At 38.2% G+C, this 72,089-nt stretch overlaps 1 protein-coding gene and 1 long non-coding RNA gene across 2 annotated transcripts; one reads left to right on the top strand and one right to left on the bottom strand.

Moving 5' to 3' along the window:
- Positions 1-12,940: 12,940 nt before the first annotated feature.
- Positions 12,941-27,416, top strand: LOC134677078 (ephrin-B2a-like). Its single transcript, XM_063535525.1, has one exon. It carries the CDS (start codon positions 13,449-13,451, stop codon positions 14,232-14,234), a length of 786 nt encoding a protein of 261 aa, XP_063391595.1. The 5' UTR covers positions 12,941-13,448; the 3' UTR covers positions 14,235-27,416.
- Positions 27,417-28,917: 1,501 nt separating this feature from the next.
- Positions 28,918-32,722, bottom strand: LOC134676855 (uncharacterized). The gene is made up of 2 exons (XR_010099960.1): positions 32,162-32,722; positions 28,918-31,123 (listed from the first exon to the last, which is right to left on the bottom strand). It is a non-coding gene; the product is annotated as an uncharacterized LOC134676855 (long non-coding RNA).
- Positions 32,723-72,089: the final 39,367 nt, after the last annotated feature.

Below are 72,089 nucleotides of genomic sequence, written 5' to 3'. Positions count from 1 at the left end.
TAACTAACAGGGCAAGTAAAATAAAAGTTTGGAAAAACGATATTAATTTATCCGAAGTCCGAGAATACCTCTTGATTGACATATTTCGTAACTACATTTGTGACGTCCCACGGTCAAAGGTACCTTATGGCGGGTATGGAGTTATGCATACCCCAGTAATCTACAATAAATAAGCTATCGATAACACAAAAGATCAACCTCCTAAGTTGCGTAGTTACAGAGATATGATTTTTTGAAAATAATGTTGTGAATTGAGCAACTTTACGATTGAGAAGTTTTAAGTTTAGCCGCCTAAAAAACTATGTTCCTGAAGTAAGTTACATAGTTGACTACAAGTAATAATACCTTATATATCTGAGATTAAAAAAATGTTGCGACTTGTTCTGTAATGCAAATAGAAACCTTTGATATCGACTGATTTATATGTATACTAACCAATCTCTTGAAAATAAAGTTTTATTTCATTTTCACAATTGATTGCAATGAGCTCTCAAGATTTAAATTTTATCTATTAGAAAACGACACTGAGAGACAGTTTAAGCAAAAAACAATACCGATTTAGAGGTAAAAAATTATTTTTTAACTTTTTCATATAAAATCAGAAAATTGAATATTTTTACTTTTAATGTAACACACAATCAATTTTTCTGAGCACATATGAAAGAAATTCTGTCATTCAAATGAAATAAATCCTAAAACCCCAACTAAATACTATATTTAACCCCTTATGCCACTTTAAACTTACATAACAATAACAGTATTTGCTCCATACATTTACGAAAAGGTACCTTATGGAAATAAATCTCATAATACATCACTACAAAACATCAATCACATTGAAGTTTATCTTTTATGAATAGAAAATATTAATTTACATTAAACTGCCACAAATTTAATTAGTTCTTCGTCATAATAATCTTAAAAAAGACCAATAATTTGTATGTAATGAAAAGGTACCTTGTGGTTAAGTTACATGATGAGGCATGATGATGATGGAACAGTTAGGATAAACTAATAATATTTTGGGGTAAAGATGGTATAAATCGTCTATTTCTTATCAATAATATATTTTGGTTGCCATTGAAGACAAGCGGCATTGAGGTTCAATGACCTCAGATATTCCATAAGGTAATGCGTCGGGTATTGGCATTTTTCAGCAAACCAATGGCTGATTTATTGCATGCGACCAAACCAAATGAAGATTATTCTAGTTAAGAAAGACTTGACGAGAGTAACTTTGGTATAATAGCAGGCTACTTGGATTTGTAATGTCGGTCGATGTACGTTTATAATATTTGCTAGGCACCCCAACCAGAACTGAAATTATCAAATTAGTTTTGCGGAATGCTAATACAGTTCTCTACCAAACTTCTTTTCCCGTATTGACTAGTTTTTTTGGGAATTTTCAACATTTTTTCCATAAGGTACCTTTTGTACTAAACTCTGAGACGACATTACTAGGCTTATAACTAACTTATAACAAAAATAAAAACAGGTAAACAAACGTTACGCATTAAGGTTTCAGATCACACAATAAAAAAAAATTGAGCATTTTTTCACCTCTTTACAAAACATTTCATATCTCCGAAACTAGAAACCCTCATAAGGTACCTTTTCCCGTGGAACGTCACATTTTACTTCTGTATTGTTTAAACATGAAATTATGGCATGGCAAGCATCATTCTGTCAATTGTCCCATCATAGGAGGTACGCAGTTTTACAGCTCCTATAATGGGATTGGGCCAAATACCACTATTTTTTTACATCTGTGGAGTCACAACATAGTGTGTTGTATACCTTATCTCATGGTAAATGCAATTAACAAAACACATTCTAGTTTTCAACAAGTATTAATTAATTGAAATTTAATAAATTAACTCACCTCTCTTAGCGAAGTTGTTAAGAATTCGTAGTGGTATTTTTTTTCAGTGACACGACAACTTTTGGGTTGACGCCAATTTCTTAAAAAGCAACCAAATTGAATGAAACTTCAAACTGAAACAGCTCTAGGACTCTTATTTATGATAATATACAGCCAGTGTTTATAAACTACTTTAAGATACTTATTTTAGAGGAATTATGTTTTTTTGTCCCATTACTGGTTCCACGTCCATTATAGGGTATACTACTATATCTTACAAATATCTTTAAATTATCCATATCGTAACTTGTTGAAGTCTAGTAGAGATCTAATTCATTTTGCGAATCGAGCCGATAAGAGATTGTTGCTAGGCCTACATGCATAAAGTATATTTTGAATTGAAACATACAGACAGACAGTTACATTCAGTGTTGTCAACTCGGATTTTGAAAAAAATGCTAGACTAATGTCTAGATTATGCCAAAATTATGCCAAAGATTTTTTAACCACCTATGCTAAAAAAATGCTAAAATATCACTTGAAATTAGACACTTAAAACACATAAATTTTTCAAAATTACCGCCTTTTTCTACTGACAAGATCTGCTTGACCAACTTTATATAGTCCGTTGACGTCCATCCGTCCACCAAAGTCAAAATTCATATGAAAATATGAACCACATAAGGCGATGGCGCATATTGTTGCTGCAAACTTGGCTTAGAGTAAATTATGCTAAAAAATATGCCAGATGCTAAATGGAAAATTTTGGTGCCAAAGCGAGTGAAAATATGCCAGATCTGGCATCATTAATGCCAAGTTGGCAACACTGGTTACATTCGCATTTATAATATTAGTAAGTTAAACACCTTATAAATCTCCAGTAAAGGTAACGTCTCGCGTAGACTCTTGAAAGGCAACTAATTGCAGGAAAATACCTACAAATCAGACTCAGAGGGCCTACCACGACCCACGTTCGACGTGTTGCCTTTGCCTCTCTGTCGCACTTGTAAAATACGTACGTAAGTGTGACACGGAGGTAACACGTCGAACGTTGTTCGCGGTACGCCCTCTACATGGATTCCATACAAATCACAACTTTATTACCATAGACTACCCACTCCTTGATAACTAGAGGAAAGTTTAGCGTGGGTGAGAGAGTATAGACTAAATTAATTATAATTAAAAGTTTTCTTCTGAAGGATTTTTTGTCAAAGATTTCCCTTCAAAATTACTGCGTGGGTGCACAAATTAAAAATTGGACAGTTTAGACCATTTATTCTATTATTCAATTCAATTTCAATTATTTATTTATTTCAAATCCAGAGATCCATAATATTGTTAGTACAACAAATCTTTTAATTAATTGTAAACTGAAATAAATGTCATATACTGAGAAAAAGTGACCAAGGCCTCCAGTGCCCCTGGTTGGAATCGAACCAGCGTCCTCTGCTATCGCGGCAGGTGCCTGTGCTATTCGGCCACCGGGCCACAGCGGCATAGGTCGAATTTTTCCAAGCATATGCACTTCTTACTGAAGGCTTATGGCGCCCCCATATTTTCTGGAAATAATTTAATTTGTTCTAATATTTTTAATAGCATTTATTCTATTTTCTGAAAAATATAATTTCAGAGTAGGCAATCATACTTTGTGATGACAAAAGTGCATAGGTACTTACTGTATACTTCCTTTCCCAAATATTTTGGGATCTAGATCGCTCTACTTAATTAATTAATACTTAATATGTATCTAGATTCTAGATAGGTAATATTACTCTTTGTATTACTCTTGTAACATTACATGTATGTAACTATAGTTATAATTCTTCTACATTTGATAATTTTTCAAAGAATTTTTATTGTAAATAATACGTGGTTCAACGAAAAAAGTGTAGATGGCGCTAGCAGTCTCAACAAATCGTAATCATACCGCTAGCGCACTACTCTCGTGGCTTATGTTATAAAATAATAATTTGGCCAAGTCCGAGATAGCTCGAGGCATTTAGTGTTCCGTACGGCTACCATCAGTTTGGCATTGACATAAACGATATCGTGAACGTAATTTACTTCCTGTAGGTATATCTCTTTCGCACTAATATGTCAGTACGAGCGACATGCATAGAAAGTAAATTACGTTCACGCCCACGGTAGCGTTTATGTCAATGCCAAACTGATGGTAGCCGTACCGCTCGCATCGTTACATTTTACAGAGGTTGTTTGCCTGTTTTTAGGGTACCGTATTCAACTACACACACAGAACAATAGTACAAAGTGTCTAAGTGCGAAGGCCGAAGGCCGAGCTTTAGCAAAATGTCATCGCTTTAGCACAGAGCAATAGTACAAGTGTCTAAATGTGAAGGCCAAAGGCCGACCTCCGCGTAGCCCGAAGGCCCGAAGCGTCTAGGATGTCAGTGCTTTAACACAGAACAATAGTACAAGTGTCTAAATGCGAAAGCCGAAGGCCGAGCTCCGCGTAGGGCTGAAGGCCCGAAGCGTCCAGGATGTTAGTACTTAAACACAGAACAATAGTATAAGTATCTAAATGCGAAGGCCGAAGGCCGAGCTCCGCGTAGGGCCGAAGGCCCGAAGCGTCCAGGCTGTCAGTTCTGTGTTTAACCACTGACATCTTGCAGGCGTCGGGCCTTCGGCCCTACGCGGAGCTCGGCCTCCGGCCTTCGCATTTAGACACTTGTATTAATTACCTGTGTTTAGAACTGACCTCCTGGATGCTTCGGGCTTTCGGCCCAATGCGATTTCAGCCTTTGGATCTTGCGACTTAGACACTTGTACTTAAAAATACTTGGAAAAGTTACGGGAGGCGCGCGTCTGTCGGACGCTTCGGATCTTCGAATCGCTCCTTCGGCCTTTGCATTTAGTTAGATTCTTGTACTATTGCTTTGTGTTTGAATACCGAAGTCGAGCATCTCGCGAATGCTTGATGTATTATAATAATTTAGAGTAAGGCCAAGCGCGCACCACGATTTTTTGTCCTGCGATAATTTTGTCGCAGAAATGCAACGTATGTGTTTATATGTTAGTGCGCGCATATGCGACAAAAAAATCGCAGCGATTTTTAAATTGTGATTTGTCACATTTTTCCGCAATTGTTCGCGACGCGATTGTCGCAAAGTGAATTGCAGCATGCGGAGTTGTATGGCCCCGCGCGCACTATGATAATCGCAAGAGTGGAGATGGAAGAACATGGAGAGTCGCAACTGTGACGTTGACGGGACCGCACGCGCTTGAGCTAGCTCTCGAGACCTACGCACCCTAACCAACTCACTAGTTGACGTGTGTTAACTTCAGTGTTTGTGCAGGCTAAGTATCATTGTTAGTGTGCCCCAGTGTCGAAAAGACCACTTTCGCAGTGATCGTTTGCTGGCGGATACCTTACGGTGACAACCCAAGCCCCAAGCGTTAGCAGTGGCCGTTTGTTGGTGGATACCTTACGGTGACAACACAAACCACAAGCGGGGCGTGAGCCCGGACACACCCGGCGCTAGCCATATACCACCCTGTACTCACATCTGTTGTTTTCCAGGTCAACCTACGCCGACGCCGCACACACGCGCCCTCACCATGGGCAACGACAAGACGCCCACCAAGACGACGGAGGCCGCCCCGGAGGAGGACACAGCGACAGCATCGGCTCTGGCGCAAGTGGCGGAAACTCCAGCCGATGGTCTGTTCATGCTCACCGGCCCCACGGTCATACCAGACTTCGACGATCCAAAGCGTCTGCCCGCGTACGGTAGTTACACGGGGTCAACGGTGTCGAGTAGAGACTCACAAGAGTTTCTCGACTTCGGTGACTCCGATGACGATTCCGGCGAGGGCCCAGACGCTGAGGATCAGCGAAGCGCTGGGTCGCCTGAGGCCGAGGAGCCAGAGCGGTCAATCGACAATGGGGACCTAACACGTGGTGATTCACCATGTGGCGATTTATCGCCGCTTGATTTATCACCACGTGCTAGGCATTCACCACGTGCCGAGAGCCCGCTGCCGCCGCAGCCGGCCGACAAGTCGCGACCTGTCACGCCGCAACCGGCTGACAGGTCTCGACTTGTCACGCCGGCCCACTCACCGCAACGCCGCCGCCAGTCGCCGTGCCGGCCACAGGCCGGCCTCGAGATGACCGGGGGCGCCTGGATGGCGATATTCGAGAAACTCGACAGAGTAGCTCGGGGATCGCTAGACAGTTGTACTCTCGGTCCGCTCGAGGCGGCCCTCCTCTCAACCCTGTTGGCGCACTCTGGGGCGCGCCAACAGAAGAGACGACGGGAAGAGGACAGCCCGCCGCCACAGGAGGAGAAGCGGGAATGTAACCGCATCACTCCTGTGTCGCGCGGTTCTACTCAACCCGTCGTCTGCCCACAGGACTCTCAGCAGCAGCAGCCGATGGACACCGCCGCTCCATCCACACCCGCCGCCGGCAGCTCGCACCAGGCCCCGCCACGTAAAGTGTTGCTATCTAAACCGGTAGCAAACACCGACACGTACGCGGCCGCAACAAAAGCCCCACCTAAAGCCGCTACCTCTCTGCCCACAGACTCCGCAGCCAACAAGAAGAGGAAGCAGCAGCCGCAGCCGCCGGCCAAAAGGGCCAAACCGCCACAGATTCTGGCCGAGGTCCTCCCAGACTCGGCCCGCCACCTGGAGGCCATCAACGAGCGTCTCGGTTTTAAGGCCAAAACCGAGAACGTCGAGCCGACCGGGATACGGTTCTACCCCAGGACCGCCGAGGAATACCGAGTGGTATTCGCCTACCTCGGCAAGGAGCAGAAGCTCGACCCCCGGATCCAGTTCGTCAAGCACCCGGAGAAGTCGACCCTGCCGATGAAGGCCGCTATCCGCGGCCTGCCGTCAACCATGTCGGTGCAGGACGTGAAGGACGCCTGTGCCAAAGAGGGGTATTCAGTATCACACGCTCGTCTTATCTCTACAGGTAGAGGACGCGGAGGCACCATCTTCTTCGTCCAACTCGACGGGACGGAGCGAGAAAACCCAGGTTTTCTCGACCTCACCAGCATCGCAAACATCAACACCAAGGTTCGTGTCGAACCTTGGCGAGGTAAACCCGGGCCACCGCAATGTTATCGGTGCCAGGGATTTAGGCATTCCTCACACGGATGCCACCGACCGGTGCGCTGCGTCAAGTGCGCACTGCCGCACCTGTCCCACCAGTGCACGCGACCCAAGGACGAGCCAGCTACGTGCGCCAATTGCCTGATGGACCACCCAGGCAATCACAAGCAGTGTGCAATTTACTTGCAGGAGCTGCGCAACTGGAGGGGGGGCACCCGCTCCCACACACGCCGCCTGCCGACCCGCCGCCCGCAGCGAGGCCCCGACACTAGGGCCTCAGACACACCGAACCTGGTGGAGGATTACTCAACAGGTTCCCTCATGGCACCCGCCAACCAGCCGAGGCAGCGGTCAACAAAACACCGAGGACGGACGCAGCCACAACACAAACCGCAGAGGATGTCGCAAGCAGAGCCCCGTGCAGCGCCGCCTGCAGCGCCGCCAGCGCTCGACACCACAGCGCTGCACAGGGACATAGTTACCGCGGTGCAAACTGCGGTAACTGCGTCCCTGAAGTCATCGCTAGACGAGTTTGTACTAGCGATTAAGTCTCTGTCTAAGCCTGACCAAAATCAGGCTTAGCTCGCCCTCTCAGCAATAACGCAAGTTATTCGCCAGCTGCACTCTCTCTTACGGCCTAAAAGAGAAAGAGCTAAGAATTGTGTATTGGAACGCGCAGTCATTAACTGGTAAAATTAATGACCTCCGTACTTTTCTCCACAGCCAGGACATCGACATCATGCTGATCTGCGAGACGTTTCTAAAAGCGTCACTGACGCTCAAAGCCAGCGGTTACATCGTGTACCGCCTCGACCAGGAGAACCCCGAAAACGGGCGCCCATACCGAGGCCTCGCAATCATCGTCAAGATGTCAATCATCCACCAACCGGTGGATATCGAGCAGCAGCCGACATCACTATCCGCACTGGGGATAGATATCAAACTACAAAGGCATAACCTGCGTTTGTTTGCTATCTACAGGCCCTGCGGAAACGGCCGGCCGGCAGAGCTCCGAGCCGACCTCAAGCGGCTGCTGGTGGACTCCCCCGTGCCGACCATCCTGGCCGGGGACTTCAACGCCGAGCATCCCGCTTGGAACTCGTCCGCGCATTCCCACCCGGGAAACATCATCTACCAGATCGTGGAGGACCTCGATCTGGTAGTGGACGGGCCATACGAGCCCACACACTACAGCGACAGAGACCCGCTCTGTCGCGGCACCACAATCGACTTTGCGATTTCTCGCGGAGTCGACTCACTCATGAGGCACCAGGTATTTTACGATCTCACCTCCGACCACAGGCCGGTGCTCCTGACCATCGCAGACGAGGCGACAACGAGGCTCAACAGGGGACCAGGACGCCGCTACGACTGGACGGCTTTTACAGAAGCCATGGTAAAATCTCCCCGTACAGGTCCCATATCGACCGCAGAAGAGGTCGATGCAGCAGCAGCCACAATCACCGGGGACATCAAGGCGGCCCTCGACAACGCCACCCACATCATCCCGCCCTCGGACCGGCGCAAGCCGCTCCCGAGGCCGCTTCAAGCGCTTTTGGAGAAAAAGCGCTGGTACAGGAAACAGTGGCAAAGGACTAGGGCTCAGTCGGTCAAGGCTGAGCTCAATAGTCTCGAGCGACTGTTAAGGGTAAAACTCAGCGAGCACAGAGCTGCAAGCTGGGAAGCGCACATCGATAGCCTAACTGATCACGTTCCTTCCATCCACAGGTTATGCCGACAACTCAGCACGACGCCCGAGCCGATACGGCCCCTAGTGGACGACACCGACGGGAAGCCGAAATACGCGGCCAAGGACAGAGCGGAAATACTCGCTCGCAGCCTTGAGCGGCAATTCAGGCCATTCCCCGACACCGACCCGCAACACACAGCGGACATCGTGCGGCACGTTCGAGACTACCTCAGCGTGCCCGTTGAGACCCACGATGATCCACTTTATTTTTCTCCTTCACAGGTCCAGGCGACAATCAGACGTCACTGCAAGCCGAAGAAGGCGCCGGGCCCCGACGAGATCCCAAACATGGCGCTCCGCCAACTGCCGCTAAACTCCTTAGCGGCAGTGGCGCGCCTGTTCAACGGGATCCTACGGTCGGGGCACTTCCCCACCATCTGGAAGTCCGGACGGGTCATAGTCCTTCCCAAGCCCGGGAAGGACAGAAGAAAGCCGGAGAACTACCGGCCCATCACGTTGCTATGCAACCTATCAAAGGTGTTCGAGAGGTTACTGCTCCGGCACCTCTCGCCACACCTGACACCCAGGCCGGAGCAATTTGGTTTCAGGTCTCAACACTCCACCACGTTGCAGCTCACCCGCGTGCTACACCACATGGGCACGGCGCTCAACAAAAAGGAGTATACAGTCGCTGTCCTCCTAGACATGGAGAAAGCGTTCGATCGAGTTTGGCACGAAGGTCTAATATATAAACTTTCTCTGTCCACAGCCCCTCGCCGCATCGTGAGAGTCATCGCTTCATTCCTGGCAGACCGACGCTTCCACGTTCAAGTGGAAGGCACACTGTCAGAGGAACGCCCGATACAGGCAGGCGTCCCCCAGGGGAGCTGCCTGTCGCCCGCATGCTACGCGCGCTACACCGACGACATTCCAGTCGTAGGACAAGCGCAACTAGCCCTATTCGCAGATGACGCCGCTTACTTTGCTTCCTCTTTCCAGATGCCGCACGCAGTCTCCAAGATCCAGCCGACGCTCGACGCCCTTCCTGACTGGCTCTCCAAATGGAGGCTATCAGTCAACGTGGGCAAGACGCAAGCGCTCATCACAGGGGCAGCCAGGATCCTGCCCCCTCCTCCCTCCCTTCTAGGCCAGCCACTGACATGGTCACCCACAGTGAAATACCTGGGGGTGACCATAGACAGGAGGCTCAACATGAAGAAGCATGTCGCGGCGACGATCATACGAGCGAAAACCGCTCGTACGAACCTCCGCCCGGTCTTGCGCAGTAAGCTCCCCGTACGGACCAAACTCGGTCTGTACAAAGCTTACGTGCGATCTCGACTAACATACGCTTCACCAGCCTGGTATTCTTTCTGTTGCAGGACCATCAGGGCCAACTTGAGGCGTCAGGAGACCCTCTCGCTACGGACCATCGTCGGGGCAACGCGGTACGTCAGCAACGCAGCCATCGCCGAGTACCTGAAGTGGAGCAGCAGCCTGGAAGACTTCGTCATCGAGCGTCTCGCGCGGGGCATGTTCGACCGCGCGGACAACTCCGACCACGAACACATACGCGGGATCGCGCCTCATCACGCGCGCCCGCCGGACCAACGCGGGGCTCGGCATCTCCCCCGAGCCCTCCTACACACCACAGAAGAAGAAGAAGAAGAAGAAAACACGAACTCACCACACCGGATGCCGCCTACACAACAGTAGGCACGACGCACACGCCAGCCTAAGCTGCCGGTCGCCTTCCCTGCTTCCCCGACGCCCGGCCCCGCTCAAACGGTATCACCGGGCTAGGGGTCGCGGGGTTGGATAAACGGCCGGTAGCGAGAAAGCTGGCCCTCAATGGACACACAGCCGTCCCCAAAATGACGAGCGATTGACCGCCCCACAAGGTGGGGCGCGACCGGAGACAGCCTCCGCAGCCGGAAGGCGGAAGAGGCCTCTCGCACCCCTTCAAAAGGGTGCCGAATGACTGCACTACTATGATAATAAAATCGCACCCCGGCCGGACCTCAGTCGGCATTTCGCTCTCCAAACCCCAACATCTCGGCACCTGCACCTCCAATGGAGTCTCAAAATGAGACGCTAGATGTTGACCATTTAATTATGGAAATAGACGGGGATCACCAGTCATACAGCAATCGCATATTAAAGACACGTTTCATGACAAGCGACTGGTCGACTTTTTCATTTTCATCGCAGTGCGCGCAGTGAATTTTCTGCGATATATTACAGCGCGATTCTAAAATCGTGTCGCAAAAATTTATATCGTGGTGCGCGCTTGGCCTATAATACCTTAAAATGTAACATAACTCCTTCAATTTGAATTTAGAACTCATTGTTATTTTTTATTTGATTTTGTTTCTAGTTCTATGCCATATATATAGACGTTAATATTATTTAGAACTGCTAAAAAACAAGATCGGCTTACTTTAAATATTTCGTCAATTTTACCTTTGTTTCTAAAAAACTGTGATATTTAACTGTCATATAGGTACTATTTATTAATGTCTTCCAAAATTATTTTCTCGTAACAGGACTGAGGGGCTACCGCGTAAACCGAAATTCGCAATTTGCGGGGATCTTTCTCTTTTACTCCAATGAAGGCGTAATTAGAGTGACAGAGAAAAATGCTCGCAATTTGCGAACTTCTATTTTCGCGGTTATAGCCCTGAATCTTGTTGCTCACCGATCCGTTCAAAAATATACATAAGTACTGAATATAATTAATAGATATTATAATTATACAATTAATACAGAAATGTAATGGTACTTAATGAAAAGGAATATTGTGTATATTGTTTCGACGAATCAGATACTCTCAATAAAATCTATACATGAGGCCAAAGCTGTTCATAAATATTAAATGACTTTATTATCTCTATACACCTTACTAACTCTATGTGTCCTATTGTGGAAAAAAAAACACAACGACAGTCAAGAACGGAATTCTTAATTTGAATTTTTCAGATTTTTGAGATGCTAGTCCATTGCTTGGAAAGCCCGTTCGAAATTGAAACTTATTTGCAATATAATAAGGTCGTATTTTGTAGATCTCTCTCATACTTATAGTAGGCTATTAAGATAAAATTAAATATCCCACAAAAATAAGCAAGCAGAATTAAACTTTGTGTCAAAGACATAAGTCATAAATTTCAATGCCAAAGTTTTAACTAAGGATGTTTCTCGCCTAATATGAATTGACCAGTGTAAGCATCAGTTAGCTAGCCCTAAGCAACCAAAGGTCAAGCTGCAGTTGAAAAACTAATAAAGATAAAGTTAAGCTGATAATTTTCCCGCCGTCTCCATGCTTCTTTAAGTTGGGTATTGACTGGTCAGCTGCCTGTTAGCTATAGTTTTCGCGAAAATCGCCAGGACAGAGGTGAAAATTTTTGTATGAAAACTTGCAACTTTAAATGCATTTTTTGACGAAACTATTGCAGTCTAAAATGAAGTCAAAATCAGTCCATGGATCGAATTTTTTGCAAGCTTTCTAATGGTACCCCACACGATTCTTACAAATGAAAAAAGTTTCAGCCTACCCCTCTCAACCCCCTAAATTTCCCCCTTTAATAAGAAATAAGCAGTTTTGACTTATTCACAATATGAGTGGTGGTAATTGCTATAACTGTTCCAAATTTTAGGTATCTATGTCAAACGGTCTCTGAGAAAAACGTATTTAACTGATTTGCAAGACCGAAGTGATCCCATAAGTGTTCCGTAAACAAAGTTTTGTACGGAACACTAAAAATTATTTAACAAACATATACGACTACTTTTTGAGAAGTAATAATCTAAATTGTAAGATGTGTTTCATAATTATACCTACGTAAAACACCATACTACCTACATTTTAATTAGATGACTGTGTCCATAAGATTCTAAATAAATTTTTATTTTTTCTAAAAGATCAAAGGATGTATTGATGTGTTATTTAATGTGATTGATGATATAATACAACATTTTTACTATGCAATAAAATAAAATTTTCATTAATTCTTATCTTAAGCTTAAAAGCTTTTGCAAAAGTCGTTTACTCAATAAATTAAATAGTCTCATGGATACATCAAAAGAAATAGCGATAAGAAAGTTTAATGTAAGTAATATTATAACACCTAGCATTCCTCACCTAGCTAAGGTATTGTTACAAAGGCCTTTATTACTTAGAAAGGTGCAATATGAACCTATGCCTCAGTGCGAGTTACCGCTGCGTTCAGCACCCCAATATTCATACTATTGGGTCTCGAATAATACCGACGCTTTCAAAAGCTCTACAGCGAACGCGCCCAAAGGGGACGCGGCTGCGCGGCGCGGGAGGGGAGCTGTCGCATGCGTACCGACTGCATTCCAGCCAGTAGTCCGGCCGCCGCCGCCCCGAGCATACGTGTCCGCGCCGCTCCGCGTCCCACCCCCAATACAAAGAACACCTCAGTATTGTAAAAAATCTGTGATGTATTGATTAATTCCAACGTTTTCGCTACGCTCATGGATTAAAGCGTTATTAGTGAAGTGTTTAAACCAGTGTTTAGTAGTTTTAAAACACGTATTCGATCGCTTTACAGCGGCCACGTACCATGGAATTTTGCTTTATCGATGAATAGAATCTCACAGCGGACAAGAAATATGGTGGACTCGCAGTGTTGAAAACGGATTTGGTTGTGTTTTATGTGTAAAGTGTTGTGTTTTAAACATGGAAAACGCGAGATAATGTGTTTGTGCACGGATTATGGATCGGTAGCGTCAGAGCGGATGGATGCTAAATAATATTTCGATCGGATAATGCTTTGGTGAACTAAAGGCTACAGAATGGTGTCCCTCGGTTATCTCGGGCTGCGCCAAACGCCGTGGACTGTAATTGTACTAATATTCTTCGTAGAAAGCGCTATGGGAAACCTCGCAAAGAGCTTCTACATCCATTGGAACACAACCAACAGCATATTTAGAATAGACAATACAGATCATGTCTTCGATTTGAATAATGGCAATCCCCAATTCGAATACGACCAAGTTAACATAATATGTCCTGTATATACTCCTGGGACTTTTGAGGAGGACACGGAGAAGTATATAATATATAATGTGAGTAAAGAGGAGTACGATACGTGTAGGATAACGAATCCAAATCCACGTATAATAGCTATATGCGACAAGCCGCATAAGCTGATGTTTTTCACTATAACGTTCCGCCCGTTCACGCCCCAACCAGGAGGCCTAGAATTTCTGCCTGGTAAAGATTATTACTTCATATCGACGTCAAGCAAAGACGATTTGCACAGACGGATCGGCGGCCGTTGTCTAAGTCACAACATGAAGCTGGTCTTCCGGGTCTGCTGCAAGCCGGAGGAGCAGTCTCCTGTCCCTCCTCCTCAGCCCACGCCTCCGCCGCCTCCCCCGCCGCCCACAACTACGACCACAACAACAACAACAACAGTAATGACGACGATTAAGCCTAAGAAGACGCACAAGTACGACAAATCGCCGAACGAGGTGGTGAAGAGTGAGGAGCTGAGTTATTCCCGCGGGGCGGCGCTGGCGTCCTCGCTGGCTCTAGCTTTGGCTGCTAGCGCTGTGCTGGCGCCCCTGGCTCGGTGAATGTGCGCTCGGACGCGAGCGCCGCGCCCAGACCTCCTTGGCAAGCCATGCCCCACACACACCACACAACTACACACACTCCATCTCCGCCCCGACTCTTTGGTCTACTCGTGAACAGTGAACGTTCTGTGAACAGTGAACACTAAAGGTGATTAATATAAGTGTATTGGGCCTACTAATATAATGGAGCTAGTTACGGACTCATTTAAATATATATATAATGTTAACATGTATAATGGTAAAATAGGTTTCTTAAACCATTAGGTATATGCATTTTTTTATATTTTCATTAATGCAATGAAGATTGATTACGACTTAGATACGGATAGGGATTAGGACGAATTAGGTAGTTCGTATTTAGTTCGAAAGACGATTTTTTTCCTGAAAAAAAGTATGTTAGAAATTATTTATACGAAAAATAAGGGGCAAGTTATGAAATTGTCCAGAAATACTGTGATTTTGGTTTTATTTAGGATGTAATAAACTCATTATGCTTTTATTATGTGATATAAGTCTACATATATTGAAAAATGCATAGTTTCGCCTCCGTATATACTTTCTTTAACGACTGATTTCGCATTTCAGCTTTTTATAGATAATTTAAAACGAGCCAACTAGTAATAACAATAACTGCCTTTGCTCGATATAAAAACTAATTTAACAACACAAGTCTTGTACAAACACCCGAAAGATTAACCAAGACTTCATATAAAATTCAATGGTTTGAATGTTGATACTCAAAATTCCTCAATTTTTGAGTTTCGAAAAACATCTCACGTTTTTAACTGAGTCTTCTATTCTCCTTAATTATCTTAAAGAAGATTCCGTCAAAGAAACATATGTTATCTTTGATACAGAACTTCTAATATGAAATGACATATTAGAAGTTGACTGTTATATTCTTGAAAGCAATATCTAAATATTTATTTTAAACTATGGAGAAACAAGATTCAGTTTTAACTGTTCGAGTTTTACGTATTGTGGAATTTCGTCCATCATAATAGCAATGTCTAACTATTTTTTCCGTGGGTAGCTATTTTTAATAACATCAATAAAACCATTGATATAAGATCACAGCATTTAGCACACCGTGCCATGAGTGTGTCGACAGACAAACATACAGATAGTCAAATAGTTGAATAGTTCAAATAGTCCGGGTTCTGTTAGCCATACGCAAATAGACAGATAATTTAGGTAGACATTAAGAACGGAACTGTTGGATTTTAAACTATACTGGAAAATGCCCATTGACAATTTCAAGAAAAACAGGCCTAAAACGATTATGTAGAGAATATGACACCCGTTAGAGTTGAAAAAAAAGTCTGCATAGATATTTGCAATGAAAGAGTGGAAGAGTCGTTAAATTCCTGTGTAAAATATGATGAATGACACTTTCACACTTTGACACTTAAAAATCAGTGCAGAGTTAACTTAGATTCTAACTAATTGAAGAAGTTTTAAGAACTGTCTATAACGAGAAAGTAATCTTCAATATTAGCAAATAAAAATAAGGTATTGCTATCAATAGCTAGCAAATTTTAAACTCGCATAATCACCAAGATAATGACATCAACGAAAGCTATTTTAAAACACATCTAAATTGAAAAAGCATACGCTAAAGAAAAATTGAAAAACTCGCTTTCTCTTTGAAACTGCTATAAAATGTTAAAAATGTGATTTTAAGAGTCCCACAGATATAGATTTTACTGGTCTCATAAAAATACCGAATGGTGTAAGCCTCTTTTAAAAAGGAGTATTATATTATAGAGAGCTTGAAATAAATAAAAATAACTATTAAAGGAAATCCTATTACACAAATTGACTAAACCCCACAGTAAGCTCAAGAAGGTTTGTGTTGTGGCTCAGACAACGATATATTATAATATATAAAAACTTAAATACATAGAAAATACCCATGATTAAGAAACAAATATCTGTAATCATCACACAAATAAATACCCTTATCGGGATTCGAACCCAGGACCGCCGGTTTCAATTATTAGTTAAATCGCTATTAAATCAAAATCTCCTTAAACATCTTTCGGATTTTTGATTGGTTAATTTTATTTACAATTATGAATATTAAAATTTGATAAATAGACTTATCGGTTCGCGAAACTTGTCTGGCCATCTTTGAATGGTCAAAAACGATATTAAAATTTATCAATTTAACCATCAGAAATCGTGATTTTATGTAGAAAGAATACAAAGCAACCGAATGCTAATATTATTCATTAATAATCGCCTATTTTGTATTATAGTTAAAGTTAATTGATTTAATGCCCATATGTGATTATCAACTAAAAGGCACCCCATTGTCGGTTGTCCATAAGGTCGATTTTGAATTGAAGCTATAAGGAAATGGCGTCTTATTGACGACCGACAATAAGTACCCTTTTGGATGAAATCGGCACATATCTTCTCCAAAAACATTTTAACCAACGATTTCTTAAAAAGGCCTAAATAAATTTGTTATATTTGTTACCTTAGGTTTACTTAAATTCACGGGTGTCACACTAGTGTTGCCGTTCAAATACCCTTCACAATAAACCAGCCGGGACTCGAACTCACGACCTATGCCTTTAAACACTGGGCCAACCGGCCAAACCCGTTAGCGACTTGATTACAGTTATTTGCATTCGCCCGCCATCTTGGATTTAAGGTGCCTTATGATAATGCTTTGGATACAAACTCAATATCACTCTTTTGATCAGCGATTTATTTCTAGAAAATATACCCTTATATTTTAAAAGTTGTCTTTTAAAGTGATACTTTCATTTAAGGCTGCATTTGATTTGACACCAGAGTAACAAGCATCTATAGGCTATCTATACTGCTTACTATTAAGCAGGTCGGGCACTAGTTTATCACCAACATTAATTTGAAAATCACTATTGCCAGGTAAAATTTTCAATAAAAAAAGTATATAGGTATCGGCAGAGTTGAAGTGAAAGATTACACACACAGCTACACAGAGTACTAAGCAAAAGTAGTATTGAACGAATGAATGAATGAATGAGTGAATGTGACTTAAGCGCACGATATTAAGCTTAAAAATAACCTTGTAGAAACATTATGGTCCATCTTGCAGTTGGCAGTTCAACTTGCTATCGGTACGAAAAAAAAATATTCTGTCATTACATGATTTCGTCGTTGTGTGCGTGACTTCAACTCTTGTGCCCATCTTCTTGAATTTTTAAGTAACAAGTCTACATTAATGAACTTCACATCTCAAAAGCATTCTCCAGATATCCACGCAGTTAATATAATTTATTGTATCCTATATAATCAATTCAAACTACAATATGAGACAGCAGAACTGACAGACAAAGATAAATGGTCCTTCGGGCCCTTTTTTCCCATTCACAAAAGATAGGTTAGGAATGGTAACAATTATAGGAGCAGGTAGAAACGTCCAAGAAATTTAAGAATAACCCAGCATTTGTAGGTTTATTACTCTAATTTAAAAGTAAAAGTTAATGTGGAACTACCAAATGAAATGGAACAGGAGTATCCAATTACTATCGGCCATATTGTTTTTAAATTGTCATCATAAAATACATTTTTAAACTGACTTTTATAACGAATAATTGCTGGTGATCTAAAAAGAACTTGCAAAATATTTTACAAGCATTTTGTAAGCTATCATTTGTCGTAAGTACATACTACTCAAATTAGGGCATACGTTTAAAGAATTGTTGTGTCAGAGATGACACATTCATTTAAAACGTTTTATGAAATGCTATGTGATTAAAACGATTAAATACTATTTCATAAAATACGGAGAGATTTAATAGCTACTTACGTAAATAATACACAAGATTTATGACACATACAGTAATGAAAACCATGAAACGCGTTTTATTAACTCGAATAATACAGCATAACAGTTATTTTAAACAGTAATTCAAGGTTCCCATAAAATAGAAGTATGCTTGTCATGTTGGCATTTAGGTACAAAGAAAACATCACAATGAGTTTTTCTTTGTATCGTTATGATTCATGAAATATATTGAAATTATTCATACCTATTAGAATTCTGAAAACTTCGCTCCATTATCATGAAAGCACTATTCAGTTTTACATTATTATTCCTACGTCAATTGCTTACTTTATCGTTTTATTATCACATCTTATATGCCAAATTGTCGTAACAGCCATTTTAAGATGGTAAAAGCCAACCCAAAACAGCGTCAAATTTGTTAAAACAACCTGAGCGCTGACATTGTCTTAATGCATTGTGTTCTAAACACAGAATTAATGTTCTTTTATGGCCCCAGGCTATTAAGCTTGCTTACCTTCTGAGTGGATCTATTTTTATTTCAATCTAAACAAAAATCTAGTAGAGCTAAAGGACGTAAGTGCCATCACCGAGTTTGTCCTTTACGACATTTGTATTACTGTGTGTTTGTGAAATTTTAAAAGGATAGGATAGTCAAGATTTATTTTATGCTAACAAAAGCTCTGGAATTTTGGTCTAAAGGTCACCCTCAGATTAAATAAAGAAACAAAACAAAGTGAAGCAAATTGATGGACATCAATTAGTGAGAAATAAAACGGTGGTTGATATTTTTAGTAATTAGAGAGACGAATGTAAAAAAAAACCCTAAAAAATGTAGAGTCCGTCTAAGCTAACTTTGCACCGAAATTGATGGAAAAAAGTGTGAAAGAGTAATTATAAACTTCATATTTTCATAGTAATTTGACATTTCAACACATTGCAAATGCCATGCACAGTTAGGTTGGTCCGGCTTAAGGCATACTTTTTTTTATTGCTACTTAATAATAATTTTTAACATTCTCAAAACCTACCTAATCCATTACCTAAATTGAAAAATGTAGAGAATTTTTCAATTTTCGCCCTCCAAATTCAATATTATGTTAAGCAAAGATCAAAAAATAGATCAGGATTACTCGTTAAAACGTTGTTTATGTCACTAAATTTTCAAATTGAAAAGAAAGTTTACACAAACTTCCATCCTTCCAGTCCAGATGTCTCAAGCGGGCATTTGTTTAGAGTTTTGGCTATTTTTGTTCCCCAACGAAGGATTGAGAAGGGATAATGACTAACCTGCCGGTTATAATTTTAACCGAGTTTTAAACCTTGGATTATATTTCGGTGATTAATAATAAAGCGCAATTTACTGATGATGTATGGTGGTTGGAAATAAACGCCTTAATCGCTTTTAAATGCTTCTGTGAGATGAAAGCTCACGTTCGTTTGTTTTGGCCAAAATTCCTGACTTAAGTCATATGAAATGTTAAAGAAAGTTTAGGAAGAATTTTTTAGATATATTTTAAATGAAATTGGATTTTATTAATAGATCCGTTTTTCTAATCAGGAAATTTTAGTCATACTGAAAACTTTGTCTTGATAATCGCATTTTAATGAGTTTGTTAAACCATGGCACAAAAACTTTGACACATGATTTTGCTTATTAAATTACAAAAAAAGATAACATCTAAATTAACGCAATATTTCACTCAAAAGCGATGTAACTCCAGAAAATAGATTGTCCCATTATTCATGTTAAATTAAATATGTCAGTTTCCATTTATAAAATGTCCGGTGACATAGGTTATTTTTCAGAAGTCATTTTCTTAAGAAATGGTGGTTAAGAGTTAAATGTGACATCAAAGAATTCAAACCGTGATAAATGTATGACGGCTTCATATTATTTTCGCGGGATGTGGACCGGAGAAGTTTAAAAATAGAATTTCCGATAGCTTTTTACGTCTTTTTGTGATTCGATGATTCAAACGTGACGGTTGTGGCGTAAGGGACAGTTCATATTTTGGCAGTTACGTCGATTGTGTTTTATCATAAGACGTGCTGTAAAAAATACATTGTTCTTACATTGATATACGACCATGACTCATGTTTGGGCTTTGATTGAACACAAAGAAGTTTTTGTTAATAAGTTAATAACTTTACAGTTCATTTCAAACACTATAACTTTTTATATTCGGTTTTTATGCATATTACATACTTGCTCGAACCAGTTATGGCAAGTTAAGATACGTAAGTAGCACGATTTCTTTACACGATATAAAATACACATTTTAATAAGGTAATGAAAACTCTATAGGTACTTAATTACAAAAAAATACTAGTATAATAAAAAGATAAAACAATCGCCTGTGGTTAACCACAAAGGTTTGTTGCAAATTGAAATAATCGCGTTTCAAACAAAACCACTTTATGTGAACAAAAACTATAACAACGGCAGCTAAATTGTTAATATGTATTTAAGTGAGATTAGTTTTGTAGATTTCACGCTGGATAACTATGACATTGTGTTATTATATTAGTCTAAACTGGTGTGAATCATTATCACAATTTTATACACCAGTATTTTAAATACTTACTTTATAATCTTATAGAGTTGACTCGGAAATCTAGCTACTATTTAGTTTGTCTTTACGCATGGCTAACTAATAAAGAAGAATAATATGAATTATATCTTATGGACATATAAAATAAACGCTATTCTGCTTTCTAAACCATATATCATAAATAAACGATTTTGTCGGTAAATTCTTAAAACACGGCCTAAACTGAACGATATTTGCTTAAATATGTCATCGATTAAAAAACAACATACCTATTATATGTAATGATTTCCTATAATTTATATGGCCTAATAATTAACATAAAATGCATTTAAGTTAGGTACAAACTTATTCAATTTCGTCAATGACTTGAAATCGATGATTTCATAATATCTGTATGGCGTTTAAGTTTACACTAATTACCAACATGGGTATAAGTATAGTTTAAAATCCAACAGCATGCATTTTTATAGTAATCTCTCTCATCATTAGTTTTCGATTAGTTGTGCTGTGTACTTAGATTTTAAAATAATTGCCTAATTGAAAAAGACCTCATTTTGAATCTCTATTGAAAATCAGTCCGCTAGTTTTAATTACAAGAAGGCATAATAATTAAATAATTATGTGGGTTTTTTCCAAACAGAGCGAGACTAGTTGTGATGTTCCACAGGTAAAGGTACCTTATGGTGGTTGGCACTTACGTCGCTTAGTACCGCATTAGTATTGGAACGTCGTAAATAACAACGTAAGCGCCAACCGCTACACGGTCGCTTTGATGTGGAACGTCACAATTTATGGTATTTATATAGGGCATAAATGTAATATACGGAACCAGTTTTGTGTATTAATAACCGGTTACATTCTGTAAATTTAATATAGTTCGGAGAGAATAAGACAAGTTATAGTTTATACAGTGATTACAATATAAATTATGATTCTCACTGTACCTACTTTTTGTGATTTATGTACTTCTTGTGGTATGGTTTTGATAATTTGGACTCAGTTAAAATAAAATATTGAAATGTTTTTGGAGCACCATAAAGTTTTCCTTATGATAATTGTGCTAGGATTGGTATATTTAAACAGATAAAACAGATTTATCCTTGAGATAACTACGTAACATTGAACTTGAACCTAAGTTATCTACACAAATACCTGGAATAAAAGAATTCTTGTGCAACAACAACTTTTTCCTTATACAATCATAACAATTTAAATTAGCGTGTTACGCAATTTAATGATGCTTAAAACGATTTAATATGTACCAAGCGCCATTTAATTGTTCTCATTTCACAGAAGCTTATCAATTAGCCTTATGACCATGACGAATGTCAAGTTATCACAATAACATTGTGTTACATGCAAATTCAAACTTTATATCAACTGTATAAACTTTACTTTCTCTTGAACTAGATGTAAGTGAACAGATTTTGTACTCAACAAATGACACAAGCAATTAAAATAAAATAAATCAGCCCCTGTTTGGAAACGACTTACAGATAACCTAAAATAGTTCGTCATTTAATTTGACATGAATATTTATATGAATTGATGAAACCGTTTAAGTAATGTAAGATATAAGAGTTACTCCTATAAACGTGCCTAATTTCATTGGTGATTTTTGGAGCTTCACTTTCACATATGATCTTTGTAAAGTACATAATAGCCACGTGTTTTTTCTGTGTTGTATAAGATCTTAAGTCAATTGAAATCATAACTTAGTCTGTGCGGAAAGAGAAGGGTCGTGAAATGTATGGGATCTCTTACATTCCTCTACTCTTCTCTTTCCGTACAGACTATTTGATCTTAAAATATAATATTTTTACTTATATGCATAAACAGTAATTACCATAAAATAATCGTTATGGAGGACTTGACGCATAAAAACAGGAATTTACAGATACGTTAAATAAAAGCTGGTTTTATCGCTAAATAGCGATCTCATTAAAGTTTAACCAGCAAACAATCTCAATAAAATATTCACACGTAAGTTAAATCAACTTGTAACGTAATTGCAAATACACGAACAAAAATAAAAATGTTTTATTCAGGCAAATTCTGATTTTGAAAATATAACCAATTTAATTGATTCAGGGCATCCCTTTTGCATCAATTAATTATTGCATGTGAGACACACCAAGATTAATACCATGTTGATGTCATATTTTAATATCTAAATATGCTCTCCTAAACGGGAAACCCATAAATCATACAATAAAACAGCGTAAGTGACGTTTAATTATTTATAGCTTTCAACATTAATAATTTGTGGCCAGCCGCAATGTGTCATACAGCTGACATCAAATATTTTGATTGAATTCTAACACCACATGTTGAATCATGTCTGTCTTTGTAATTTGTAAGCTATAAACTTTTTCATTTTACGATATTTTCATATTTCGTCGTAACAGATGTTAATTTATGATTGATATTTTAATTTCTTTTCGACATAGACCTAGAGGTTAATAGACTCATGTTTATAGTCAACATAACCCGCTTACATAAACTGCTTTTATTAGCTAATGTAGCCAAATGATATTCAAATATTTAGATTTCTGGTATAATATTTTTCTGGCATGAAATTTGCTACAGTAAAATAAAAAAAAATCTTATCATATTTAAAACTTTAAAATATCGGTTATATATAAAATTAATTTAGCAAAACTTATAACACGCGTATTGAAACATGTATAAGCAGTTAATTCAATATTTTTATAAAAAAATAACTATATAAGATAAAAAATACAAGTTTAAATAAATTATGTACTTCATAAAGGACATTAAAAGTCTAGCTCCATAAATAAGAACCAATGAAATGGTTAATTTGCTCAGTGGCGGTTGTAATTAATATTTATATGATCCCATTCCATTTTTTATAATTAATTAATTACCGTATTCAGCTGAGTGAAAATTTTACTAAAAAGTCCATCCAGGTTTATATTTTATATTCTAGCATTTCAGTCCTGAATTATAAACATAAATACTCTTAATATGTTAAAAGCAAATGCTTTGCGTTTATATTATATGAATTGGTATTTATTTTTACTTTTATAGTTATCTTTAGACTCAATTGACGTAAAGAACATTTTGATGTCCTTTACAGCATTCGATTTAAAGGTAATAAATGTAGGCTATATTTGTACGAAGAGGAGTCATTTTATGGTCTGGTATTTTACGACATAACGTCGTTTTGCCATTTAATTTCAGATTATACATATTCCTTTGGTTCTATGTTTCTGTATATATTTTATTTTAAGCATACAATTATAAAGAGGGACATACTTGACCATTTATATAACTAAAATTTACCATTTTATGATTGCAAGTGTAATTTACTTCAATCAAATAACTCCTTAATAATAGTTCCTATGAATAAACCCTCACAATTTTGAAATAAATGAGTTTTTAATGTTTATTGTATATTAGTTTTTTTATTGATTCAGGACTGAATAATTCTGTATATAATAAAAATGTATTTATTTAAATTTAGTTTCAAATTATTTATTTCAAATTGAAACCGTTTTATACATTCGCATTGGTGCTAATAGCAGTGGCTAAAATAGTACAATTATTTCATTTTAAGTACTTTATTTTATTCTGTTTGACTCATATACGTTGATAATTACGATTTCGACTTAATTGACGTAATGGATATTAGTTTTCTATGTCCTTTACACCAATTTCGTCGGATACCAGTGCCTCATAACATTAAGAACATAATTTGTGTCTCTTCTCAGAAAATGTACCGCATTTTCGAATGTCCATAAAAACTATTTAATCGCATCTTTATGCTTTAATTTGACAACCGAAGTAATACCTTTCGACTCAGACACATAAATTTATCGATGCTTAGTGTGCTCCTTTTCTCACGCATTCCAAAAGCTACGTGTACAAACGGAACAGACACAGTATCGATATTGAATTTTCCTATATGAGGCCGCAGGAATCTTGATTTTACTTTATAAAATTAAGTTTATGAGTCTTTTTATCCTACTTAATTCTGCTTTAATATTACGTACTTAATTTGTGAGTTAGTGCAAAAATTAGAGTTATACTAGCATGAGCTACCTCTTTCAAATGTTCTAAAGGTATTTTTATATAAACTAATGTTAATATTAAACTCGGCACTATCTTACATTACTGTAACGGTTGATACTATCCTAAAATTAATAAAAAAAAGATATTTCACATTTTCCTAATAAAAATGTTGGATATTTAGATTTGGATTAAAGTTGTGGATGTCGTTGTCATTAGGTTTTTTAATTAGTAAATTCTGTAAACAAATGTATGGTTTATGAATCTTTTTGTAAAATATTTTGTGTGCAATCAACATTTTGTACAATTAATAATGAATAACGGCCTCCTGACATGATTTTTACTGTAGAGATAGTTGAGAGATAGAAGTTTGATTGTATGGTAACTATCTCTGCAGTTGATTGTACTTTCAGTGTCACAGAAAATAGTTTTTACTGTGCAAGTGTGAAATTACACATGTTTTATAGTGTACTTCTGTTTTGGAATATTTTAATTTCAAATCTTTGATATAATAGTTAATATGTCAATTTTGCCTGTTCGTTATAAAAGTCAGTGAAACTCAAACAACATTACTTAATATCCAAGTAAAATAAAAGCGGGCAAAGTTGTCATGTTAGTTTTTGTACTAAATAAAGGACAATTGGTGACAACGGCGTCCCAACATTATCGTACTTAGGTAGGCAGCAGTATAGTGTTAAATATATTTTTTGCAGCTGTATCAGGTATTTGCTATAAAAAAACGCGGCCATAATCAAATATTATTTTGTAATACTTAAGACAGAGCATTTTACTGTATATAAAAAAATGTATAAAATTGTATTAATAATTTGGAATAACTTGTGAAACTTTAAGGACCTAAAAGTACTTTAAGGTAAATAGCTATTATCTTAAACTATTATTAATATATAGATAAATGCTATATACTTTAAAGAAATATTGTAAGGAATGAACTATTTGATATTATAATTAGAATATTACAATTTAAACAATGAATGCATATGTAATAATAACTAATTTTGCAATATATAATATATAATATGTTTTGTATAACAGAATGAAGTGCTTTTTATGAGCATATGACGATTTTAGTATATTTTATAATAAGGTACTTGCGCCTAATAAGGCCCACTTTTAATTTTTTTTTTAATTTTTTTCATTTTTGATATGAACTTGCAATTTTGTCTATGGTACTAACCAAACATGGGCGAGAAATATAAACTCATTTACACTTATAAAAGTATGAAATTTTGAAATTGAGCAATCTTTAAAACTAATAAGGCCCATTAGGTGCAAGTACCTTATATAAATTGTATGAACTATATATATGAAAAGAAACACTTATGTTAAAACTTACATTATGATGGATAAATTACTGAAAATTAGCTTTCGATTGTCAACTATGTCTTGCATATTCATTTGTATATCTGATTAATTATTTTTCTTGGCAAATATGTGATTATAATTTTTATTGAGTGACGTTTCACGGGTCAAGGTACATTATAGCAGTTGGCGCTTACGTCGCGTAGCACTGCATTAGTAGAGCGTCGTTAATAACAGCGTAAGTCCCTACTTACCCGTGGCACGTAACAAACCTATCTCCTTTACACATACAAGTCAAAAAGAGACAGAAGCTTTATCTAAAACCGAATAACGCTAACGCAGTCTGAAAGCTTACAGAGAATAAAATGGCGGCATTTTATCGCCAATAAAATGCCCAGAATGCATTTTCTGTTCCCGTTTGTGACTCTAATGTCCAGTTATCTATAGTCTCACTTATCTAAAGTACTCTGACTACATTTACTAGGTAACCTAACTGGGTCAGAATCAGAATGTGTAACTTTGCCCCAAGTCTATGTAAGGGCCATTTGCCATTATATTTCAAGTTGTACTTTTTTTATTTGCATATTTTTGTATCTGCTATTTCTACTCAGAATCATGAACTGTTTCGATACTTATAGGAGAAAAAAGTGTCCCTAGATTTTAATTTCATTTAGTTACTGTCTTGGAAGACTACAGATCAGGGTGGTAACGAAATGGAAAGACAGAAAAAAATATGCAAATTTAAAAATAAAAGGGGTGTAGATACAACTTAAAATAGAATGGCTACTGAAATTGAGGTAGCTATGTTTTAGGTTGTATTTGCTGTAAGTGAATTCTATACACAAATAATTTGCTAAAGGCACTGTTTTTAAACACAAGGGTCGTCAGAAAGAGCCTAAAATTTACGTATATTTATGCGGTTAAAAATATATAATATGGTAATTGCATCTTTGATGTATCTGTTATGATGCTAGGATTAATAACACTTAAAATAATTTCAATATTCTTTACTTCATACGTATTTTATTTGTGCAATAAAAATAATAAAGAAACCACTATTACAAACATAATACATGTTTATGTTTTAAAAAATGTGTACAGGACATATTAATGAATTTAAATATTTTAGAAAATTCTCCTTAGTGCAACTTGCAATTTTAAATAATAAACAAAACTACTTTAATAAGGTATTTGTACTTTACAACCGATTGCACAGCTGCACTATTTATTTTTGTCCTTTACGTCATTTTGGAAAAAAAATTGTAAAAATGCCTCTGTCTTAAGTATTAAGTTACCCATTGGTTAAGACTATGAAATTGTAAAATAGGGGAAAAAGGGGGGGTAACCTAACTGTACCTACTAAGTATATTAAGAGCTGTACATATGTTGTTTAACTAAGATAGACCCTGTAGTATTTATTTGTACGATTTGGGCCTCTGTTGAAATCCAAAGTTTTTAATTTATTTTTCGACCAATAAATGTTGGAGAGAACTATTTTTTGATTTTATTTTGACCCTTGGAAGTACATGGGACTTTGTCAAAGTGAATTTACAGATGGAGTTCTAAGATATTTCTTAATAGTTGGAAATTTGACAAGGTTCCATAGTGACACCACGTTCAAGTAATAGAGGGTCTACCGCGAAACACGTTCGACGTATTGCCCCTCTGTCGCACTTGTAACTTCGTACGTAAGTGTGATAAGGAGGCAACACGTCGAAAGTGGTTCGCGGTAGGCCCTTAGGTTACATTGAGACGGCGACTTCAGCAGCGTTGCAGCATTACTGCATTCTAACCCCCTCAGGCCCTTTGCACCATTCCACTAACCCGGGGTTAACCGGTTAAACCTGGAGTTGCCATGGTTACCAGTATAATTTGACACTAGGTTAACGATTTAACCGCTTAACCCCCGGTTAGTGGGATGGTGCAAGTGGGCCTTATTCATAAAACTCTACGGGCCTGATTTAGTTAAATTATGTTTCATCCCTTTCTTACAAATACATAAGTTGAAATGACAGATAAAGACAAACGATTATTAGCTAATTGTGGCTTGTAGCGCGTTTATGAATAAGGGGGTAAGACTCGTAAGGTCCACTGTTACTTTTTATGGCTCCTCTACACGATGGGCCAACGCCGGCCACTCCAAGGGACGCATTTATGCGTTAGAGGGAGCAAGTGATATTGCTATCACTATTGGAGTGGACCAAGGGACGCAGCCATGCGGTAGAATGAGATAGCAATATCACTTGCTCCCTCTAACGCATAAATGCGTCCCTTGGAGTGGCCGGCGCTGGCCCATCGTGTAGAGGAGTCATTACACTGTGGAAAGGTTCCAGAGTAAGTCCAAGAAAAGTCTGCAGCGATTTTGATAGCCCACGCAGTGCAAGTGTTCTTTTAACCTTTTCGACTCCGTGTCAAACACAAAAACTGTCACTCGCCACGTTACCGAAGTGTCATAACTGAAATTGAACTTTATGCATAGGCACGTAGGTCCATGTTGCTCTGTGGTCTGTGACCGATTAATCGGTCTTTGGCGTTGAACCTGCGGTGCGGATATATTGTTCATTGGCGTCCAAAAGGTTAAACGTCAAACTTCTTTGAAATTATAACGTATAAATAACACTTGCACTGAGCTGTCAAAATCGCTGCAGACTTTACTTGGTCTAACTCTAATTAGATTGAAATGGAGTGTACAGTGTCGTTCAAAATTGCATGGATAGATGTCGACCGTAATGCCTTAATATTACGGTTGAAACATCATCATGGACTTTTGAACGCCAATGTACCTTTTAATGCACATTGGGCCTTAGGAGGTTATTAGCCAGCTGTAGTAATCTAGGCGAGTGTGAACCGGCTTTAGAGTGATTAACCCAGAACAAGGATTGTTGTTATATAATTATGATTGACTCGGCTATCGACATCCGATCTAGATTCTAGGTAATATAAACATATATCGATTTAATGCTCAGTAAAAGGGGTTTAGCACTCAAACCACTGCTTCCAGTAACATTTCTTTTATTACATCGATATACAGGATTAATTATAATATTACAAAAGATCAAATCGGACATAACCTCGGGGCAAAGACCTGCCGCCAAATCTGACAGTTCTCTATCTGAACCAAAAAGACCATAGATACAACAACCAAAAAGTATAAAGCCAGATGCATACTACGCGGTTTCACCAGTATAAGGCCACGTACAGGATACTCATTACTGTGATGCTTACAGCTTCGGCCATCCTTTTTATTTTAGTGAGTCCTCTCACTAAAAGTAATTAAACATTAATAACAACAATATAACGTAACATGCCATCCACCTTAATAATAACAAAAGATAAACACTCATAACAACAGTAATTAACCTTCAGACTATAACTCCCTAATTAATCAATCACAGGCATTTTGTATATATCAATCTTATTGAGAAATCAATCCTCACACTTCACATGGTTTAATACTGTAAATAGTTTTTTTGTAATAAATAACCAACACCTGGTAGCATTATCAGCCTTCTTTAAACAGCTTCTACCAAATTATAATCTATCATAATTATCATAATCAATCATAGTCATAGACAGTCTGCCATCATGGCCTGCGCTAATCAGTCTGCTAAACTATAAACAAACATAAACAACCATGGCCTGATCTAGACAGTCTGCTATCGAGGCCTGCGCTAGTCAGTCTGCCACATTATTAACAAGTATAAACAATCATGGCCTGATCTAGACAGTCTGCCATCAAGGCCTGCTCTAGTCAGTCTGCCACACTATTAACAAGCATTTATAAACAATCATGGCCTGATCTGGACAGTCTACCAAAATACATATAATCTAACATACAGTCATGGCCTGCTCTAGACAGTCTGCCCTCAAGGCCTGCTCTAGACAGTCTGCCAAAATACATCTACAAATAACATCCAAAGTATAAATCAACATCAACACCCACAGTCTGCCCTCAAGGCCTGCTCTGGACATCTTGCCAAAGTATAACCCAACATCAACAATCAGAGTCTGCCCTCAAGGCCTGTTCTATACATATTGTCAAAGTATAAACCAACATCAACAATCACAGTCTGCCCTCAAGGCCTGTTCTATACATCTTGTCAAAGTATAAACCAACATCAACAATCACAGTCTGCCCTCAAGGCCTGTTCTATACATCTTGTCAAAATACATAAATATAAACTAACAATCTTGGCCTGCTCTAGACAGTCTGCCATCAAGGCCTGCGCTAGACAGTCTGCCATCAAGGCCTGCACTAGACAGTCTGCCAAACTATAAACTAACATTAATAATCTTGGCCTGCTCTAGACAGTCTGCCATCAAGGCCTGCGCTAGACAGTCTGCCAAACCATAAACTAACATAAACAATCATGGCCTGCTCTAGACAGTCTGCCATCAAGGCCTGCACTAGACAGTCTGCCAAACTATAAACTAACATAAACAATCATGGCCTGCTCTAGACAGTCTGCCATCAAGGCCTGCGCTAGACAGTCTGCCAAACTATAAACTAACATAAACAAATATGGCCTGCTCTAGACAGTCTGCCATCAAGGCCTGCGCTAGACAGTCTGCCAAACTATAAACTAACATAAACAATCATGGCCTGCTCTAGACAGTCTGCCATCAAGGCCTGCGCTAGACAGTCTGCCAAACTATAAAAAACCATAAACAATCATGGCCTGCTCTAGTCAGTCTGCCATCAAGGCCTGCGCTAGACAGTCTGCCAAACTATAAACTAACATAAACAATCATGGCCTGCTCTAGACAGTCTGCCATCAAGGCCTGCACTAGACAGTCTGCCAAACTATAAATTAACATAAACAATCATAGTCTAGATTCATAATATTTATATAATAGTTTGCTAAAACCCTGTCCGTTATGATCTACAATAGTATGACACTAATCATCACTAATTGCTCACAACACAACCTATGTATGTTTAGTTATCTTCTTACTATGTCTTAATTTTACAACAATCTAATATTCATATTCTCTTTTTTTCTCTGCTCATTCAGCTCCACTGCTGAACATATGCCTCTTTCATGGATTCCCTGCCACCTTTTAATATCGTCTGGCCATCTGATTTCTTCCTTCTTTTTCATGATTTTGGCTTTCCTGTTGAGGATTGTGCACGTCTAATAGCTTAACCTTCTTTGCTTCAGCCAGATGCTGTGAGTCCATCACTTATCACCAACTTCATTCTTTCACGTACATTACCGGCGTTGAAACCATGAAAGAAAAGTGTCATCATTAATTATTAGCAGTAGCAAAGATCATTATCATTATCACAGTCATGATGAATAATAATGCTTAGAAATTGTAGTGTAAAATCATTTTGTCTCTTTTCCACTCATGAAATGTAATATTAATAATAATAGTACTTTAGCTTCCTATGTTTGTATCTTGAGGTTAAGCCTGGACTATCCCTATTGTCACATAAAGTCTACAGCCAATCAAAAAAAAATAAAAATAATTAGAGAACCTATGACTAATCTGTAACCGATGACATCTAAAATTGAGAAGTAATCAACTCAGTTCAATTCAGGCTAGAAAATGAATATATAATTAATTGGAGGATTTTTGAGATGGGACAGTAGCAATATAAGTACATTAGCAACAATAGTATGAAAAGACATGAAACTACCAGTCTCATTTCAAATTTAGAATTCATACTGTGTGCTGTGTGCGATTACATGCATTCACTATTGTTTCTATTTGCCTCTCTCTATATTTACAGATTGAGAATTTTCAATATAACAATAAAAGGCAATTAAATTTGTACCTACACATATAATATGGTATGCTACAATTAACTTTTTTTTGCTTTTTCCCATATATAAACTTTTATAAATAAATAATTTATTTGCTATCAATTTACTATCAAATCTAAAACTAATTTCTGTGTGTCTTTTATCCAAAATACACATCTACCTATTAAGATTCTTTTTCTCGGGATTAGAGACTATAGAGTACTTATATTTTACATTGACAACAGAACTATCATGGGCCACTCTCCTACAATTCTAGCCCGCTGTCAGTTTAAGTTCTCCCACTCATCTTACCTATTTCCCATCAATCCATCATAGCAAAAACCTCTGGGATACCAAATCATTCTCGTTTCTTTGTTATCTCTTAACATATACATATAGGTAAATATTATATCCACATGCATCAATAAAAAAAAAACTTTCAGTGGCATTAGTCCATCCAAAAATAACAATAGTAAACAATCAACTTACAAAATGTCATTAAACAACTCAGTGTTAATAACTATTAGCTTCACTGAGCATCTTGCATTGCACCTGAATACTGCACGATGACATCTTTACCACCTTGCCTTTCTTCATAACCATGTAACAGGCTCTTAATGATGTATCACCATGAAGCTGATGGTTGCGTATGTTTCATTTTCGTCGAGATCTACTCTCATTGTATTCCAACGTCTCTTCTCACAGTAGATGAAAGTAAATTACATCCAATCTTTATGTGGGCATTTGAATTCATAATCCCGCTTTCTGAGATATAAACATATATCGATTTAATGCTCAGTAAAAGGGGTTTAGCACTCAAACCACTGCTTCCAGTAACATTTCTTTTATTACATCGATATACAGGATTAATTATAATATTACAAAAGATCAAATCGGACATAACCTCGGGGCAAAGACCTGCCGCCAAATCTGACAGTTCTCTATCTGAACCAAAAAGACCATAGATACAACAACCAAAAAGTATAAAGCCAGATGCATACTACGCGGTTTCACCAGTATAAGGCCACGTACAGGATACTCATTACTGTGATGCTTACAGTAAGTATTCTGAATTTACAATTTGATATTGTTATGATACGACCTTAAGAGCACCACCAGACGTAGAGACCACGCAAAACTTGCAGTAAGAATGCATACATCTAAAGGGGCCCACTGATTAACAGTCCACCGGACGGTATCGGCCTGTCAGTTAGAACAAAATTTTGACAGTTTCGAACAATTGACAGGCCGATACCGTCCGGCGGACTGTTAATCAGTGGGCTCCTTAAGACTCGGATAATAGACGTAGCTCGGAAAGCAGCTAAGTTAAAATGGGACTGGGCAGCATTCTGCCGAATGCCGGACGACTTGTGGGCCAAGTTAACTACAGAGTGGGAGCCCCACGAGTCTAACCGGCGAGCTGGCAGACCTCGTCGGCGATGGTGGGATAACTTGGACTCCTTGAGAGGCTGGTCAGATATAGCACTAAACGAGAGGAAGAAGAGGGCTTAGCCAGATTACAAAAAAATCAAAAAATGTTTTGTACAAAAAATGTCTGCTGTCTGGTGGTAATAGGGTTGCCATATGTCCAGATTTGTCCGGACATGTTCGGACTTTTGACCCATTGTCCGGATTGCGGCAAGACTTGGCAAGTGTCCGGATTTTTAGGAATGACCTTATAAAAAAAAAATGTTTACGCGCGCCGCCGGGGCGTCGTTCAAGCTTCGCCAAATCTCTGTTACAAGAAATGTCCGGATTTTTAGAGTTATGTCAGGATTTTTATCTGGACATTTAATTATTCCATATGGCAACCCTAGGTGGTAATGACGTTTGTTGTTACAAAATCTACCACAAATTATATAGGTATCAAAGCAAACACTTTCGACCCAACCGAGCAAAAGTTATGCAATACCAGATCACTATCAGAGCATGACCTCTTGTCGAACAGAACATTATGTCGATAGTAACATTCAAAACATCAGTTATTAAGGCGGGTCCCTATCTCAACAATATCGAGTTCTAAATCTACAAGATCCTGCCCGCGACTTCGTCTGCGTGGCATAATAATGATAACTATAGTTCGTTTTTTAGCATTAGAAATAAGGTAAACAATCTTGATGTGTCTTTTAGTTGAAAAACACATTTTATAAATACGTTACGGCAAATATGCAACAATTATGAATCTAATACGATCATTTACATTCTTCTGCTTTCATAAGTAATAGTTTTTGATTTTTAAAAAGCGTTTTTCAATTAAAAGACATGTCAAGATCGCTTACCTTCTTGCAAGTTCTTTCTAATGCTAAAAAAATCGAACTATATGTAAAGTAACTTTTTGAGCAAATAATTTAAAATATCATGTCACGGCCAGATCTCAGAATTGATGATTTGAATTGTAGTATGTGGGATCAGCTAACTGGCAAGCCATGTAGTTGAGTCCATTGTTCTTTAGAATTAATGGTTTTTTGACGTGGCAATCATTAAAAAAATAGAATAATATTTTTGTATTTCATGAAAAGATCGGTTGGCCACTTCATGAAAAAGTCAAATAAGGTGGTGGTACTAAGTGCTCAGCATGCTAATGCCCAATAGATGACACCCTGCTGTCACCTCTATTGACAATGACTTAACTTTCAAGATGACATGTACTGGGACCGCGTCGAGCACTAAGTACCACCACCTTATCAATAGGAAACAATCAATAGGAATGTCGCTAGAGACCTCATATTATTGCCACTGTGACAAGGTACTTACAAAATGGGTCGCAAATTAAATTCTTTGACGGTATTATAGTGGCTGTACCTACTCCTCCTTAAGGGGCCCACAGATTAGCAGTTCGCCGGACGATATCAGCCTGTCAGTTGTTCGGAGCCTTTTGCGAACTGACAGGCTGACATCGCCCGGCGAACTGGTAATCTGTGGGCCCCTTAAGACAAACCAAATACAGAGGGCCCGATTCGGATTTTGAAATAGACATCTATTAGACATCACTAAGATACGATAACGACATGTTTAAGATCCAGGTTAGATCAGGCTGTCTGTCAGTTCGTCTGTCTGTCACCAGGCTGTATATCACGAACCGTTGAAATTTTCATTTCTGATGCCGCTATAACAACAAATACTTACCTACTGAAAAGTACGGAACCCTCGGTTGGCGATAAGCGATAATATAGACTATAGGCCCGATTCGGATTTTGAAATAGACATCTATTAGATATATTTTAGACATCACCAAGATACGATAACGATATGTTTAAGATCTAATCTGTCAAATATGACAGCGCGATTCTGGAGATACTCTTGAACGATTTCCACAGGATATGACTTAGAGGTCCAATTCACATCTAATAGATATCTTACTCTATCTAACGTAAAAGTGACATTGATTGCCCGAATGCGCTGCAAAAGAGAACTAGTTGATATCTAAACTATAACGTATCTAGAATGGATCTAGTACGTGTCGTCTCTTGTGAATATCTTGAAGTTCGAATACGGCAGTATAGATAGAAAGTGCCGTGATTACCGTAACAAGAGATGATTTTGTTTCTTTGGTAATTGGAAAGTGATTGTGAAGATCCGATGTGCACTGTTTGTATAACAATCTTTTTATTTTGTTTGAAAGCTGATGTAAATAATACCTTTAATAGTCCGTAGCAAGCTCGGCCGAATTTCTCCGTACCATACAAACGGACTTTCGTTCTCATATTGTTCGTTTTTTTAGCATTAGAAAAAAGGTAAACAATCTTGACGTGTCTTTTAATTGAAAAACACGTTTTAAAATAAGTCTCGGCAAATATGTAACAATTATGAATCTAATACGATCATTTATATTTTTCTGCTTTCATAAGTAAAAGCGTTTTTCAATTAAAAGGCATGTCAAGATCGCTTACCTTCTTTGTACTTCTTTCTAATGCTAAAAAAACGAACTATAAACGGAGTTACGTTTTTTTACCATTAGAAAAAAGGTAAACAATCTTGACGTGTCTTTTTATTGGAAAACATTTGAAAAATAATTCACGGCAAATATGTAACAATTATGAATCATATACGATTATTTACATCCTTTTGCTTTTATAATTAGTAGTTATTGAATTTTAAAAAGGGTTTTTCAATTAAAATACTCTTCAAAATAGAAAAGTGGGTTAGGTTAGGTTTGAACTGTGACCCCTCAGAGAAAAAAAACTGCTACCAGAAAAGTGGGTTAGGTTAGGTTAGAACTGTGACCCCTCAGAGAAAAAAAACTGCTACCAGAAAAGTGGATTAGGTTAGGTTTGAACTGTGACCCCTCAGAGAAAAAAAACTGCTACCAGAAAAGTGGGTTAGGTTAGGTTTGAACTGTGACCCCTCAGAGAAAAAAAACTGCTACCAGAAAAGTGGGTTAGGTTAGGTTTGAACTGCGACCCCTCAGAGAAAAAAAACTGCTACCAGAAAAGTGGGTTAGGTTAGGTTATGGAAAACACGTAATTACGTACTAATCACGGCCAACTCATATTGTTTATACAAAAAAAATTTAAGAGTGAATATAATTTCTCTTCTTACCCACACATAATTAGGAAAACATTTTATGGAGCAACTATCCATGCTATCGTCGTAATTGCATCTCTTATATTTATTGTGTGATATTCGTTTTGTATATTATATTATTTCAATGTTATACATTTTCCTACTTATCATAAACGATATTATATGTAAAGTACATTATACAATATAAAATTATAGAATTCATTGTTATACGTATCGCACGTTATACTAATTGCACGTTATGCCATTCAAAATTATACTAATTGAATTTATATATTCTGAGCAATATATTATAGGTTTGTATACGTTCTATTACTTACCCTTACTTTATAATGAATGAAACTTTGCACATACAATGAAATAAAGTACCTATATTTACACGCGTATTGGGGAAACGAGATAATCACAAGATCTAGAAACGATATAGAGATCAACTAGATTTACATTAGATATCGACTAGATGTGACTTGGATATCTAAGTCATAACTTGTCAAAATCGTTCAAGAGGACCTCCAGAATCGCGGAAACGTCAAATTTGACATATCTATCTTACAAATATCTTTAAATTATCCATATGGTAACTTGTTGAGGTCTAGTAGAGATCTAATACATTTTCAGGATCGAGCCGAAAGTCTTGTAATTAGTTTATATAGCTCCAGTTTAAAAACAAACGAAATAGAGCAAAAACAAGTTTCTACTTCCTTATTTTTTTTAAGTAGCATGTTTTCGTATATGAAATGTATTTCATTCGTAGTTATTATAATTTGTCTAACTCAAACCAATATAACCAACAATAGTCACAATCTAAATTACCGTATGACATTGCTAAAACCAATCACGACATTGTGACGCAATATTGCAACATTACCATTCGAGTCGATCGAACTGCGACGTCTATTGTCCGTAATGACTGTTGCAAGAGTTTCTAAAACAATATTATGTGTGGCCTTTACTGACATGATCATGTCGGTATTAGGCTTTAAGAGGTCAAGGGGACCTTTTCTTAATAGTGCCATGCCTTATGGGAAACGGTCGCAGAGATAGTTCAGAGCCGGAAACCGCTACCAACTTTTAGTATGTTGTTGGGCATGGCATTGGGTCTCCAAAACTGCCGGGAGACGGCGGCGCCGGCCATCTACTTCAGCGGAATGACGTCATCAAAATGACTCCCGCTTCGTTGCGAATATTGCATACTGCACCCAAACTATGCATAGCACATACACGTGTGGGGTATTAAATGAAAGCCAATTAAATAAACTATATTTTAATTATACAAAGTGTACCAAAATATGCAACAGTTTAAGAGAAATTTACAAATAAATAAAAATTACTTAAAAAAATATTCAAGTATTTGGGTTTTACAACCAAACCAAAAGTCGGACGATAAAGCAATGTATAATAACTATATAGCAGCAGGGGCGCTATTTTACTGCTGAAAGTTAATTTAATTTAATTTATTTAAATATGAAACAAACGGTCATACAAAAAATATTGTTACAGTTTCTTCTCTTAATCTAGACCTATAGTTTTCATTTTTATTAAACATATAATGTATTTATATAGAAGCACGAAAGTGAATAATATACACTCTGGGCCCGATTCGGATTTTGAAATAGACATCTATTAGATATCTTTTAGACATCACCAAGATACGATAACGATATGTTTAAGATCTAACCTGTCAAATTTGACATTCGCGCCATTCTGGAGATACTCTTAAACGATTTCCACAGGATATAACTTAGAGATCCAATTCACATCTAATAGATATCTTACTCTATCTAACGTAAAAGTGACATTGGTTGCCCGAATTGCGCTGCAAAAGAGAACTATTTGATATCTAAACTATAACGTATCTAGACTTATTACTTATATACCTACATAGGAAACACCCATGACTCGGGAACGAATATTTGTGTTCATCACATAAATAAATGCCCTTACCGGGATCAGAACCCAGGGCCACCGGCTTCACATGCAGGGTCACTAGTCACCCATTAGGCCAGACCGGTCGTCGTATATATGTATATATTAGACTTTTCCTTGGAAATAGGGGGTCGAAATAGCTGTTATAAATAATTTAGATTTGAGTTTCAATTTACTTGATTTTTTTTGTAATGTGACGAAAATATCGTTTAAATTTATTATTTAAATATATTTTATGAATAACAAAAAAAAATATTTTTTTAAATAAAAACCACCGCAGGTTTTTCATGTTATAAAAGATATCGTTTCATATTCCTTTTCCAAAGCTGATGAAAATTCATGTAAGGGGTCATCCATTAATTACGTCACACGAATTTCTAGGTTTTTTGACCCCTCCCCCCCCCTTGTCTAATTTGGTCACATTTGGCAAACCCCTCCCCCCTAGTGTGACGTCACATTTTTTCTACGAAATCGCCAAATCGAATTAAGTAAGTTCCTAAGTATTATTAATATTTTATCAAAATATTTTTGACGATATAAATATTAGTAATTTTATAACCCAAAACTGCTTAGGAAAGAAAATTAAAAGAATAAAAACGATTATCGTTTTAAAAACTTGTTATTTAAATGTACAGCGAATAAAATAATTTATAAAAAATTTCGGTTACTGATGAAGTTAAAGTGAAAACGATAATCGTTTTAAAAACTTGTTATTTAAATGTACAGCGAATAAAATAATTAAAAAAAAATTTCGGTTACTGATGAAGTTAAAGTGACGTCACAAAGTTTGTGTCTCCCCCCTCCCCCATGTCACAATATGTCACATTTTCTTGACCCCCTCCCTCCCCCTAAACGTGTGACGTAATTAATGGATGACCCCTAAGCGTTGTAAGGGGCCGGGGAATGTAAATTTCATTCGTACACTTATTCATTTCGCGTAGGACCCATCTGAGGCCGGATCAGGGGTCCGTAGTTAAATATATCACCAATCTTTACTTGGGGTATGGGAGGAAAGAGTTGATATAGTTGCTAGATGTATGCAGATATATAGCTTAGAGTGAGGCGCGCCGGAGCCACTTTTCCCCCCCTCCCCTGCCCACCTGCTGGGTGGAACCTCTTGGCAACCGGGCTTAATCGGCTCAGATCACCCCCAGAAACACCTGTTCCAAGCGGTTTGCTTTGTCTCCAAAATGCAAGGTCCCCTTAGAAAACGGGACCTTAGACCTTCTGCTAATATTAAAATTTTAGCAATGTATTTATTTACCTTTAGTTAGGGGAAAGCCAGGAAATTAGAAGGGTATATACGTAGATACAGTCGCCATCAGATATATCGGAGCGGCCAAGGTGTTTACAATATCTGAACACGCACTCTAACGCCCTGACAATAGAGGCGTGTTCAGATATTTGTGAGCGCCTTGACCGCTCAGATATATCTGATGGCGAGTGTACATAGGAAATGGCGCACCGCACGGAAATTGCGACTGAAAACATGACCATCGCAAGATTTAACTTTTTTCCTAACAATTGAGATAAAATTACTCTGAAAATGTACTTCTGTTAAAAATATACTTCTGTTAAATTCTGTTAAAAATATACTTCAGGTAAAAAATTTGCTCGTTAGATCCCACGGCTAGTTCTTCACGAGTTATGGATGTTTTCTATGTATATAAGTATTTATATATAAGGTGTATATTATATATATCGTCGTCTAGTACCCACAACACAAGCCTTATTGAGCTTACTGTGGGACTAGGTCGATATGTGTAAAAATTGTACTATAATAATTAATTATTTATTATTTAATTAAACTAAAATTATACCTACTGCTATGGTGTGCAGAGTAACGATATACATCATCATCATCTCGGCTTATATACGTCCCACTGCTGGGCACAGGCCTCCTCTCGAGCGCGAGAGGGCTTGGGCTATAGTCCCCACGCTAGCCCAATGCGGATTGGGGACTTCACATACACCTTTGAATTTCTTCGCAGATGTATGCAGGTTTCCTCACGATGTTTTCCTTCACCGAAAAGCGACTGGTAAATATCAAATGATATTTCGTACATAAGTTCCGAAAAACTCATTGGTACGAGCCAGGGTTTGAACCCGCGACCTCCGGATTGCAAGTTGAACGATATACAACTGAAAATAAATGAAACTTGGTAATTTTTTCGTGGTTATTTTGTATCGAGTCAATTAACCTTGTAAGTTTTTGGTTAGTCTTTTGGTTAGTCCTTGTAAGTCTGCCCTTGCAAATAATCTTGTTTTTGTACGATTTTTTTTCATAGCAAGTGCTCTTGATTAAAACTTATATAGATTTAAACCTTAAAACCACTACTATACAGCCGCTTTTTAAACGACATTGTTGCTATGGCACGCGCTCAAAACGGGAGCCCACAGCTCGCAAAAAAGAAACATTTTTTTTAATCATTTTGAACGCCAAACGGCACATCCATTTGCCATGTCACTGACGCCACGGGGGTAATTTATTTTTGTGAATAAATAATGCCAACCTAAAAGTGAAACTAAGTAACTAACATGTAGATTTTCATCAAAAAACGATCGACGTCAAATGCCGTCTTTGGCGTCTTCACGATTTTGCGTTGACGTCAATTGGTGTCTGTGGCGTTCAAAAGGTTAACAGATTAGGGTCTTAGACCTAAAAATCATTAGAGAAATAATTCATACTATAAATAGGTATAACAATTTTGACCCCTTTCTTGATAGGACCAATTTGTACTTCGTCAACTCGCACTTGGCCAAAAAGGAAAATTGCATTTCAAGAAACGGACCTTTAGAATTATTCATCTTAACCTTCGAGAAGTTTCGACAAATCGAACAATAAGTATTCCAAAATTGAATAACTTATTTATTTATTTGATTGAATTGCCTATACATGCCTGTATATGGGCGACAGGTGGTGCTCGCCTGGCGTCTTACTGACGAATAATTATTATTGTATAGATTTTATATGTATTTGGAATAAAAGTAATTAGCTTTTTGTACCATATATATGAATAAATTTGGTCTTCATGATACATTAGCTAAGTGAGATTGAAAAATATCTATTTAGATATACTACCTACATATCTCTGAGGTATTTTATTTATTAGTACCTAGCATACAACATTTAATTAGAAAAGTAGCCTTACCACGAGCTTGACACTGACCTTGCACTGACACATTCGCTAGCTAGTGCGAGCGAGATGTATAGAAAGTAAGTTACGCAGACGTTAGCGAATATGTCAGTGTCAAACTCGTGGGAGCAGTATAGGACGCAGTGAACATCGTCAAAAACATTTTTGACTTTAAAACAAGACATTAACATCTTACCCGCGAACCTATAACCCCCTCTTTACCCTCTACATTCTCTAAATAGTAAATTATTAACAGAAATGTGACATTAATAATGACATTGCCACACTTTGTCATTACAAATACGTTGCAGAGTTAGCCTGGTCCGCGTCATATGTTCAGAGAAATTGAACATTATGAATGACATGGCCACACAATAAATTGTTGCAAATGCAGAGTTAGCTTGGTCCAACTATATAGCCTATAGCCACTCTCTTGCTCAACATTCTAAATCGCAAATCGTTTAGTGCAGACAAAAACCGGAGCAATTAAAAGTAAGACAATGAGGCAACACTGTGATTTAAGAGGCAGTAAACTAAATCCACAGATCACATACTGCTAGATGCATCATTTAAATAAAATAACATAAATAAATTATCATTTATTTCGACCATCTGGGATCATACAAACACATAAAAAAATACATTGCATCAAATTAAATTAGTTCATTATTAAAATTATATAGCATTATAATAAATTAATAGATAAAATTAAGCAATTACATGTAAATCATCAGACAGGAAGTCAATAAAGTAAAATTTGGTAAAAAGCTGCGTTACCTAGTAAATCACATTTAGTAATTGTTTATCGAGCATTAGGTATTAGTAATGACAGATGTAAACTTTAATGTAATATAAGAGAGTAGAGACTGCACGATCCCATAGTCAAACCGTGTAAACTGTTTTGTGGGACATTGTATCTGTATAAGCTGTATACTTTATGTTAATAAATAAAAAAATAATAATAATGGTCGTCCACTAATTACATAGAACAAAATTTAGATTTTTTGACCGGCTCCTCCCTTGTCACACTTTTCATAGGAAAAAGATAGGTCTTTAATACGTACTGACATACTTAGCATCACCCCCTCCCCCTGTTGCTGTGACGTAATATGTGGATGAACCCTAAGGTACATTGGGGTCAACAGTAAAAGTTGTTCAGTGTTACCAACATATTCATCCCACACAATATGGTCAGACATAAAACCACCTCGTATATAATTTTCCAAAAACTAAACATTATTAGACGACAGAACGGCGTGGCTCTATTGAATCGTCTGCTCTTGTGTTGGATTCAGCAGTTTGCCCCGGAACTTCCGTAACACCACACATACCTTCGAAATCGGCGCACCGACACAGCAATCGGACCTTTCGTTCCCACCTATGATTGCCGCCGCCAGTCACGCAATGTCGTGGCCGAGCCGTTAGGCCAGAAGTCAGCGCGCTCGATGGTCCTCTGCAGCGGTCGCGGCACGCCACAAGAGTTGAAGTCGTGCACTTCTAGTGGCGAAGTATTAAGCGGTATCTAATATTAGTAGTCTATGACAACTAGACAGAGTAGGTATATAGGTGCTGTTTTTAATTTGCACGAAATAGTTGTGCAAACAGCTGAGATTGTATTACTATTACAGTTTCTTCTACACCATCTAGCGTAAGTTGGTCTCGCTTTCGGCACAGAATAAATAATAGTACTAAGTACAGAAGACTCTTTAACAAAACGCGTCTGTTACGATCAGGACAGATATGGCTGCTAGGTGGCGACAGCGCCACGCGCGGCTTATGGTTAGCCACCAAAATTGGCGTGGAACCATAGTCTAATAATTCTAATAAAACATGGTCTTCTCTTCCCAGAGTGACACAAGCCTACGTCACAATAACAAGGCCGCTATATATAGCGCTATCGCATATTATCATATAGCGCTGTCGCATGATGACGTAGGCTTGTGTCAGTCAGGTGACCTAGAAAAGACGGGAAGAGAGTACCAGGCGGAGTATATTATTATACCATGCGTGGAACGGATGTACTTTTAGTTACCTACCTGTAGCAAAGCGTCGAAATCGCGGAGTGTTGCAAGTTAAATTTGATCCACTTCCCGGTTTCCGATTGAGCTGAAATTTTGCATGCATGAATAAATCGGATGAAAATGCAATATTATGGTACCATCGAGCTGGTCTGATGATGGAGACAGGAGGTGGCCATAGGAACTCTGTGATGAAACAACGCGACCTAATTGTGTTAGGGGTTTTTAGAATTGTCTCGATTTGAGTATTAGTTGTCTTAAGAAAAGTACAGTCAGCGATAAAAGCTTGTAACAAAAATGAAATTTATGCCAAAAACTTATTATTTAGTTTCACCTGACCGTTATCTGTAATCTAATCTTGCAAGTTAAATTTGATCCACTTCTCGGTTTCCGATTGAGCTGAAATTTTGCATGCATGTATAAATCGGATGACAATGCAATATTATGGTACCATCGAGCTGATCTGATGATGGAGACAGGAGGTGGCCATAGGAACTATGTGATGAAACAACGCAACCTAATTGTGTTAGGAGTTTTTAGAATTATCTCGATGAGTATTAGTTGTCTTAAGAAAAGTACAGTCAGCGATAAAAGCTAGTACTAAAAATGAAATTATTAAACTAAAATTAAACCTATTCTTAAAGACCTACAACAAAAGTATGTTAAAATACTTGTTAAAGGCCACAACTATAAAACGTCCAGTTTACTACGTCCCATAATTAAATTAAACTTTTTAACCGCCCACGCCATTCGAGGATAAACAAAAATAAAACAAAATGGCCGCCGATGGCTCCCGCTGTTTCGGAATCATTAATTGTTTTTAGTCACGGACCTTAAGTTTACATATTTTTAATCGTCATCTGTCTGTACGAGTACAGTCAACTGTAATATCTTGTCTACGAAATCAATGTACATCACAAATTAACTATTATACGCGATGTTTTTTTATATCGCCAACAGGAGTGGTCATTTCTCCATACAAACGTACTCGACTGTTTCCTCCGTGGGTTTTGATGCTAGAGCAATGATTTTTTCAACACAGATTAATATTGTCAATATCTGTGTCAGACCGTTTTGCTTTTTTTGATATTTTTGTTTTTTAAGGCGCTAGAGCCCTTCAAATATGGCCAAAATGGCCTCATTGACTATGCCGCAATGAGAGGCGTAGTATTCAAAACTGATATCAATTAGCCAAAAAAGCAAAACGGTCCAACACAGATAATTTCATAATCATTTAGATTTCCAAATTTGGTTTCGATTGGTTAAGTTTTGGAGGAGAAAACAGCCGAGTACGAAACCTCGATTTTTGAGATTTTTACGCAGGATTTTTCGCCTTGTCCTTGTCGCACTAGTTTTAGGAGCCACTTCCGTTAGCAAGACGAGTATATTTACCTAAAATATTTAAAACTCAGCTCCTGTTTCGTCTTAATAAGCGGGGAAATGCTGCCAGCTTCCTCGGCACCATCATGCCAAAGGGGCCCAATTTCTTAGATATATATTAATTTTATTTAGTAAAAAAATTAGCCTATACGTCCCACTGCTGGGCACAGACCTCCTCTCAATCACGAGAGGGTTTGGGCTATAGTCCCCACGCTAGCCCAATGTGGATTGGGGACTTCACATACACCTTTGAATTTCTTCTTTTATTTGAGTTTTTATTTAATGTAATTTTATAGATAAGTTAGTTTTTGTATGTACCTGAAACGGAAAATAAACGGACTCTTAAGCGCAATACATACATATGTCGGCGGCCGATCGTAAGATCAGGCATATCGTGAAATTCCTAGGCATATCGTGAAACGTGAAAATCTTTGACTCGTTCCCTGAGTGAGCATATATTGGTTTAATGTGACTATCGTCAAAACATTACACAGGAACATTGCGATCTGCCTAATCTTACGATCGGCCGCCGACACATAGATGGTGTTTCCAGCGTTCCAGTTACGTTCAGTGATATTTTATAAATTAAAAAATAAAAACAAACATCAAAAGAGCAAAAGTTTTTCAATAATAACTTAGTAAGTACCCAGTACGTATAATACTTTATATTTCCAAATGTTCCATCCAATTCGTCCGATGTTCTTCAAAGGTGGAATTCAATAAACATGCCTTCGGTATCACTTAGATCTCGAGGGTTCTTAAAAAAACAATTAGTATCGTTTATTTATTTTGCACATGTATTAGTAATCAATGAAACTTGTTTCTTAGAAACAACCAGTCAGTATGATGTGTCATACTCAGTGGGTGTGTGCGTTATTGATTTTGTATTTGACCCTCCTTTCATGGGCAAATAATAAGTCTTGTGGGACTTAAATTTATTTAATATAGACAAATTAGATAGATTTAAGTACTAGTAGGCGGCGTATGTCAGATTCTTAGATCACTTTCGAGTTATGGCACGTTCTGAGGACGTCACTTTCTATCAGTAGTTCGTTTTTTTTTGCATTAGAAAGAACTTGCAAGAATGTAAGCGATCTTGACATGTCTTTTAATTGAAAAACGCTTTTTTTAAATCAAAAACTATTATTTATAAAAGCAGCAGAATATAAATGATCGTAATAGATTCATTATTGTTACATATTTGCCGTAATCTATTTTTAAAATTTGTTTTTCAATTAAAAGACACATCAAGATTGTTTACCTTATTTCTAATGCTAAAAAACACGAACTAGGTATATCTTGGTATCTCGCCCACATTGTTAACTGTCCATCGGTAATTGTGTGTTTTTATTTTGATATATTTCATAATATTATGTATGCTAGTTTTAAGGTCAGGTTTCATCTATTTATGGGCCAATAGTTGCCTGAAAATAAATAATTTCATTTCTATTCAAAAATATTTCATTACCTACATTTGATTTTACAAGCTTTTATTTAGTTTCACCTGACCGTTGTCTGTCTGTCTATCTGTCTGTCTGTCTGTAATCAAATCTTGCAAGTTAAAATTGATCCACTTCCCGATTTCCGACTGAGCTGAAATTTCGCATGCATGTATAAATCGGATGACAATGCAATATTATGGTACCATCGAGCTGATCTGATGATGGAGACAGGAGATGGCCATAGGAACTCTGTGGTAAAACAACGAAACCCAATTGTGTTTGGGGTTTTTAGAATTGTCTCGATGAGTATTTATTAGTTACCTGTGGAAAGTACAGTCAGCGATAAAAGCTTGTACCAAAGATGAAATTTTTGCCAAAAACTTATTTACTTCAGAACTGCCATATTCATGTAGTGATTTTAGCGTTTCTATAAATAATATTGTTTCTAATACTCTATCGTTACATTAACTACACTCAAGCGTGCCTTTAAAAAGTCTAAAGGTAAAATAAACGCTCATCCAATGCCAAACATGTATCCTGACAAATATCACCGTACAAATATTAGTTCGAAACGCAACAAAAGCGCCGCCCTTTGACAAATAAATGCACTAATATTGATTTACCCGTCAGTGCAAAAACGTGAAGTGTTTGTACATGGTCACTCACACGGTTTAAAGTTTAGGCTAGGATATCCTGTGTAAATATCGCTACAAATACTCGTATTACCTATAATAAAATAGCGACCCGTACCGGCTTCGCACGGGTTACACAAAACCTTAACAAATTATACACCTAAACCTTCCTCAAGAATCACTCTATTGATAGGTGAAAACCGCATGAAAATCCGTTCAGTATAACACTTTAAACTCTCGCGTTTTGTACACATATTATACGGGTCTACCGCGATATAATTTCATTGTTTTTACCTTTAATTCCTCAGCTGAAACGTCGGAATTAAAGGTAAAAACAATGAAATTATATCGCGGTAGACCCGTTTGTGTAATTGAATATCCGTTCAGTAGTTTTTGAGTTTATCGCGAACATACAAACACATAGACAGACAAGGCGGGGGACTTTTGTTTTATAAGGTGTAGTAATGTCAAAATAACTGTCTGTCTGTTACGTCTTCACGCTTAAACCGCTGAACCGATTAAGATGCAATTTGGTATGGAGATAGTTTGAAACCCGGGAAAGGACATACCTAGAGTAGTTTTTTTTTTACATTTCACGCAGACTAAGGGTCAGTTGCACCAACCACAGGTTCAACGTCACACAGCAGACATTCTATGAAACTTCCCATACAATAAAATTTTGCGAACGCTTTAACGGTGACAGACGATTTGGTGCAATAGACCCTAAGTTTTATATTAGCGTGTCTTAAAACGATCATACTAATCGAACTTTTAATAATAGGTACCTACGTTTAGGATGAATGGGCAGAAACTGTCATGGGTCATGTCAAAATGTCAAATAATAAAATCAAGCTAAGTTTATTTGCTTGTTAATATTTCTTTTATACTCGTCATTAATGTTAACCACATTTACTTCTGTCATGTTCACAGGTCCTGTTTACAGAGAAATACCTCAAGGACGCAATTCGACATTATTTTTGACAGCAAGTGACTATCGCGTTCAACTGCAACCATAAAATATATTCTTTTTGTCATCTTTATAGCTATGATAAGGATACTAACCGAATGTTTGGTCACCTTTTTAGGGTTCCGTACCCAAAGGGCGAAAACGGGACCCTATTACTAAGACTCCACTGTCCGTCTGTTTGTCTGTTTGTCCGTCTGTCTGTTTGTCTGTCCGTCACCAGGCTGTATCTTATAAAACGTGATAGCTAGACAGTTGAAATTTTTACAGATGGTTTTTTAATTTCAGTAAGAAATTCAACAATCATCCTGATTCGTGAAATTACCTTTTTCTATCTAAATTCCGAATATTAAATACCAACAAAGTAATAATTGCGCCATGACACTACCTGATATTTAGCCAAGTCAAATTTCCCTCCACATTTTATGCATGAAGTAGTTCTTTCTTGACACAAATACGACCACATAAAGACAAACAGTCGTGTCATTGTTACAGCGAAAAAATAAATATTATTCATACGCTTACTCAACCTTTACACAGAAATCAATCTATTTGCATATGACTGTACCTTTAAGTAACTATAGGTGGTAACTATAGAAGCGGTGGTGGCCGAGCTTTCAATCCGGAGGTCGCGGGTTCAAATCCTGTCTCGTACCAATGAGTTTTTCGGAACTTATGTACGAAATATCATTTGATATTTACTAGAGATGCACCGGATATCCGGTTACTACCCGTAACATTGCTTGATTTCGGAGTAAACAAATTGGATTTAAAAAACAGACACAGTCATAATCATAATTTAATCATTCCATTGACTTGCACGCGCACTCATTTCGAACCTAGAGTAGGAAACAGATCAAACCTGCAGGTGCAGAATGCGCACCTGAAAAACCGAAATGTAGGTATAGTTCCGCTGGCCGAATATTCGGCGGCCGGATACCGGATATCCGGCCGATGGTCAGGCCGAATATCCGGTATCCGGCCAAACAACTATCCGTTGCATCTTTAATATTTACCAGTTGCTTTTCGGTGAAGGAACACATCGTGACGTGAGAAAACCGGACTAATCCCAATAAAGCCTAGTTTCCCCTCTGGGTTGAAAGGTCAGATGGCAGTCGCTATCGTAAAAACTAGTGCCTACGTCCGTTCTTGGGATCAGTTGTCAAGCGGACCCCGGGCTACCATGAGCCGTGGCACAATAACGAAAAAATAAATAATATTATTCATAACTATATACGTACTTACTCAACCATTACAAAGAATTTAATCATTTGCAATATTTGCATACGACTGTATACCTTTAAGTTAATTAAGTAACTTATAGGTCGACTTTTACAAATCATCATCATCCTCGCGTTGTCGCGTTGCCATTGCTCACGGGAGCCTGGGGTCGGCTTGACAACTAATCCCAAGAATTGACGTAGGGACTAGTTTTTACGAAAGCGACTGCCATCTGATCCAACCCAGAGGGAAAACTAGGCCTTATTGGGATTAGTCCGGTTTCCTCACGATGTTTTCCTTCACCGAAAAGCGACTGGTAAAATATCAAATGATATTTCGCACATAGGTGCCGAAAAACTCTAATACGAGCAGGGGTTTGAACCCGCGACCTCCGGATTGAAAGTCGCACGCTCTTACCGCTGAGCCACCGGCGCTTCTAGTAGGCATTATTTATGACTCTAGTTACAAGTATACTAGGTTGCCCCCTTTCGTCAATGAAACTTTTTAATGAGAATATTAGATTACCTTCACAAAACTTTAAAATTATACCTAAATTGCTGTACATTTTAGGCCGTATACACACTATTATCAACAATTTCAAAACTAAAAGATGTGAAAGTAATCATTATTTTTTCCGAATCCAAATTCCGTTCGTGACCGCGGCCATGACGTTCGAATTTTGAATTTCATCGAACGTCACGATGTCAAAGATTCACACGGGTCAGTTGGTCACAGATATTTCGTTAGGATTGCTGTCGTGGAACGAACTTTTGTACTTTATCAAATAAAGGAGCACTGTACAGTTGTGTGGGCACAGTGTAAAAAGTAACAGTGGACCGACGCGTTTGATATTTGCGTAAATGCCGACACTGCACAAGAACACAGTAGGGTTATCAGACTTTTACACAACTGCCTAAGACTTACCTACACTTGACTTACTAAATACAATACTAACGATGGCGATATATGTAGCTCGGGTGCGCACTTACCAAAACTTATCAAATTATATCAATATCCGACGAAAAAAAAAAACCGGGCCATTGCGAGTCGGACTCGCGCACGAAGGGTTCCGTACCATAAAGCAAAAAAAAACGGAAAAAAGTGCAAAAAGAAAACGGTCACCCATCCAAGTACTGACCACGCCCGACGTTGCTTAACTTTGGTTAAAAATCACGTTTGCTGTATGGGAGCCCCACTTAAATCTTTATTTTATTCTGTTTTTAGTATTTGTTGTTATAGCGGCAACAGAAATACATCATCTGTGAAAATTTCAACTGTCTAGCTATCACGGTTCGTGAGATACAGCCTGGTGACAGACAGACGGACAGACGGACGGACGGACAGCGAAGTCTTAGTAATAGGGTCCCGTTTTACCCTTTGGGTACGGAACCCTAAAAACGACTTATAGACTTTACTATCAGAATGGTACACTCTAGCGATCCAGTCAAACGTTAGAGGTCACCTAAGGGGGTCACTGTCACGATCGTTTTTGTATTTCGAATTCGGAACGCGGTTCAAACTTTTTAAATTCGGAGCTGAATGGGTTTTTTAACGGAATTTCTTTCATCTTTTGTAATTAGCGTTAAGTTTATAAAAAATGTGGATTCCAGTAGTTTTAGAATGAAGCCGGCATTATTGTAAGGATTTTGTATTAATAGGGTACTTATCTGACTGTGTTTTTTTGACGTGAAACGTAGGTAAACGTCTTTAAAAACCGTAGAGGGGCTCGGATCAAAAACCGATGTAACGAAAAAGTGTTATGGCGCGGCGGCTTATATCTCCGAAACTATAATACCTATAAACATAGTTTTGATACAGATGTGTAGAAGAAAGTAGCCATTACTCGGAACAGCACGTGCCGCTGACATAGATGGCGCTGATTCTGCGCTAGACACGACGTATTCGGAGCAAAAATGACCCCTATTTTCAGTGTTCATTTAGTAATGACGGGTCTCTATTGTTTCCCAAATAGTTTTAAGTCATAATGTATTGTTTGTCCGAATTTTCGTTAGTCATAATTGGTTTTTCTCAAAAACGCGTAACTTTTCAGGATTGCCATAAAACAAACCTAACCTAACCTAACCCATCTATAGAATAACCTTACAAAAATCCTGAAAAGTTAACGGTTTCAGTTTTATGACTAACGATAATATGACAATCAATACATTATGACTTAAAACTTTATGGGAAACAAAGGGACCCCAGTAATGACTCATCAGCCCATTAACCGATTTCGGTAAAATTCATGTCATTTGATAGATCTTACTTTATTTTAATGAAATATGAGTAAAATAAAGTACGTGGAATTATAATAAGCTGTTAAAAAATAAAAATGTGACAGTTTTTACAGAATTTTTATCCCTGCTCTTGTTTGAGGCCACCGTGTGCGAAAAAAAGGGCGCAAAACTGACAAAATATACGTGAAATAGTAAGATAAAGCAATAACGGTTCTTTTAATACCACATTTACCATAGTAATACATGGTCATCTCCTCAAATAATGCTTTAGCATCTATGGCGGCGCGAGTTACTTTGATAGAACACATACTTAACGTATGACGGCTGCTTGACAATCCCGAGTTCCTAATGCTAGTAAGTATATAGTAATCTTAGGTACTTTCTGATGTAATGGGTAAAACATAATTTAGAAAAGGTCACTTCTGTGGACAATAGGTACTATAAAAGGTAACGACTGTAGTTCATATATATCCCGTTTTTCTCATTTGAGTCTCAAGTATTGAATGAAATATTCTGCCTGTAAAGGTGCTGCGCAAAAAATTGCTTTTAGATTCCCTTAAATGCGATGGCTACAGGAAAAACACGAACGAGTTTGCTATAAAACGTGTATTACCCGTATAAAATATCTATTCTCGTAATTATGGTGTGTTATTTACAAAAAAATTGTACCTAATCGTTACATTCATTACTCCAAAATGAATTGATCATTTAATTATTTAAATAAGTGTGACGCTGTAATTAATTATTTTAAAATTACCCATCAAATGCTGTATTCGAGTTCATTTAGATACAGTGAATCATTATGACCCCAAATAATCTTTACAGATAAAATTTAGATATTACTCAAATATGTGCGACTTCGGTATTTAAACACAAAGCAATAGTACAAGAGTCTAACTAAATGCGAAGGTCGATGGCTGCGCTCTACGTAAGGCCGAAGGCAAGAAGCGTCCAGAATGTCAGTGCTTTAACACAGAAGAATATTACAAGTGTCTAAATGCGAAGGCCGAAGGCCGAGCTCCGCGTAAGGGCCGAAGGCCCGAAGCGTCCAGTCTGTCAGTTCTGTGTTTAACCACTGACATCCTGGACGCTTCGGCCTTCGCATTTAGACACTTGTAATATTGTTCTGTGTTATAGCATTTAAATCCTGGACGCTTCGGGCCTTCGGCCCTACGCGGAGCTCGGCCTTCGGCCTTCGCTTTTAGACACTTGTACTATTTTTCTGTGCTAAAGCACTGATGTCCTGCACGCTTCGGGCCTTCGGACCTACGCGGAGCTCGGCCTTCGGCCTTCGCATTTAGACACTTGTACTACTGTTTTATGTTAAAGCACTTAAATCCTGGACGCTTCGGGCCTTCGGCCCTACGCGGAGCTCGGCCTTCGACCTTCGCATTTAGACACTTTTACTATTTTTCTGTGCTAAAGCACTGACATCTTGGACGCTTCGGGCCTTCGGCCCTACGCGGAGCTCGGCCTTCGGCCTTCGCATTTAGACACTTTTACTATTATTCTGTGTTATAGCACTTAAATCCTGGACGCTTCGGGCCTTCGGCCCTACGCGGAGCTCGGCCTTCGGCCTTCGCATTTAGACACTTGTACTATTGTTCTGTGTTAAAGCACTAACATTCTGGACGCTTCGGGCCTTCGGCCCTACGCGGAGCTCGGCCTTCGGCCTTCGCATTTAGACACTTTTACTATTATTGTTCTGTGTTACAGCACTTAAATCCTGGACGCTTCGGGCCTTCGGCCCTACGCGTAGCTCGGCCTTCGGCCTTCGCATTTAGACACTTGTACTATTGTTCTGTGTTAAAGCACTAACATTCTGGACGCTTCGGGCCTTCGGCCCTACGCGGAGCTCGGCCTTCGGCCTTCGCATTTAGACACTTGTACTATTATTTTGTGTTATAGTACTTAAATCCTGGACGCTTCGGGCCTTCGGCCCTACGCGGAGCTCGGCCTTCGGCCTTCGCATTTAGACACTTGTACTATTGTTCTGTGTTAAAGCACTGACATCTTGGACGCTTCGGGCCTTCGGCCCTACGCGGAGCTCGGCCTTCGGCCTTCGCATTTAGACACTTTTACTCTTGTTCTGTGTTATAGCACTTAAATCCTGGACGCTTCGGGCCTACGGCCCTACGCGGAGCTCGGCCTTCGGCCTTCGCATTTAGACACTTGTACTATTGTTCTGTGTTAAAGCACTAACATTCTGGACGCTTTGGGCCTTCGGCCCTACGCGGAGCTCGGCCTTCGGCCTTCGCATTTAGACACTTGTAATATTGTTATGTGTTTAAGCACTGACATCTTGGACGCTTCGGGCATTCGGCCCTACGCGGAGCTCGGCCTTCGGCCTTCGCATTTAGACACTTGTACTATTGTTCTGTGTTATAGCACTTAAATCCTGGACGCTTCGGGCCTTCGGCCCTACGCGGAGCTCGGCCTTCGGCCTTCGCATTTAGACACTTTTACTATTGTTCTATGTTAAAGCCTTTAAATCCTGGACGCTTCGGGCCTTCGGCCCTACGCAGAGCTCGGCCTTCGGCCTTCGCATTGGCGGTCCACACCACGTTTCACGTCAGCCATAGCGGCTGTGTCCCTGATACAGCCTCTCTCATTTTTTTTTTAAACCCCTAACTCTTATAATAAAGGAAGTCTAAAAAAGAAAAAACAGTCGGGCATAGCTTGATTAAAATATATCAAATTGTGTAAAAATATTTTACATAAAATCAATATCTTGAGAGGAAAATGACTACGTTTGTACGGAGAAAAAACCGGGCAAGTGCGAGTCGGACTCGCGCACGAAGGGTTCCGTACCATAATGCAAAAAAAAACAAAAAAAAAGCAAAAAAAAAACGGTCACCCATCCAAGTACTGACCACTCCCGACGTTGCTTAACTTTGGTCAAAAATCACGTTTGTTGTATGGGAGCCCCATTTAAATCTTTATTTTATTCTGTTTTTAGTATTTGTTATTATAGCGGCAACAGAAATACATCATCTGTGAAAATTTCAACTGTCTAGCTATCACGGTTCGTGAGATACAGCCTGGTGACAGACAGACGGACGGACGGACGGACGGACGGACAGCGAAGTCTTAGTAATAGGGTTTTACCCTTTGGGTACGGAACCCTAAAAATTATAATATGTAATTCGTATTAATATATGTAAGTTGAAATAATTTGACTTAAAATAATAATGATATTCTGTGTAAGTAATGTTTTCTTTTATGAAATAATAATGTGTTTGTAGTACTGATGACATAATAATGTGTTTTAAGTAAATTCAAAGGTGTATTTGAAGTCGCCAATCCGCATTGGGCTAGCGTGGGGACTATAGCCCAAGCCCTCTCGCGCATGAGAGGAGGCATGTGCCCAGCAGTGGGACGTAGATAGGCTGAATTATATATACATATAATTCTTCTTCCTGGCGTTGTCCCGGCATTTTGCCACGGCTCATGGGAGCCTGGGGTCCGCTTGACAACTAATCCCATGATTTGACGTAGGCACTAGTTTTTACGAAAGCGACTGCCATCTGACCTTCCAACCCAGAGGGGAAACTAGGCCTTATTGGGATTAGTCCGGTTTCCTCACGATGTTTTCCTTCACCGAAAAGCGACTGGCAAATATCAAATGATATTTCGTACATGAGTTCCGAAAAACTCATTGATACGAGCCGGGGTTTGAACCCGCGACCTTCGTATTGAAAGTGAGATGCTCTTACCGCTAGGCCACCAGCGCTTGCGCATTATATATACATATAATTATATATGGAAAATACTTCTACTTTATAAATAAAAGTTTGATTGAGTCGATCGTCCCCTATCCTCTAATAAACGTTATATTGCAACATTATAGCGAAGTCTCCAACCCGCACAGGTACGCTAATAAAACGCTGGCCGGAGCCCGGACCGTAAAATTCGGTTAATCGAATCGCATCCGAGCGGATTTGAACGGATCGGTCATTCGATTTATAAACGAGCTAGGGTTGCCAATGAGCGAATTCATGAACTTAATTACTGGACCAATTTTTTTTGCTGTCGGTATATTTTTCGTCAGATTTTGATTAAATTTGGAAAATTTTAATAGTTCGACATTCTGGGTGACATAAACATCATAATTTGGGAAGAAAAAGGTACTTATGATTTTCCGTTGAATTTCGAACATATTATACGTTTTCATAATTTTTAGGACATTAACGATAAAATTATTACCTACAAACTATACTTCAAGTTCGTTTTTTCTTAGCATTAGTAACGATAAAATTATTACCTACAAACTATTCTTCAAGTTCGTTTTTTTTAGCATTAGACATAAGGTAAACAATCTTGATATGTCTTTTAATTGAAAAACACATTTTAAAAATAAGTTATAGCAAATATGTAATAATTATGAATCTAATACGATCATTTATATTCTTCTGCTTTCATAAATGATAGTAACTGATTTTTAATAAGCGTTTTTCAATTAAAAGACATTTCAAAATCGCTTACCTTCTTCCAAGTTCTTTCTAATGCTAAAAAAATGAACTATACCTACCTACCTTCAAACATAAACTCGTTTTGGTTTTGCCCACAGAAGCGACCTTTTTCTGAAATATGTTTGCCCCTATATCTCTTTTTTACCCCTAATAATTATTAACCGTAAATAAATCCCATTGGTGGCAACCCTACCGTTCCCTAAAGAGATTCGAGCATTGCGTCCAAATCTGATAATGTGTAAACACGTACATATGTTCGACTTAAACCCTAAACTGATCAGCTGTTAAATATATGTATTGTGTTGTAAAAAGAGGTCATACACACACACATTAAAATTGCCGATAATAGTTGCTGGTGAAGTATGCATGTGCTTCTTAATTGCTAAGTCCATCTTTTGTACCATCATCATCATCATCATCATCATTTCAGCCTATATACGTCCCACTGCTGAGCACAGGCCTCCTCTCATGCGCGAGAGGGCTTGGGCTATAGTCCCCACGCTAGCCCAATGCGGATTGGGGACTTCACATACACCTTTGAATTTCTTCGCAGATGTATGCAGGTTTCCTCACGATGTTTTCCTTCACCGAAAAGCTAGTGGTAAATATCAAATGATATTTCGTACATAAGTTCCGAAAAACTCATTGGTACGAGCCAGGATTTGAACCCGCGACCTCCGGATTGAAAGTCAGACGTCATATCCACTCGGCCACCACTGCTTACTGCTTACTTTTGTACCATATTTTATGCAAAATAAAGATATTTGATTTGATTTTGAATACTTATATATTGTGACTACATTATTAAAATCTCGTATCTCATCTACTTACTACGGTGTATTCCGATTTTAATAAGAAGTTATGAATTCGATTTGGATTAGTTATCAATATGATCTGTCCTAGTGTAAATTTCATTCGATAGCTTGACGTGACGTACCTACGTGTTTGCGTTAAGTGTCATTTTGTATGGGATTTTGAGTTTCCAAAACGTGCCGCTTGGTGCGTATCCCGGGTTGTGTCGTCATGAGGGCCTGGGAGCCTTTTTTTGAGTTTCGAGCGCTCGATGTCGTCTAGGTCCCTTTAATAAATGCTCCACTACTAGGCATTTACATTCTACTAATAGAATTGAAAACGAGTGATCAAAACCACTAGATTCCCAATACCTACCTAATTGATTGTATTTCCACAGATTTTCGAGTGTCGAAATTCAAAAATCGGCCCTCTGTATAAGTACAGTCGCCATCAGATATATCGGAGCGGCCATGTGCTCACAAATATCTCAACACGCCTCTATTGTCAAGGCGTTAGAGTTCGTGAGTTCAGATTTTTTTTTTGAGTTCAGATAATTGCGACTGTACCTTCTGGTTACTGACAGGCCTATTCGGATTTCGAGTTAATCACAAGATCTTGAGACGATTTAGAGATCAACTAGATCTACATTAGATATCGACTAGATGTGACTTGGATATCTAAGTCATAACTTTTATTTAAAATATCTTTAAATTATCCGTATCGTAACTTGTTGAAGTCTAGTAGAAATCTAATTCATTTTCCGAATCGAGCCGTGAGAAGACGACTCGCACTTGACCGATTTGTATATAGGTACCTATAAAGAGAGCCGTCCAAACATGAAATCTGATAATAATCTAAATCCTTAATACTACCCATATGTACGACTTTAATCCTAAAGGGTTGATATCCCTGGGGATGTAATAGAGATGACATCTAAAAGGGGTGTAAATAAATAAAATTTGCTATGACATCATCATCTTCCTCGCGTTGTCCATTTTGCCACGGCTCATAGCCTTGGGTCCGCTTGACAACCAATCCCAAGAATTGGTGTAGGCTAATTTTTACGAAAGCGACTGGCATCTGACCTTCCAAAACTAGGAAACTAGGTCTTATTGGGATTAGTCCGGTTTCCTCACGATGTTTCCTTCACCGAAAAGCGACTGGTAAATATCAAATACTTCGTACATAAGTTGCGAAAAACTCATTGGTATGAGCCGGGGTTTGAACCCGCGACCTCCGGATTGAAAGTCGCTCTTACCACTAGGCTACCAGCGCTTGATGGCAATGCATGGTCATCACTTGATTTCTAAATATGTGACGTCCCACTGGTAGGTACCTTATGGCGGTTGGCGCTTACCCTATTATTAACGCCGCTCCAATTTTGCGGCGCTTTGCGACGTAAGCGCCAGCCGCCAAAAGGTACCTATTTTCGTAGAACGTCACATATAGTCTTGATATTATGCTACCTATTTTAAATTACTGGTACAATGAAGTTACAATAGTATGTGATTGGTAACTATTAATAATATCGTTTCGTCCGTACGTTACCTAACCCCGGGCTTTGTTTTCGATGAATAGACTTAGGAACGTATAGAAGAGCGCTGGTGGCCTAGCGGTAAGAGCGTGCGGCTTTCAATCCGGAAAACGCGGGTTCAAACCCCGGTTTGTACGGTCGAAAATATCAATTTATGACCCATTCCGTACCTTAAGTCACAGTGACAATCAATATGAAAGTCGTTAGAGATCTCATGCTATTGTCTCAAGGGACAAAATGGGTCAAAAAAATTAAAAAGTGGCAATACTGTATAGTACCTATATATAGTGTCGTCGCGTTTTCTTATACAGATTGATTTGAATGGGACGACACAACAGTTTCGCACTTTTTAATTTCTACTGTTTTTTGACAGACTATAACGACTAGCTATTTATAGCTTGACAAACAACTCAACTTTGTCAGCAGAAATTATTATTATTTGGAGCCTGTCGTGTCCCACTGCTGGGCAAAGGCCTCCCCCCAATTCCTCCACAAATCTCTGTCAAGTGCTATGTCTGGCCACTCGTCTAAGGAGTCTAGTTCATCCCGCCATCGCCGGCAGGGTCTGCCAGGTCCCCGATTTGAGTTTTCAGGCTCCCACTCTGAAGTGATTTTGCCCCACAACTCATTCGGCATTCGGCAGACGTGACCAGCCCAGTCCCATTTTAGCTTGGCCGCCTTCCGAGCTACATCGACGATACACAAACACAGCTAGCTATATCGACGAGCTACAGTAGAAAAAGACGCGAAATTCAAATTTTCTAAGGTACGATACCCTTCACAACTACATTTTTAGAATTGTCCTCTTTTGTATACTGACGGAAATGGCTTGACAGAGTATAATTTGTTACTTAATCTTTTTACGCATTCTTCGATTGTATTGACTATTCTACACCTTCCTAACTCTATATAGATAGATCCGCTTCAAACCCGCTATTACCCCCTAAATACAGCACCGAAAAAACGGTAAACACAGTCTACGGATGCTATGATAGCTATAACATATAATTATCTTTCTATAGTCTAGTTTTATTAAATGTTGACTTTTGGTATTCGGAAAACAGAGCGGTGATATTTAAGAAATCGCTTTTTTCAGCAGGTCTATTTTTATTTATTGAATTTTTCGTTTTTATAACTGTACAATTTAACTGCCTATCGGCGCATAATAAATAATTAGATACAGTAGACTCACTCTCTAACAAAACGCGTCTGTTACGATCAGGACAGATGTGGCCGCTAGGTCGCCACAGCGCCACGCGCGGCTTATGGCTAGCCACCAAAATTGGTGTGGAACGGATGTACTTGTCGGTCGGGATCTGGCCACGCCTGGTCGGGATCTGGCCGACACTTACGACTTTTTTTTACCGATTTTAATACAATCGAGGCAATTCATGACGTACGCGCCTACATGACTAAGGGCTCGATTCGGATTTTGAAATAGACATCTATTTAGACATCACCAAGATACGATAACGGTATGTTTAAGATCTAACCTGTCAAATTTGACATTTGCGCGATTCTGGAGATACTCTTGAACGATTTCCACAGGAAATGACTTAGAGATCCAATTCACATCTAATAGATATCTTACTCTATCTAACGTAAAAGTCACATTGGTTGCCCGAATTGCGCTGTAAAAGAGAACTAGTTAATATCTAAACTATAATGTATCTAGAATGGATCTAGTACGTGTCGTCTCTTGTGAATATCTTGAAGTTCGAATACGGCAGTAAGGTACGTTTTGCGCATGAACGATACGCATGTCGGTACTTGTTACGTTTTGGTATTAATCTGCAGTTTTGTGGGTGCAAGCGCAGTGGAGTCGCTCAAGAGGAACCGTGTGAGTCACATGGTTAAGGAGAAGCTTAGAGACAAATTAAAGGCCTGTGCACACTGGCTGCGTGTGCGTGACGTGTACGTGCGCGTGCGGCGTTGTAGTATACAGATCCTTATGAGAGACGGCACACCGCTTGCGTGACGTGTGCGTGTGCGGCTCCAACATGTTAGCGCCCGTGCATGTGTTAAAAGTGGAAAAATTCACTGACTTGGGTGGGGCTTGAACCCACGACCACTGGATCGCTAGCCCCGTCTCGTGCCCTGCCATCTAAGCTACCAAGACTGTACCCAGTACAGCGGCGTGGTGGTCGCTGGTTCAAATCCCACCCAAGCCAGTTAATTTTGTCAATTTTAACTCGCGCCATCTGATTTTTTCGGTGGCAAACAAGCATACCTACCTGGCTATGAAGCCGATGGTCCCGGGTTCGAATCCTGGTAAGGGCATTTATTTGTATGATGATACAGATATTTGTTCCTGAGTCATGGTTGTTTTCTATGTATTTAAGTATTTATATATTACATATATCGTTGTCTGAGTACCCACAACACAAGCCTTCTTGAGCTTACCGTGAGGCTTAGTCAATTTGTGTAAAAATCGTATAATATTTATATTTTTTTATATTTTATATTTATATACCTACGGCCCGATGGTAAGCGCTCACCGTAGCTTATGAAAGCCTACTACTCCAGGGGTGTGACATGCGTGTTGGGACCTTCAAAAACTTGGACACTCCTTTTATTAATAAAAACGAGATTCCCTTTAAATGTTTTTGTTATTTTGTCACCGTCCCCTCCTCGTCACGGTATTTAGGCGTCCACTCGTCTATAGGAATCCGTTTTGCATAAAATTGTCTGTCGGTATGTCTGTCCTGTAATAAATAACCAAAGGACAGCTATAATAACAATAATATAACGGTTCAATGAGTTTACAAATACCAACTTATGAACGCCACGGATTTTTTGCATGCAGACTGAATGCATGGATTTTTATTTCATTGTAACACGTTTTCATAACTATCAAATAAATTATTTGTATCTTTGAATAAAAAATATTAGGCGAAGTTAGGAATAGGTGGCGAAGTTAATTTATTTTACAATTTTTATTGCTTTTACTTTTAAATTAGTTTAACGCAGTTCTATTTAATGTGAATTTAATGAAAATCAATCAATTTCTTGGTAAACATGGTACATAATACTTGGTCAAGCAGATCTTGTCAGTAGAAAAGGGCGGCAAATTTGAAAAATGTAGGCGCGATATCGTGCCATAGAAAATTTGAATTTCGCGCCTTTTTTTACTGACAAGATTTGCTTGACCAGCTATATTTAAAACATTGTTGGGCAGTAATGACGAAGTTAGAGTTCCCTACAGTTGACAGTTTTGCCAACCCTTATTTCCAATTATTATTGTAGTAATAGCATTTTTACCAAGAAATAGATTATCGCTGAATTCACATTAAATAGAGTGCGTTAAACTAATTCAAAACTAAAAAAAATGTATAACAACCTAACTTCGCCATCCGTTCCTAACTTTGCCTAATATTTTAAATAAATAAATAAAATAAATATTTTTTTTATTCAAAGATTCAAAGAATTTATTTGCATAGAACACAGTTATGAGAAGGTGTTACAACATTGATTTCCTTTTCACAAACCGTCTTAGTTAGCCCCCATTCGCACGACAGCTTTTTCAACGCGCGTCAAAAAAGCGCTTGAATTTGTCCGCACTCTAAATTCGATTTAACGACCAAGGCTTAAAGTCGAAAATCTAACAACGCTTGATAAAAAGCGCCACCGCTGTCGTGTGAATACATACATGGCTATCCATTTGTGTCATTCAAACGCTTTTTTAACGCGCGTTGAAAAAGCTGCCGTGCGAATGGGGGCTTGAGTATCTATATAATCCAGTTTCCCGTGTTAACCCCTATACGGTAATAAGATTAATTTTTACCTAAATTGGATTAATATTATCTAATAAACCCATATTGGATTTACATTACGGTAATAATATGCAGGGGTAGTAAGTGCGGGCGAAAATATCATAATAATATTCATATTTGTAATTATTGTGGCCTTTAAAGGGACCCACTGATTAACAGTCCGCCGGACGGTATCGGCCTGTCGGTTGTTCGGACTGTCAAAATTTTGTTCTAACTGACAGGCCGATACCGTCCGGCGGACTGTTAATCAGTGGGCCCCTTAACGTTACAATAAATAAAGAAAGTTCAAAAGGTTAAAATACCAATTTTTACGCACATTTTTAGGATTCCGTAGATGGCTCAATGACCTAACTAACTGAATCTTTAGGTATTTAAATAAAAGTAAACAAACAATTTGTACATTTTCGGGTAGTTATAACATTTATTGGTTAACCAACCAAATACAAAACCACCTGGATCTGTCACTGGACGGCCTGACTTTAACCTACGTTATTTGATCATGTATTAATGTTTTCATCTACCCTCAATTGGCTTAAGGAGCCATTTTGTTTACTTTTATTTAAATACCTAAAGAGACTATAGGAAGCTGGAATGTAGAATTGAAAATTACAAGAAGTCGTATGTATACATATTTAATTACTAGTGCTATGCTATACCGGGCGTGGCCTGTAATATGAGCAAAAAAATAACTGTAGGCTACTAGGTACTCCTCATACTGATCAACATTTGTTCAGCGACTTTTGAAAATAACTTGTAGTTTGATTTTTGTAGTTTGGTTTGAGTATCTTTTTGTCCCTTTGGCAGTGGAGACTTCCGGGTGTTGGTGTGCCGAGGCCAAAAATTTTTTGAGCGAATTGGGGCAACGTTTGAGGGAGGGAGGTCATGACCCTCGTTCCGGGCCATTCCTGATGCAGAGGCTGTCTATCGCGGTCCAGCGTGGCAACGCGGCGAGCGTGATGGGCAGGGCACCTTTGCGTCTGGAAGGGCGCGGGACGGGTTGTTTGATTGAGTTCTTGGGTGTGGCTTTATTTAGCTTAGTTTTAATTTAGTTTATTTTAGAGTTAATTTATTAATTGATCGAGTGTGTTTAGGTATAAGTTTTAATTTGTAATAGGTTTAGTTGTATATGGTATATGATGTAATTTGAATTGTAAGTATTGAATGTTGAATAAAAAAGGGATTACATGTTTGATTTTTAATACACTTTAAAAGGTTATTCAAAGACGCAATGTATTGCGAATTTGTTATGTTTAAGGCTTGACAAGATGACAAGCAACGTCAATCACAATGATATGACGCGGCGATGGCATCCATTGAAGATAATATTTATTTTGTATGAAAAATAGGGCGTATAAATACTTCATAATTTTTAAATGTTGTTGAACAAAAGTGTCATCGTTTGAGGAGTACAATTTATGTTTTAATTATTTGCTCATGTTAGGCCACACCCGGTATATGGATACGATGTTTCGACGATTACCTAGCGATTATCATAATTTTACCAATGTAAGATTGTAAGCTATGGGTGCAGAGATGCAGTGACTACACTTTTTCTGTCGGGTTATGAGCATCCACGAAAAGTCGTATCTATTTAAAAGTGCTGTAGTTAGTTACGACATTTCGACAACTAGGTATCATTTATTATAATTAATACACTAAGTATATATAGGTAGGTATATGAAGAAAGGTAGGTTATTATAGGTATATTTCTCTCTCTGCACCAATTGTAGATATCTCTGTTTGGCCCTATGGTTGACTGGTAGAGAATGCCATTTTGCATTAAGTCCGCCTTTTGTACATTGTTTGTTATATTTTGTGCAATAAAGTTTAAATGTGACGTTCTACGGAAAAAGGTACCTTATTGCGGCTGGCGCTTACGTCGCATAGCTCCGCAAAAACATTGGAGCGGCGATAAGGTACCTTTACCCATGGGATGTCACAAATAAATAAATAAATACACAAAAAGTCGTATCTGTTTACAAATGCGGTACTGAGTTACGACATTTGAAAAATTAGCGTTTATTATAATTTGACCAATGTAAGGTAAGTGTAGAGATGTTGCGTATTTATGCCGTCGAGTTATGAGCATGTCTTCTGAGTTGGTAAGGCTGTGGTTAAGGAGGCAGCGGATAGCGGAAACGGTAACTTTGTATGATTTTTTGTTGATTCCTATACTTGGGGGGCGAAATTACAGTCGGCAATAAATAAATGTGGTTTTCCATCAAGAGAAGGGTCCTTATGCTTCATGTGCATTAAGGACCATTATATCATGAATGTACGCCAAAAAACGTCAGCCAAAACTGAGAAAATCACGCATAATTACCAGCAAAGTGCATAGAATCTGACTAATCTAACTTTGCATGGCATTTGCAATAACAAAGTGTGCCAATTAATGTCATATTTCTATGAAAATTTGACGTTTTTTAATGCCATTCTCTCTCTTTGTCTTATAAAACTCTATGACTCTCTCTCTCTCTCTCTCTGTGGTCGCTCCCTCATGACTGAGGATCGTGGTCATCGGTGGATGTGGATACTCCACACCTGGTCATTATGATCTGCCTCCAACGGTGCCTGTTCATCGCGTCTCTGACAACCGAGCAAAAGTTGGTTGAAGAGGATGACTCTAAGGTCTTATATTTATTTTTCATCTTATAGTTCGTTTTTTTTAGCATTAAAAATAAGGTAAACAATCTTGATGTGTCTTTTAATTGAAAAACACATTTTAAAAATAAATTACGGCAAATATGTAACAATTATGAATCTAATACCATCATTTATATTCTTCTGCTTTCATAAGTAATAGTTTTTGATTTTTATAAAGCGTTTTTCAATTAAAAGACATGTCAAGATCGCTTACCTTCTTGCAAGTTCTTTCTAATGCTAAAAAAAACGAACTATAGGACTGGGCCACAGCCTTATTAAAAAACTGGTCAGATCAGCGGGACGCCAACGCAGGAGTACGCCTAACATAATGACTGATAATGGACGCTCGTACCGGGCCATAATGAATGTACGCCAAAAAAACTTAAACCAAAACTGAGAAAATCACGTATAATAACCAGCAACGTGCATAGAGTCGGACTAATCTAACTGCATGGCATTTGCAATAAAAAAGTTTGGCAATTGATATCATATTTCTATGAAAATATGACGCCTTATAATGCTATTTTCTCACTTTTTCTTATATAACTCTATGACTCTAAGGTCTTATATTTCTTTTTCATGTTAGGACCGGACCACAGCCTTATTAAAAAACTGGTCAAATCAGCGGGACGCCAACGCAGGAGGACGCCTAACATAATGACTGGTAATGGACGCTCGTACCAGGCCATAATGAATGTATGCCAAAAAAACGCGTCGACGCGAAACGGAACGCAAACGTCAAATGATAGAGGAATGATTGTTCTGAATTTGAAAAAGGGGTTGGGAAAAAATGGGGCAAGTTTGATGTGGATTTGGTAAGATTTTAAAACAAGCTTTAATTTAAATTTTGGAAGGTAATTTTGACCCACTTACCGATTTCTGATTGAGCTTAAATTTTGCATACCAACCTACTAGTCAGCAGCAAAAGCGGGCGTGGTGCTCAAAATTACCTTGACACGCTCTTATTCAAATAGTGAATAGAATCAGGCGTTACTTTGCGGAAATCCATATTAATTAAAACCAAAAATATTACTTTGCTAATCCGCGAAAAGATAACGTGCCAGTCAATCAGTGCTAACCCGTCATACTTACTTGTGTATTTTTTACATGCAATTAATGTCGCGTCAAGGTCATTTTAAACACATAGCCCGCTTAACAACATCTGCTGCTGACTGTACATATACGTGAAATGAACGACTGCAATAATATGATGACATGGAGCTGATCTGATGATGGAGACAGGAGGTGGCCATGAGGTTGTGTTTAGGTTTATTAGAATTGTTTCGATGAGTGTTGAAAGAAAAGTACAGCCAGAGATAAAATCTTGTATAGTCGCACCAATAAAAGTCTCCAGCGGATTTAATAGCCCACACTGAGAGAAAAATCATCACCAGGAATTAAAAAACAGTTCTGTACTGGGGGAAAAAATGAAGTTTTAGTAATAATTATGGACGTTTCACTATTTCTGTAAAGTTTATTTATTTCTACAAACAGCTCAGTAATCCCAAATATAATTTCAACAAACAGATAATAGAAATTGCAATAACTAATAGCAATTGCAAAAGTCAATTTGTTCCTATTAGTTAACTCTCCTTGTCCCCGGATTAAGTTTATTTTTGTAATTCTAAGTGTATTTTTGTTGTACTTTTCTCTCAGTGCACGCAGTGTAAGTGTTATTTATACGTCATAATTTCATAGAACTTTGACGTTTAAAATGACACTTGCACTGCGTGGGCTATCAAAATCGCTGCAGACTTTTTACGGTCTTACTCCATCTAAAATGAAATTTTTGCCAAAAAACTATTTTTATTCTTAAGATAAAATAACGTGCCTTTGTGGCCTACAGTAAATTATTCACTCAAGTAATGTTTATAAGTATATTGAGTTAAATTACACACAAAACAGTACAATATCTCACAGAGGCATTCCAACCACTTAACATCCTTTTATACCCAGTCTTGCGCATCGGAATTGCTGTTTATACCGAACTTGGCCGTACAACCACATTTAACTTTTTCCGTCCTACCCTAATCCAAATTCGAAAAATTCGCAGAAAACGTTCCGTTTACCGTAATGAGCGGTCTGTAAGCGATTTTGATCGATTCGATTATCTATTTATGCAAATTGGAATCGATTCTTTTATTCGGATATCATTTTATGTTCTGTAGTAATGATTGACTACTGTTCGGTTTTTGATTTGGTATTTAGGGTTCCGTAGCCAAAATAGCAAAAACGGAACCCTTCATTCATTCATTCATTCATTTCATTTCATTTAACGGAATCCTTAAGGGGCCCACTGATTAACAGTCCACCTGACGGTATCGGCCTGTTACTTGTTCGGAACTGTCAAAATTTAGTTTTAACTGACAGGCCGATACCGTCCGGCGGACTGTTAAATCAGCGGGCCCCTTTATAGTTTCGTCATGTACGTCTGTTCCTCCGTCTGTCTGTATGCCACAACCTTTTAACTCTGAAACTATAAGATATATTTTAAAATATATCAAAAATATATATTTATATATTTATATATTTATATATTTATATATTTATATATTTATATATTTATATATTTATATATTTATATATTTATATTTATATATTTATATATTTTTATTAATATAATTTTTTGGAGCATGTGTATACTTTGAGTTGTGGGCCGCTAGTGGGTAAAGTAAGTAAGTAAATACACTTTATTGCATCACAACAGAAAAATTAAATAACAGATTTACAGTGTAAATAAAGGTAGCAACAGGCGGCCTTATCGCTGTAAGCGATCTCTACCTACCTACCTAGTGGTTGTGCAACTTGTGCACAAATCACGCGAGGTATTTTTGGCTACTTTTTGATCCCCCCTTCCCCTTGGTGATATTTGGTGAGGTTTTTGGCTACCCCCCTCCCCCCACACAACCTCACGTGTATTTTTTTGCAATTTTTTCATTGGATTATATTTAAGATAAGTAGTATTGTAATTAGAAAATGTTGTTTATTTTTCTATTTTCCTTAAACAGACTCGCTATTTTGAAGTGCAGAGTGAAGATTTATGTTTAACGAAACCGAGAAATAGTATCTACTTTAGGGTGGTTCACGTTTGTATGGGAAAAATTCAAACTCCAGCTAGAAAAAGCGGCACCCTCTCATTTTATTACACGTGTTCTGTTGACTAAATATGCCAAGTTTTGTAATCTTATCTCAACTACAAGGGGATGCTCAAACACTTTGAAATTTTTCAAAGTTGTATGAAATCCAAAAGAAACAAGTTATTATTTTTTTCAGTTTTATGTAAGTAGTAGTTTTCACATTATTTTAAAGTGTGATTTAAAAGTTATTTGATGAAAAACCATTTTTATTTCAATTTTTTATGATTTTTTAGGTGAAATTCTAAAAATCTTACTTTTAGAAAAATTATAAAAAATAGAAATAAAACTGTTTTTCTACTTAAAAACTTATAAATCACATGTGCAAATAATGTGAAAACAGATACTTAAATAAAAATCTGAATAATAAATACTTCTGTTTTTTGGTTTTCATACAACATACAAAATTTTCAAAGTGGTTGAGCACCCCCTTGTAGTTGAGATAAAATTACGAAACTTGGTGTATTTTATCAGCATAATAAGTGTAACAAAATAAGGGAATGGCCCGTCGGAAAATAATAAAAATTTTTTTTTGAACCACCCTAATCTACTTATGTGGTAGGTTTTTTTTCTTAGTTTCGTTCACTGTCCCCGTATCGAACCTCGCGGGATTTGTGCACAAGCCCCTACTCAGTTTAGAAGTTAAAAAGCTGACAAAAGCTGAAAAAAATATTTTAACTGTTTGGTAGAGTCATTAATGAGTATTTTTCCAAAAAAACTTATCTTTTCTTATAAAAACGTAAGGAAAAAGGTACGAGACCCTGCATTATGCGTGGTCCGACACGCACTTGGCCGGTTTTTAAATAAATTGAGTTGAACATCAAATTTATTTTTATTATTTTATTCTTTGTGATTTGAATAAGAAATAACAGCTTAATAAGAAATTTAGAGATTTATAATAGTTTGCTAAATGGCACTTTGATTCGTTAGTTTATTTTTGTTCGAATTACTTTTCAATTTTTAGGGTTCCGTACCCAAAGGGTAAAAACGGGACCCTATTACTAAGACTCCGCTGTCCGTCCGTCCGTCCGTCCGTCCGTCTGTCACCAGGCTGTATCTAACGAACCGTGATAGCTAGACAGTTGAAATTTTCACAGATGATGTATTTCTATTGCCGCTATAACAACAAATACTAAAAACAATAAAATAAAGATTTAAGTGGGCTCCCATACAACAAACGAGATTTTTGACCGAAGTTAAGCAACGTCGGGCGGGGTCAGTACTTGGATGGGTGACCGTTTTTTTTTGCCGTTTTTTGCATTATGGTACGGAACCCTTCGTGCGCGAGTCCGACTCGCACTTGCCAGGTTTTTTTTTATTTCATAAACATAGTGTTAAGAGGGGTTCAGAAATGAGACAAAACTTAAACTAAAATTGTATATTTTTGATTAACGTAATCTCAAAGGCTCAGACTGTACGTATGTGCGTGCTGTGAGGCGGGCCACGGGCAAATGGACGAGTTGACTGTTGCGCTGCGGCGACTGCGGGGCGCGGCGCAAGGGGAAGGGGAGCCCCGCTGGTGGGGCGACAGTCTCAGGAGTTCACCTTCCTTTACAGTCGACCATCCTGATGGTAATACGTCCCCGGATTACCTGAAATTCATACAATACCTATAGTGAAAGTTAGAGGAACGTAACAAATGAAAGAGCATCCAGCCCGCCTCAAATCTGACTGATCTTAGCCTTTCTGGCCATGAACGTTGTCTAACTGACTTCGCTCACGAGGCGGACTTTTAAAATCTAGTCTATGATCTCAAACCTGTCTGGTCTTAACCTCTCTGGTCATAGGCTCCATCTATCTGATGATTCTGAGCCTACGAGATCTAGACAGAAAATACTTTGTGTTGTTCTCAACATTTGACTATAGGCTCCATCTATCTGATGATCCTGAGCCTACGAGAGCTAGACAGAAAATACTTTGTGTTGTTCTCAACAATTGACTATAGGCTCCATCTATCTGATGATCCTGAGCCTACGAGAGCTAGACAGAAAATACTTTGTGTTGTTCTCAACAATTGACTATAGGTTACATCTATCTGATGATCCTGAGCCTCAAGAATGAATACGAGCTAGTAAGTAACAATGTAATTCCATTCTGAGCCCAAAGCCTCTATTGAATCAAATAACTCCTAACTTTGAAGTCAGAATTGGTAAATACCGGCGTTTACAAAATTAATAAATTATAACATTTTACTAACCTTATATTGGACATGAGTGACATGACCTTCAGGTATGACTCGCTTTATTATTATTTTGCTTTGATGAATGATTAAATAATAAAATCTCTTAAGGTATGGCAATATTATTTAATATAACAACAATCTTTTTTTTAAATCAATTATGTCAGAAAACAACAAAAATAATACCTAGTTGACTAAACAATATTATTAGATCACTGATATAGATTAAGATTATTTTATGATCACATCTAAACTTAGGATTACAACAAGCTTTTATATGTTTTAACGTTCTATTTAGAAAATGGGCAAGCCAACTGGGTAATTATAATCGCCAGCTTTTTCTTTAATTTATTTGTTGACAGATAATACCACCGAATTTGGGATTCATAATCGTCCTTATATATTTTTTTAAGTCAGAGTTCTCTCGAAATCTAAACGGTTTTATTTTATCCGCAGCTATAATACCTCTATTACGTTTTTTTTTCTCCACGTGAATTGACCGCTTTAACCTCATCGTATCGATCATTCAGAACCTTATAAGAACCTTACTTGTCAACTGATTTCCCACTACTAGTTATACACTTTTTCAATATTGTACCTTCAACTTGGACTAAATCATTAATATTAAACTGTAAAGCCAAAATTAATTTCAATCATAACGAGTTTGCATGTGATTCGTATTCAAGTGTATGGTAGATGACCAGCCACTTCTTTTCGAATTTCTTCAGCGTTGGAAATCACTTTATATGAAAAAAAAGCTTCGAGAGGAATTCGAGCCTAAATGAAAAACTAAACTTTCGGGACTATGACTTATAAGTTCAAGTTCGACAAAACATTCATGTAAACGACTTCGACATCCTATAACATCAAACTCTCTACCACATAAATTGGCACTGTAGCTGAAGCCTGATCTACCGCAATGTGAGCTGTTATTTCACCAATAGATAGCCACCATAAGCTTAGACACAACAATCCACGTAGGCCATTAAGTCAACATTATTGATCAAAACAGTTTTGTGATAATTATTGTCTATCATTTACATCAACATCTGATATTTAAAACAATTTTGGTGGTTTCGTATTTAAGTCTTTCTTGCGCAAACAGTTGTCAGCGACGTGACCCCACTTGTCGCAATTGGTACAATGTTTCTGCTCCTTGCAATCAGTACTATCATGCCCATATTTAGAACAACGATCACATTGCTTTACATCGGTTTTTGTGCAATTCAAAGAGATATGACCTTTAATACCGCATTTATAGCAAGTGACGTCATCGCGCTGAGACTGTTTGTGCGCTGTATTAGATTTACCCGCATCGTTTTTCACTGGACTATCCTTACTTTTATTTGTATAATCAAAACCAGCATCTGTTAAATATTTCAATAGACTTTTAGTATCACGGCAAGCGGCACCCCGCGCACCAGCTCTCAATAAGGGATCATTCAACGTGAAAATAATGACGTCAGTTATAACGTGATCTGGTTGGTCACATTTCTTTCCTAGTACTAACTTTTTGTAATAAAAGTCCAAAATATTTTCATTATTCTCACGTTTCACGTTAACAAAATCATACAATTTTGAAGCTATGCCCCGTCCTTCAGGAAAATCACTTATTAATTTATGTTTCCATTGGTCCCACGTATAATCAATATCTTGTTGGGAATTAAACCATAACCGAGCGTTTCCGGCAAATTTGGTCGTCATTTGATAAATAAGAAAGCGTTCATTCCAGTTAAATATCTTTGCTAGTGCCTCTAAACGTCTTATCCAAACTTGCACTGTCATGTCACTTGATGCATCTCCGGTAAAAACAGGTATATTATCAGAGCCCGATAATAATTTGTTCATCTGACCTTGTTCCGATGTACAAACTGTGGAAGCGCCGCAGTTAGCTCCCGAGCAAGAGGCCGCAGCAGGTTCAGCTGCTCTTGGCGCACACCGGGCGAAGGCGGCTGGTAGTGGCAGCAGCGGCGACTGGGGAATGGCGCGCTCCCCGCGCTGCCCCGGTGACGTCAGCTCGCCCGCCGACAACATGGGGCCAACGCCGCCAAGCTCCGAGGTAGACCTTGCTATCGGTGGCGTCGTTGACATTGAAGTGCAATCATTCGTTGGATCTACTGTAACTGAAATGGCGGGGGTTATATTTTTCTGTCCCTTTGACTTATTTTCCACCGTCGCCGAGCCTTGAGCAGATGTATTTACTATTTTTTTTCATTAAACGTTCTAATTTGTTAAGCCTCGTAACTAAATCAGCATCAATTTTATTAGATTTTCTCCTTTTTGGAGTACGCTCCCTCGATCTACTTCTACTATATCGCCTGGTATGCGAACGTCGCCCAGAGCGCGAACGCTGCCTGGAGCGCGAGCGCGAACGTGATTCTTTATCCATCACAATAAAATATTTGTAGGGTA

This window comes from Cydia fagiglandana, chromosome 25, assembly GCF_963556715.1.
Source record: "Cydia fagiglandana chromosome 25, ilCydFagi1.1, whole genome shotgun sequence".
Classification (NCBI taxonomy): domain Eukaryota; kingdom Metazoa; phylum Arthropoda; class Insecta; order Lepidoptera; family Tortricidae; genus Cydia; species Cydia fagiglandana.
This window is presented reverse-complemented; position numbering and strand designations above follow the sequence as displayed.

Bases quoted from the DNA above. Each gene is read 5' to 3' on its own strand.
- LOC134677078 (XM_063535525.1), top strand. From the start codon at position 13,449: ATGGTGTCCCTCGGTTATCTCGGGCTGCGCCAAACGCCGTGGACTGTA.